Source organism: Crinia signifera, chromosome 8 (genome assembly GCF_055691185.1).
Source record: "Crinia signifera chromosome 8, ASM5569118v1, whole genome shotgun sequence".
Lineage (NCBI taxonomy): Eukaryota > Metazoa > Chordata > Amphibia > Anura > Myobatrachidae > Crinia > Crinia signifera.
This window is the reverse complement of record NC_139224.1, coordinates 44,452,868-44,509,976: the sequence shown is the minus strand read 5'-3', so window position 1 is coordinate 44,509,976 and position 57,109 is coordinate 44,452,868. Positions and strand designations below refer to the sequence as shown.

The 57,109-nt window shown below is 47.3% G+C and overlaps 1 protein-coding gene across 5 annotated transcripts; it reads right to left on the bottom strand.

Moving 5' to 3' along the window:
• Nucleotides 1-4,530: 4,530 nt before the first annotated feature.
• On the bottom strand, nt 4,531-44,621 carry ABHD6 (abhydrolase domain containing 6, acylglycerol lipase). Of its 5 annotated transcripts, none has more exons than XM_083156256.1 (9): nt 44,477-44,621; nt 38,176-38,316; nt 36,530-36,686; nt 24,839-24,952; nt 17,050-17,182; nt 14,841-14,998; nt 12,238-12,292; nt 10,840-10,940; nt 4,531-9,048 (listed from the first exon to the last, which is right to left on the bottom strand). In XM_083156256.1, exons 2-9 carry the CDS (start codon nt 38,292-38,294, stop codon nt 8,872-8,874), a joined length of 1,014 nt encoding a protein of 337 aa, XP_083012382.1. In that variant the 5' UTR covers nt 38,295-38,316; nt 44,477-44,621; the 3' UTR covers nt 4,531-8,871. The 5 variants fall into 5 exon arrangements, with proteins under 5 accessions (XP_083012382.1, XP_083012383.1, XP_083012386.1 ...); XM_083156257.1 differs by having other exon boundaries at nt 44,473-44,598; XM_083156260.1 differs by having other exon boundaries at nt 38,176-38,312; nt 44,477-44,591.
• Between the last annotated feature and the right edge of the window lie 12,488 nt (nt 44,622-57,109).

Below are 57,109 nucleotides of genomic sequence, written 5' to 3'. Positions count from 1 at the left end.
TACTAAATTAGTTTTGATTGTGGGGGCTATTTTATATATGCATTTCGGATGTGTAGGTATAATATCCCCTATCACAGGATCTTTCTTTAAATTACCCCAATGCTTCTTCAGGGATTTCTCCAGTAATTTATATTGACTGCTGTATGTTGTTACGAAAGCCCAGTCGAATTTGGTGGTATCCTTTCTTACTGTATCCTTGGGTTTGAGTAAATACCCACGATCTAGGTCTGCCACATTATTGCTCACCCCATCTATGGAGTTTCCATTATAGCCAGATTATATCAACTTTTCTTTCATCGTGCTCGCCTGATCTTTGTATATTTCTAACTGAGTACAATTTCGTCTCAGGCGCCCGAACTGGCCCTCAGGGATCGATTTGAGCCAGTCCAGGTGGTGACAGCTTCTGGCCTGGATGTAGGCCCCCGAATCCGTGGGTTTGCTAAAATTCATTGTATGGACCTCATTATTTTCAATGTACACTGATATATCTAAAAAAATTATCTTCTTAAGATCTTTTTCAAATGTAAATTAGATATTTAGTGGATTATTATTTAAATATTAAAAAATTCTTCCAATAAAATTCCACCCCCTCTCCATATAAAAATCAACGTTTCCAGAGCCCCAAAGGGACAGTGGGTCCAGATGTAATCTTCCTCCCACTTCCCCATAAATATATTTGTATAACTTGGGGCGAACCTGGTGCCCATTGCCGTCCCGATGTTCTGGAGATAAAAAATTGCTGTTAAAAAGAAAATAATTATTTTCCAGGATAAAAAGGACTCCCTCTAATAAAAACTCCTGGAGATCTTTGTCCAAGGAACTTTTCATTAGTGCTTTTTTTAATGCCTCTGTCCCATTCCGATGGTCAATGATTGTGTAGAGGGATTTTACATCTGCTGTGATCAGCATATATCCCTCTTCCCATCGTATCCCTCTTAGGTCATTCAATATGTCCCTCGTATCTTTAAGATGGGATTTATTCAGGGTGACTAACGGTTGCAAAAAGTAGTCAATATACTCTGACAAATTTGCAGTGATTGACTCAATACCCGAAATAATCGGTCTACAGGGGGTCCTTATGGACCTTTGGGAGGATATATATAACTGGGATGGATGGGTCCTTGTTGAGTATAAAGGAATACTCCTTCTCTGTGAGGACCTCCCTGTTTTTATACCTGGTCAAAAGATCTTTGATTTTTTTTCTTGGATTCTTTTTGTGGGATCCCCTCTTAGTTTTGAATAGGTATTGCTATCCTCCAATTGTCTATAAATCTCCTTATCATAGTTTTCTTTAGTCATTATGACAATCCCCCCGCCTTTATCTGTGGGTTTTACCACAATTTCTTCATTATCTCTCAGATTTTTTAGGGCGGTTGGCTCTTTGAATGTTAAATTGCAATTTGCTACATTTTGCCCCATTTCTTTTATGTCATCTGACACAAGACGGAGGAAAGTCTCAATGTAATTACCCCTTACATGGGCCGGGTCAAAAATCGATTTTGGTTTGAACGGGGTATGGGGGTTTTCATCAAGAGGTTCTGCTGTCTGGTTTAGGAAAAATTTCTTTAAACTTAACTTTCTGATAAATTTGTTGAGGTCAACAAAAGTATTAAACTTGTTAAGAGGAAGAGATGGGGCATATTTCAGTCCCTTCTACAGGACCGCAATCTCCGCTATCTCAAGCTGGTGGTTGCTGAGGTTGAATATTTTTATTTTGCCTGTTTTTTTTTAGCCACATTCTCCTGTATGTCCCTAATTTTCCTCGTTTTCCTCTTCATTCGTTTAGAGTTAGGTTTTCTTCTTTTACCACCCCTTTTCCCTCTTCTTGTTTTGTGATTTATCTCGGTCTGAGGGTATCCTGTCAATTGGATAAAAAAGCCGGTTATGGCGCTCTGTCCTCTCTTAAGGAGTCATATCTATTAGCATGCTTCCATGTCCTATACGGTCCTTCCCTTTTTGGACCGTAATTATTAAATCTATCTCTTCCATATGGACGAGAGTGGTATTCATGATGGTAAGTTTGGGGATGATAGTCCCTATTAATTCCGTCTCTCTCATTGTCCCTTGAATGGTAATTGGGAAACCTTCGATTAAAATGTCTCCTTATGGGGGGTGCCTCATAATTAGTTCTTATTGGGCCCTGATTCTCTCTAAAGTATTTTCTTTTATGTGGTGGGACCCATTTTTATTTAGTTTGGTTAATGGTTTGGACTTCTACATTTTCCCATTTATTTTTGGTGGGTTTTTTTTATTTATTTTTATTTTAGTCTTTGGCCCCTTAGTTCTTTGTTCTCCCACACTTTCTGTTATCACAACCTCCACTTCACATTCACCTGTTTCCTCTAGGGTGCAGCCAGCGCACCCAGAGCAGGCCCATGTCATGGCGCCCCCCCCCTCCTCACTCTCCCCCCCATCTCCCCCCACACATTGCAGTGTAATGGCTGAAGTCGACTCCTCACTGTTACCTGGAAGAGGCGGGGTTCCCTTTCATCTGTCAGTCAACCAAGGTCAGAGGCAGGCAGGCGGTAACTCACTGTAAGCTCGCCCTGGCCGGCACATACACACAACGGCGCACAGGACAGGACACAGCAGGGGGGCGTCCTGCAAAACCTTTGGCGCCCGGAGCACAAGCTCCACCGGCACCACCCTAGCTACACCTCTGGGACCTAGTGACAGTCAACCTAATGCTTGTAGAGACCTGTGACCGCAACCCTTTGGCAATGTAATAGGGTGCAATTTTTTAGAATGTGCAAATGTTTGCCCTCCCCAGCATAACTGACTACGGGCCGGTCCTGGTTCCCTGTATTAATGAAACCAGCACCGGGCTCTTGGACCAGTCCTGGTTCCAAAAATATGGGGGACAAAAATAATAGGTGTCCACTGTATTTTGGAACCAGCTCCAACAGCCAGCAGGGTGATGCCACACCCGGGGGAGACTTTTTATACAAGCCCCCCATCCCAAACTTCATCCCCTGGCTGGTTAACCCTGGATGGGGTCCCTGGGGTAGTGGTCCCCACCCCCCAATAAAGGGTCCCTGGTAGTTCGACAGCAGAACCCAATGTTAATTAATAATTCTATTTTTTACACTTAGCAATCAGCCCGACACTCACAGCCTAGGGGTGGCAAGAAAAGCCCCGGACTTCAGCCCTGAATGGGTCCCAGCAAGCCTCCCCACATGCAGGAACTTGAAAAACCACAAGTCCCAGCATACAGAACATTAAAGGGCCCGTTCAGGCTTGTAGTCCACAGCGTGAACAATATTGCAATAAATAGACACCTACACCCAGAACAGTACAATTTTATTAACATACAGTACATGCATACATGTATTCATACACGCAAACATACATATACTCACCTCTCCCAGGTCCCCCGCAGATCGGTCCTCTTCTCCAGTAGGATCCAAGGGGGTTTAAAAAAAAAAAAAAAAAACAACCAATGAGAACCCCGAACTGGAGGAGCCGCCTGTGTGTATAGTCACAGGCTGCTCTTCACCGCTACTGAGAGGAACCCAATCAGAGCTCAATATACTTAACAATATATTGTGCATATGGTCTAGCGTGTATGCACTATATCAATAAGGAAGCACTGGAGGTTGTTAACAACATCCCACCTACCCCGGTGTGTCTACATGCAGCTCAATGGTGGCTATATCGGCAGTGACTGCATGTTCAGCAGAGGCCGTCAATGATATAATTTATGAGATTGTTCAGTGTGTATGCACTATATTGTTTGCCCGGGAGTTCAAGGGAAATTGTGGATGATATACGTCGGAGCCCCTGCATGTCACAAATGGTCAAATTATTTGTCAGAAGTATAGTACAGAACTTTCTTGCATTTGTCATTCAGTGTAACAATCAAGAGAGTCGTATTTAGAGTAGATTGTTTTAGATTAGGTAATATACCAAATCATTAAAATACATTTTCAAAAACTGGATCACAGGAACCCATGCGTTTGCCCATATCCGATGCTAAATTACATGGTTTCCGTTTGAGAACTGGTTATAAAGAGAAAGTGATCATCAAATTGGTTGCTATTGGTTACAGAATCCTGTGTCCTGTACAGCAGTTTTCAGAAACATCCGTCAGATCTTGCAACATAGGGGTATATGCAATGCCCTGATGGTGAGCTATGACGGTGAGCAGTTCCGACAGCTCGCCGTCACTATTCAACCCCCCCCCCCATTTGCTTGCGGTTTCTACCTCGCCAGCACCCTGAGGCGAGGTGGAAACAGCGAGTGTGCCCATTAAAACGGCGAGGCTTGCCACAAAATGCAGCAGGCTCGCTGTATTTGTGTCGAACCTCGCTATTTAATGGTGAGGATTTCCCCAGGATGTTGAATACGGCGAGTGGCCGGCAAGGGGGCTAGACGGCGAGGATGGTTTTTCCTTGTCAAAAAAAGCCATCCTCGTACGAACAACACTTGCCGCCACTTGACGAAGACATTGAATATAACCCATAATCTCCACTTTCTCAATACCTCTGTTTTCTTTGTTATTGAAGATAAAGAATGAAACCGGGATGGATATAAAAGAATATAAATTATTTATCTTTAGATCCTATGAATAATTACAGTACTTTATTATTACAATGCAGTAGTCCTTTCTTTTACAGTGTCATTTGCATTTATTGTACATGCTCTTTACTAAACAGGTGCTTGTACATTATACATCTCCCTCTGTAGACATCAGCGCTTTGTGGATCAATGCCAATACTGTCTAGGCTATTACAGGAGCACAATGTTAGCACCATCTGCAAAACAACAATGGTTCCTTGTGAACGTTCTTCTTCGTTAGGTTAGGACAACTGTGAGCCCAGGAGACAACCAAGTGTTTGCCTTCATGCATATACATGTAGAAGTTTTACATGAGATTCCATAGTCACCGATGTTGGAGGGGTTCCCCTGGTCAGCAGGGAGTCTCTGCCATTGTGTTTCCACACGCACCCAATGGGGTAATTGTATAGTAGAACACAAGTTGGACATTGTGTTGTTCCCACTGCTCATGCTCTGTGAGATACAGTCGTATGCAAATCAATTGTGGTATAAGGGGCAGAACTGGTGGTAATGCGGAATTCAGGTCAGTGAGTTTGTGTTGAGGGAGGGTCTAGGTTGCAGACTAGGTTGAGTTGTGGGCGCACATAATTACACGCTATTGGTCAGCTCTGTGGGAGAGGCATGGACAGATTTACTGTTCCTCAACCTCTAGTTATCAAGGCGACAAGTATTCAATAATAATGGATAATGGGGAAGCAACTGTAATAAAACAATGGTTAAACTGGACAAATGACCATGGAAGAATTGTATTGCTTCTAAAGAACTAATGTACTTTGTGTTATTTCATATGTACGGTAACCTATCAGCTCTGATCTTTGTCATAACGCCTAACACTTAGGAAAAATGAGGACAAAACCACTCAAACTTGCCTCCAAATTCTACCTGATCTGCCAAAATACTTTTGTGTATATCTCAATCCATTTTGATGTTTATGAATAGACAGTTGGGAGTATAATTAAGTACAGTGTTGTCCAAATACAACCTTTAGGGCAGGTCAGTCTTAATCTATTGGCATGCTGGGCAGCTACATAGGACCCCACAATTTTAGGGGCCTCCAAGCAGAGGCAGGTAATGGTCACACAAACAGAACGTCCAGGCAGCATTCTCTACCGACCTCCCAGCCTGCAGCCAATGAATGGTTGTCAGTTATCTACCAATCAAAATCCAGCATTCACTATCTGCTTCCCCGCCTGCAGCCAGATAGTGAATGGTTGACAGCATGTTGATTGGTGGATGGCTGGAGTTATCTACCAATCAAAATCCAGCATTCACTATCTGCTTCCCCGCCTGCAGCCAGATAGTGAATGGTTGGCAGCATGTTGATTGGTGGATGGGTGGAGTTATCTACCAATCAAAATCCAGCATTCACTATCTGCTTCCCCGCCTGCAACCAGACAGTAATTGGTTGTCACCATGCTGAATTATGAGTGTCTGGGGCTATTACTTTAAAGCTAGGGGAGGACCCTTGACATCCCCAAACTTTTGACCCCCAAGGGTGCTTAAAAGGCAAGGATCTCCAGGTCATCCCCCCCGGTTCAAAGATGTGGGTGTGCCCCTTTCTCCATGGGATCATCCAATGCATTCTCTGGAGAACTAAATCTCCAGATCCCCACAAAGTTAGGGAGTCTCCACCAACTTGGGTAGAGGGTCACCCAGAGGTCAGCATCACTACCCCAAAACCCTTAACAAACCAAGAGGTGACACACACAAAAAAAAAACATGAATGGATGATGTGTAGGTGCCAAACACTAGCAAGGCATCAGCCTTTGGGCCAGGAACCTAAAAGTTGTCCTTTCCCCAGCCAGAAGGCTGTGGCACAATTAAATATAATTCTGCCTGAAAATAAAAAAGGAAACTACGGTACACTTGATATTTGCCAAAAGGACAGGAAACTGTTCTGCTTGGTTGCTATGCATTGCTAGACATCTATTACTTAGATATTTATTACTAGTTATTGAACAAACATAGGACTTGGGGGGGGGGGGGGGTTTGCTTGCACATGTGCCAGTATTATTTCCATTTAGAAATATCTTGGTAAATTCTCAGCTATGGTATATATAATGGCCTGAGAAACTATTAAGCAATTCTGTGGCAGATATCCCAGATAAATCTCCAAGGGTAGCATTTACTACCATGCCAAAATCACAGAATAAGCACAGAGGTTGATGCTGAGATGGACTTGCATGTTTCCAAAAAGGAATCTCTAAAAGAATGCAGGTATAAGCAGGGCCGACGCCACCACTAGGCAGATCTAGGCATTTGCCTAGGGCGCCGGCCTCTGGAGGGTGGCACTTTGAAGTATCATATGGAAGTGGCACCCCCAGAGGAGGCAGGTGAGCGTTCCCCTGTCCCCCGTTCCGCCCCGGCCAGACCGGGTCAGAGGCGGGAGAAGCTGGCCAGTGCTGCAGGGAGAAGTAGGGAGAGAAGCTGGACAGTGCCGCAGGGAGAGAAGCTGGCCAGTGCCGCAGGGAGAAGTAGGGAGAGAAGCTGGACAGTGCCGCAGGGAGAAGTAGGGAGAGAAGCTGGACAGTGCCGCAGGGAGAAGTAGGGAGAGAAGCTGGACAGTGCCGCATCCGCCCTCCCCTCCGTGGATCACTGCAAATGACGCACCCGCAACCCCCCAGTGCCGTGGAGCAGGTAGATGGCGGGCGCACTCTACCTCCCCCCCCCGGGTCAGAGAGGAGGGGGGCGGGGCGCTGAGAGAGGTTACACCGGCCCTGCGTATAAGCCAACTTAACCCCATATGCAGAGGTGCAGGCATCACAAGACGCATCCAGCTCTGCTATAGACGTCTGTGCACTAAGGTCCTGATTATGATCTGAGAATACAGACAGAAAGAGTAGGTACCTCAGCACCTGGGCAACAGCATGCTACATTGCAGATGGGGCAGAGATTTAGATGTGAGAAGGGTGTGTCCAAACTGTTATCTAATTTGCAGTGTAAAAAATAAAAAATGAATGTTCTCAAATATCCCTACAAAGTGATACAGTATATGCACTAGCAACGCAGAGAGCAACTATCTGCAGCAGAGGTATATTCACGATCAGCCAATCAAAGCGGCTAATAAGGGCAAGAAAACAATTGTCATCATCAGCGCGTATTTGCACCAGCAATTGATCGGCTGAATGACAGGTGTATATGCATCCCCACAGGGCCAAAGCTAGGGGTGGCGAGCAGTGGTGCCTCACAGAGGGCCTTATTCAGATGTGGACAGAATCAGCATCCATGGAAGCAGCAGTAATGCTCAGATATGGTACTGCAGCAGGAGGGGACTGTTATAGGTAGGCGCATATACAGTATGTGTGACCCACTTCTGCATCTGATAATGCAGCATCGGATCACTTGCAACACTATCGGCCGGCTGTGTGAGGCCATGTAGGTCAGGAAATCTCTGTCGGGTGCCTTGGCCTGGATTAGCTACCTGCAGCCAGAATCGTTGCTGTGGTGCTGCCTAGAGCCCCATCTGGACGAGGCAGACATGCACACTACAGCTCTTACAGGCCCCCGACGCTCAGGGCAGTGCTGAAGTTCCCAGCTCCTATCGATGATGTCAAGCACTCAGGGTGAAGAACTTGACCTTACACTTACTCAGCTTGCAGTATTCCCTTCCATGTCCCATCTCTCCTATTGAAAACAGATGTATTACAAGCGAGTAAATCTGCATACATACTTAAAGTTATGGGTCCCATTGTGGACATGCACTGTTCAAAACTGATTTGATGTCACGCAAACAGGCATTGGCCCACCTCCGCATCATGCCCACGGTGCCTAAGCTGATTTATACATAGCGTTACCTGCAGAACATTGCTTCCAAGGCACAATATCTATACATAGTCCTATACTACTCACATCACAGCCAGCATCACCCAGACAGGTATAATGACCATGCTTTACCAGTGATCCAGATCAGAGCGTCACCCGTACTACCGCTGTATATTTCTGCTGCTCACATTGTACAGTAAACAGACTGAAATAATCTCACATTTATAGAGTGGTTTAAAGTGTTCCGTTCTGTGTGTCAGTATTATTGTGGGTGGCAACCGGACTGCAGGCTTTAGAAATACCCCCAGGTGCCATGTCCGACCGTACACATCTGAATGACCACCAAGGAAATACAGCAGCATTAATCAGTGTCCATACACAATGCTCTGCAGCCTTTGCTGCAGTTGGAATCATCTGCATATGATCAGTTCTGGTCTCGTGTTCGCAAGGAACTAATCTACTTTCCTAATAGGTCTACAAGATCCCCCTGAGTAGCTCAGAGTAATACAGTATAGAGAGAGGAGCATTCGGTGTCCTGGGCATTCCTGCATTTTAATCATGCTTTTTATTGTTCTCTGTGTTTTGCAGGGAGGATATAAAGTCCACCATGAGTTTAGCGGACTTCCTGGGTCGCTCCATCACCACGGAGTGGCCGCAATTTTCAAGTATCTCCACTTGGCTTCCGGGTATTGCGCTGGACAAGACTTCCGCCCCGGAAACATCGAGAACCTGAGATACAAGAATAAAATGCGGTGTTACAGAGAGTGTCACTTGTGTGTGTATTATAGCAGAGAGCAGTCAACTTGTGGTTTATGTTGCTCCTGTAACATGATACTAGCTACATCAAGATTGGGTCCGACGTGTTCTACTTGGGTCTCAACGCTAACACTATTAGGCTTCTAGTATCGGTACACTACATGGAACAGTACTTACACATAAAATACTAAACATGAATGTCCAAAGGGTGGGAAAGGTAAAAATCCAATTTATGGCGGGATGTAATGATGCCCAAGTGTGGGGACCGTGCGCAGGTGCGCCAACGGGCCAGGGGGGGAAAAGGGGCATGGCCAACGTGAGAGGGCGTGGTCATGCCCCTGTGGGAAAAAAATGTCAATGGGGTTCAGGCTAGGTGCAGGTGGCCGACTGTCTGGTGGGTGGGACACCCGCTCAGGGAGAGAGAGGACAGGCTGCCGTTGCATCTGTCTCTCTCCCCAGCTCAGCACATGGCACTGAGCAGCCGGTGCTGAGCTGGGGAGAAAGGCTGTGATGCAGTCGCAGGCTGTCCACTCTCTTCCCACTGCCCAGCTCCATGAAATGGGGAAAAGGGGAGCGGGACCCGGGTAAAAGTACCCCCACCCCCTCTCGGCACTACTGGCTGCGCAACATACTGGGGGAAGGGGGAGCGGAACCAGGGTAAAAAGTACCCCCCCTCTCGGCACTACTGGCTGCGCAGCATACTGGGGGAAGGGGGAGTGGGACCCGGGTAAAAGTACCCCCATCTTGGCACTACTGGCTGTGCAGCATACCAGCATAACTGACTTTTTTTTAGAAGGCAAAACTATGCCTTGTAAATGATTGCTCCTTTAAAAAATCCATCCAGGCTCGGCCAGCATCCCGCAAGGCATTCCACCATAGTTGCACTGTTCAGGGTTTAGCACTTACTCTTCCTGCAGGGATATGGTTGCCCAGATGGATGCACCCAGCTAAGCATCTGTGTAATCCCTTTTGTCTTGCCCTCCCATTTAGAATGTAAGCCCACATGAGCAGGGCCCTCTTCCCTGTGCTTTTCCTACTCTCCCTAATCTACCTTCTACTCCATACTCCCTCCAATGGCATCAAATGACCTGTCGACAGAAAGTCATGTTGACTTTTTCACCTGTCTACATTCTAGATGTCGGTATTTTGACCGTGTTGGTATTTTAAATGTCGGTATTTTGAATGTCGGTATTTTGACCTTGTCGGGATTTTGACTGTCGGTCAATGGTTGTCGGGATTTTGACCGTCAGGATTTGGACTGCATCCCGTTTATATACCCTGTGCTATATTGTGTTGAACTGGAACTCACTATGTCCTTGTTATGCCTATTTGTTTATGTAGTCTGCATACATACATACATACATACATACATACATACATACATACATACATACAGTATACCTTACATCAAGATTGGTACTAATTTAAAGGCAAGAAAAGTATCTGTTGAACAATTATATAAGCAATTATATAAGCCAAAGCTGTGTTATCTAGTGGAAGTGCGTCACTGTAGTGTGATGGGTGTATCACACTGCTTATGAATGTAAAAGCAGATTTGGGTGGAGCTTCTCTATCTCCCATTATGCTGAACAAGAGCAGGAGATGACAGGTGCGAGCAGTCTCTTTCAATTAAATAACAAGTTGAATGATAGTATGCACCATTGTTTTAAATAACGTTTTTATTCCAGTTGTGTAATTTATAGGGTATCGTTATCGCACTGCCCACATGTGCACGTACTGTAGATGAAGAACAAAGCAACTTACTTGGTCCTGTCTGCCCCAGATGATCTGAGTCGGAACGGTAATTTTCTTCATATTTTCATGTAGCATATGACGTGATTTTTCAGACACCATATCTATAAATACTGAATAGAACAATGTGTGTTAAATCATATAGCATTATCCATGTGCCACTACAATATGGAACAAAAAACACCCTCATATGTGATACAAAACTCTTGGTACTTGTGTATTATCACGGCGCCCCCGATATGTGATCGCGCAAATTTTTTATTGCATCGCATGCCATACACCCGATGCACTGCGATGCGATTTTAGCCCCCTATGCCATGATAAATTGTATAAGCACCCTAATGGGTGCTTACAATGTTAAATGCACCCCCATGCCACCCCCCAGTATAAACATGAACCCGAAGAATGGCGAGCGCAGCAAGCCCGCGTGGGGCGGCGGTACGCGTCCTCCGACCTTTTCATACCCCCACTATACACGTCGGCGTGGAGTTGAATTTATAAAGTGTGGCGAGCGCAGCGAGCCACCGTGGCCAAAGCGTTGGGAGCGCAGCGAGCCCCGCGCGGGGACACGTATACCTGTGAAGTTATGCGCGGCCCCTCGCTGCGCTCGCCACGCTTCGGGCTCGGTGGCTCGCTGAGCTCGCCACACTTTATGAAATCAACTACACGCCGACGTGGATAGTGGGGGTATGAAAAGGTCGGAGGACGCGTACCGCCGCCCCTCGCGGGCTCGCCACGCTTCGGGGGGACGGCTTGCCGGGAGATCTTCTGTCTTCTGAAGATCTCCCGGCAAGCCGTCCCCCTGCACCCGACTTCAACTCTCTCTGCGGCCGTCTAACAACTTCCGGCCACTTCCGGTTCCATCGGGATAGACGGAGCATCAGCGTAGCGGCTGCCGCACACCAGTGTGATCCAGCCGGTCTCTACGCTTGGAAGCCCTCTAACAAACATCATCCCAAAGGAACCCAGGAACATCCAGAGAAGATAACACCAACGAAAGTAGGGTTAGCTAGGGTCAGACGCACCGGAACGATCACCACTCCATAACAATACCTTTTCAAAAAAGGGTGTAAACATTCACTACTAATCCTTTTAATCCCTACAGGTACCATTTTAATTTAATTCACTTTAAGAAAGCCATATTGCCACTATCCAATCTTAATTTATATCCATTCCAATTTATTTTGATATTATTAGCGCTCCTTCAAAAAAACCTATTCCTTCCAAAACCTATTGGAGCTGCTCTATATACCCACAAGCGCGGCAACCACGCAAAATTCCCCAAACATCGTCACCTATTATAAATGATACAGCAGTATCTAATGAAATACCCAGAATTAACCACTAACGGTTTCATTCGCTATTAATACAGTATGTGCTGGTGTTCCAATAAAATATAGTACAACTTACATTTACGGTAGAATTCATTGTGAGGAATGCGAACATCCACAAGTCCTTGCAAGACCTGGGAACAAAGAGATATAGCAAACTGAGAAACTGAAAATAATACAGTATGTTCTGTACAGTGCAAACTACAGTAGCTTTATACAAAGGCACAAGGAGCTGCTGACCCTCAGTGCTCACAACCTTCCCCTCCCTCAGCCGAACCCTAACCGCCCCCTTCTGCAGCCTAACCCTAGCCGTCCCCTCCCAGAGTCTAACCCTAACCTTCCCTTCGCCTAACACTAACCCAACGCTCTTGTAGCCTGACCCAAACTGTCCCTTCCCACATCCTAACCTTCCTCTTCTTCAGCCTAACACTAACCCAACTCTCCTGCAGCCTAACCCTAACCATCCTCACCCACAGCCTAACTTTCCCCTCCCTCAGCCTAACCCTAGCACAATGCTCCTACATCCTAACCCTAACCGTCCCCACCCAGAGCTTAACCCTAACCTAACCTTACTTTCCCTTAGCCTAACCCAACGCTCCTGCAGCCTAATCCAAACCGTCCCCTCCCACAGCCTAACCTTTCTCTTCCTCAGCCTAACCCTAACCCAACTCTCCTGCAGCCTAACCCTAACCCTCCCCTACCACATCCTAACCTTCCCCTCCCTCAGCCTAACCCTAACCCACCGCTCCTGCAGCCTAACCCTAACCGTCCCCATCCAGAACCTAATCCTAACCTTACCTTCCTTTGGAGACTAACCCACCGCTCCTGCAGCCTAATCCAAACTGTCCCTTCCCACATCCTAACCTTCCTTAGCCTAACCCTAACTTAACGCTCCTGCAGCCTAACCCTAACCATCCTCTCCCACATCCTAACCTTCCCCTCCCTCAGCCTAACCCTTACCCACTGCTCCTGCAGCCTAACCCTAACCGTCCCCACCCAGAACCTAACCCTAACCTTACCTTCCTTAGCCTAACCCTAACCTTACGCTCCTGCAGCCTAACCCTAAACTGTCCCCTCCCACAGCCTAACTTTCCCCTCTCTCAGCCTAATGGTGTGTATACACGGGTACAATCAGCATGAGATTTTGATTATATAGTCCAAATTGCATGCAGATCGCACAGGTTTTTTACCTTGCACTCCCGATGCGCGCTCCCGTGACTATATAGTGCAGATCTAATGTAGATTGTATGAATTGTATGTAAAAAGTACAGAGATAGCAAAGATTGCATAGCACTCGAATCTTAAATCGAATAGCAAGGGAATCTCACCATGTGTACACAGAATAACCCACCGCTCCTGCAGCCTAACCCTAACCTTCCCCACCCTGAGCCTAACCATAACCCCTATACACAAGGCTGTATAATATGCAGTATTTTTGCACTCACAGACTTTAGTAAAGAGATGCCAGCGTGATACCAGTTATAGAAAGAATTAAGGTGACCTAGATATGCAGTTCCTGTTAAATAGGATAAATCTAATATTATTACGCAAATATCACACATGCCCTACAATGTTACAGGGATGCCAGGATGCTCGATTAGAATTGGGTACTGAATAAATAAAAGACTTTAAAATGTTTCCTACATCACAGGTGCTCATGTTTCCCAGTGTGCTGGGATTTGCATAACCAGGATGTGCATCATTGTTGACTCTTAGGATTATGTGCGGTAGATAAGTGTCCTTTGGGCGGTCTCCGCCGATCTGTCCTGTTGGCAGACACACTTCATCAACCGGTCCTGGTGTGAGTCAGACTCCGCGAGTTGGAGCAGAAATGTCACCAGAGCCAGTTTATACTGGAAATAATTACAGCTACAGTTTGCTATGGCAAATGCCCCTCACATGTACAGATATGCCTAAATTATAGAAGACGTTCCTGCGTTCCACACACATTTCTCCTGGATAAGTCCTTACAAGTCCCGCTCCCACTGCCACCTAATTACTCCCAGTTTGGCCGCATGTGGAGATTTGACGGAGGGACATATGTATCAAACCATGGAGAGAAAAGTGGAAACAAAGTACCAATCAACCAGCGCCAGCTGTAAAGTGACAGCTAGGAGCTGCTTTCTTAGTACTTTATCTCTCTCACTTTATTTACCTCTAAGATTTGATACATCTGCTCCCGATTTCCATATGAATCATATTAAGTGCGAACGTTTTGCTGCAGATAATTCGCAATACTAAAGACCGCAAAATACGTCTGCCGTATGCCTCCACCTCCTGATACACATTGGACTTGGTTATTAGGGCACAGGCGCCCTAAATAAATATGGCCCCAGGAGTATGAGAACAAATCTGTATGTATTTTTCAATGACATTTATTTTGAAAGTCCCAGAAACTGCCTTTTTTTCCCTCTCAGGAAAAATGGCTGACTATTGCAACTTGAAAATATAAAATATATGTATTTACTGCTATAATTGTGACGTTGCAAGTCGCCTTTGGAACTGCATCAGCATTTCATAGAACATGTACAGTATTCTCTGTTCTGTGAATCAACCTTACACAGCTTTAGTGCACCATTTTTCTTTCAACAGTGACACTTGTGACAGCCATCTTGGAGTCTGAACACATATTTATGAAAAATCTATAAATCCTTTTAGTCAGGAGAGAATATGAACGCTTACCTGCTGGGGGATCTTGAAGCGGACATAAGAACACAGTTTCAGCATCTGCTCCATCTCGTCTGCTGTGGACGGGATTAGGGGAATTTTCTGGTCATCGCCAGATTCTTCCAAGTCTTTCATATGTTTCAAAAATTTACTCTGAGTCGGATATTGCAAGCCTGATTAATGGAGGGGGGGGAGGAGACAAAAAACAGAATTATTTTTGAAGACAACAGATAACAATAGCTTGTCGTCAGTTGCGCAACGTGTCCGGATAACATTCTTTTGATGCATTTAAACTGAAATTGTCTATATAAAATCACAATTTCTTGTTCTAGATCAACAATAAAAAGCAGGATTCCTTTGCTAGCACATATTGCGCACATGCGTTGTGGCCCATAAGCATGCACAGTTCATCGATAATCACCCGCTGTGGGAATTCGCACAGCAGCGGTCAGGCCCGTATCGGGTCATTTATCTCTGAATAGCAACTAAATAATATTCATTAAAGACAGCTGTTGTTTGACCACACTGTAAATGTCAGCCTAGGGCAAGTAAAGTTTGTTGGCACCTAATAAACCATAGGCACACTGGCTAAGGGTCTTCTCTTCCAGGGTACAATAATAGATCCGGGGACGCTGCATCTAACAGTATTATTATAATTCTCCCACTATCTCCAACAGCATTGGTGAAACCGAGATCACCTCCACCGACCAAACGCGCTGCCTCTATGTCATCATTGACTCCTCCCTCTCTTTCACCCCCCACATTCGTGCTCTCTCACAGTCTTGCCGCTTTCACCTACGCAACATCTCACGCATCAGACCATTCCTCTCCACTGACGCGACCAAAATTCTCATTCACTCTCTTGTCATCTCCCGCCTTGACTACTGCAACATCCTTCTCTCCGGGCTACCTCTCGCCCGCCTTGCCCCTCTCCAATCCATTCTTAATGCCACTGCTAGGCTCATCTTCCTCTCCCACCACTCTACATATGCCTCCCCTTCTGTCTATCTCTTCACTGGCTCCTCATTCCTTTCCGAGTTCACTTTAAACTCCTCACCACCACCTACAAGGCTCTCTCCTCCTCCACCGCTCCTTACCCCTCTTCACTGATCTCTATCCACACTCCCTCCCGTCCTCTTCGCTCCACCGCTGCCTGACCTCTCACCTAATCACCTCCTCCCACTCCCGTGTACAAGACTTCTCTTGCGCTGCCTCTCTGCACTGGAACAACCTCCCGCCACCCATCAGGCTTTCTGATTCCCTTACCTCCTTCAAACGCTCCCTCAAAACCCACTTCTTCCAACTAGCCTATCCCTCCTCCTAACCTCTTTGGCTCCTCCTATACTGCCTACCCTACCCCTCCATCTGTTCCCATCCATTCCTACTTATCCTATTGTTTTTCGTTCGTCCACCCACCTCCTTTTAGTATGTTAACTCTTATGAGTAGGGCCCTCCTTCCAAACGTGCTCACCCTATCTCTTTACCTCACCAGTGTTCCTGCCCTGTTCTTCCCTTCCTCTACTTCATCTTCAGTCTCCTCGACAATTTCGACACCTACTTAGGAACTGATGCTGATTTTAGTTCTGCCAGCTATACCCCTATTTATGCTGTATTTTATCAACACACCCTGTACGTTACCTTGTAATTTGTTTTTTTTGTTTGCTTTGTACGGCGCTGCGGACACTTTGTGGCGCCTTATAAATAAACAAACTACTACTAATTTTTATCACTTATTTATATAGCGCACACATATTCTGCAGAACTTCACAAAGAATATTTCACCATTCACATCAGTCCCTGCCCCGGTGTAGCTATATATCAGCGCTGCCTAGAGCAGGGGTTCTCAAATTCGGTCCTCAGGACCCCAGACAGTTCACGGTTTCCAGGTCACCCGGCAGGTGCACAGGTGCACTCATTACTCATTGACACATTTAAAAAGATCCACAGGTGGAGCTAATTATTTCACTTGTGATTCTGGGAGACCTGCAAAACATGCACTGTGTGGGGACCATGGGGACCGAGTTTGAGAACCTGAGTTCTAGAGGGTGAACGAACTGTTATTCCTACCAATGCGCCACAATTCAATGAACTGAAGAGGAATTATGCTAAGTGCAGTTTGAGTTGATATAGAGAGCTCAGTCTATTTAGAAATGGGTCTATCCTTTGTGGTACAAAACACATCTGGTAATCAAGGCTGTATGTAAAGTAAGATACATGGTTTTACCTGCAGGACAGATGAGAGACAAACTGCAGATGTCAGAGGGGTACTGGGCAGCGTACACCCCAGCGACACATCCTCCCATTGATGTACCAACAAGATGGAATGGATTCTTGTTCAAATGTATACTCTCAACAAACTGTCAAGGAAAATAAGCACATGTTTGTGTTACATATAATCATACACATATACCATGTCTATAAGATAACTAGTAAATCACTTAAGAGGTGATTTCAGGGCATTTTCTAAGTTATCTTGTTCGCTTAGAAAATGCCCCTACATCGCTCCATGTGTAGGGGCCATAGCGATAGAGATGCGTCACTTTCGCCCAGGGATTAATGTCCAGCATGCTGGATAAATCTCTCTGATCAGGGCCAGTGTCCTTACAGGAGAATACTGTCCCTGACAGATCACTCAGCACACAGCACTGTGCAGCGCTGTGTGCTGAGCGATCCTGAGTGATCTACATTGCTCAGCAGTGTCGTCATATGTGTAGGCCCCTTACGGAAGCTGACAATCTTCTGCTTTATATCAGTTAATTACTAGCTTTATTCCCACAAGTGGAGTAGAAGTAATATGGTTTGCAATATTTTGAAAATAGACATAAAAAAATCCAAACAACAACATACTGGTATACTGTAGCTGCGTAAAAAAACGATATAATGTAGAACTGGCGAGCGGCGCAGCTTTTAATCGACTCAATGTACTGTCGCTCTATTTTTCAAGTACTAAATACATTATTTTTTACATTTTTATATAGCGTTCCCAATCTTTTCCTTCCAAGGGCTATTTCTTAAGATATTACAGCGGGTTTTAGAAAATTTGATTTTAAAAGTACTCTTGTGATGGTACCTTTGTAAAACCATATTTTCTTTACTCCTGTTAGGAAGGAGTAATTCGGATATACTTTTATTGCTAGAAATTAAAATAGCCACATTTAACTTTTAAATTACTATGGTGTCTCATTTTGATGTAATATCCTATAAATAATAATGGGGCTAGTTCAGAGGTGGACGCTATAGCTGCAGCAGGTGTGTATCTGCCTTTGTTTGGGGGGGGGGGGGGGGGCCTTTCCCACCTGGGACCTTTCCAGTTTATATAGATTTCAGAATTAAATTATAGGGTACATTTATGAAGCAGAGATAAGGGAGGAGACATGAGCCAGAGAAGTGGCCCATGGCAACCAATCAGCTGCTCTGTATAATTTTATATTATGCAAATTGTAGATGATACTTCAGTGCTGATTGGTTGACACTTCTCCTCTGAATCACTTCTCCTCCCTTATCAATGCTTCATCCAGCTGCCCCTATGTCCGATGTGTAGATATTTCAGAATAATTATACTAGAGAAGTAACTTTTGTAAATGGGTACTTGTTTCCTAGCAGGGTGCCCACTAAGCTATTTGCTTAGTGGGCTATTCTGCATAGTGAAATCGCATCGCACATCGCATTGCATGGCTTTTTGTGCCTTGCGATGTGTGCGATGCGATCTCAGTAGTTCATTTATTCACTGCACCCTGAGTGAAATCGCATCGCAGATGAGATCTCAGTAGTTCATATGGTAAAACACCTAAAACAGCACCACTCTTCACGTCACCCCGAAGCGTGGTGAGCGCAGCGGAACGTATCCCCCGAAATTTTCAAAACCCCACTATCCACGTCGGCGTGGAGTTGAATTTATATAGTGTGGCGAGCGCAGTGAGCCACCGTGCCCGAAGCGTGGCGAGCTCCGCGAGGACACGCGGATTACTTTACATGTATTCCGCATCCGCTCGCCATGTTCGGGCTCGGTGGCTCGCCACACTATATAAAATCAACTCCACGCCAACGTGGATAGTGGGGGTATGAAAAGGTCGGAGGATGCGTTCCGCCGCCCCTCGCGGGGCTCGCCACGCTTCGGGGTGATGTGGAGAGTGGTGCTATTTTAGGTGTTTTACCATATGAACTACTGAGATCTCATCTCATATCACATCTCACGCCACAAAAAAGGGCCATGCGATGCGATTTCACTCAGGGTGCAGTGAATAAATTAACTAAATTAACTACTGAGCGTACGTTGGAAATCTAAGCGCCCTGCTAGGAAACAAGTACCTGTAAATGTAACCACTTCGAAAACACACATTATAATGACAGTGCAAAAGACAGTATTCATTTTATCATCCTTATTAATTTTTTTCTCTAAGTCGCCTTAATTTTCTCTGAGCTTTTTGATTCCTTGCATTAAGAGAAAAGATGAACCAGATGGAATGTAATCGTGTTACGCACAGCATGACGGGGGGAGATTTTAATCTCTATAGAATCAGGCGGCAGTGGTAGATCTCTGGTGTGATGCGTTTATTCACAAGAGCAATCTATCAAAGTGCCATAAATGTGATTGTGTTCAGGATTCTCATTACACATTTACCATCCTTAAAATACATTCCTGGAGCATGCGGCACAATTGCCCAATATCCCCAGGGCTGCCAAGGTTAATGAAATTCAACTGTCCTTTTTTGTCACAAAAGGAGAGGGCAGCCAATTATATTGAAGCAGGGGGCCAAGGCAGCTGACAGGGTAGGAAAGGGGAGGGATAGGGGGTGGTACTAAAAGGTATGATGCGTTTGGGGAGTGGCGATTTCCGTGACCCTACCGGAAATTCCAGGAGGGAAGGCAACCATAGTACCCACATTTTAAAGAGCTGAATCCGCTCTTCAAAATAAGTTGAAACCAAAGAAGTAGGTTGCTGCATGGTGATCATAAGTGGTAGGTCTTGTTCCACTTATTATTTGTATACACTTTTTATGGGACAGTAAAAAATAGCAAATTAAAAAATGCCTGATCATCTACAAGTGCACATTTTGTTATGAAATTTTGTACCTGTACATGCCGCTGAAGACACAATAACTATTTATTTATTTATGGTGTTTATAAAACCCTTTCCCCCCCATTTTAATTATTTGCTATTATGGGGGACATTTACCAATATGAAAAACCTAGTTTTTCGTATTGGTATTTCCCCTACGACTGCATACGACTGTTTCAGTCGTATGCAAAGTCGTGTTCCGGAGGGGAATGTACAAAGCAGTCAGATACGACTGCTTTGTAACCCACCGATGTCATAGGAATTCGTATTAGCTGGCCATATATACGGCCGCTAATACGAATTCCTACAGGCAGTCTGCACGGATCAGTCAGATCCGTGCAGGCTGCATGGTGTAAAAAAAATAGAAAAATTAAATAAATTAAAAAAAAAACAGTGTGGGGTCCCCCCCACAGCCGTAACCAGCACCAGGCTGAAGGAGCCGGGGCCGGTAATTAAAAATCAGGGAACCCGACAAATAGGGGTTCCCCGATTTTTAACAACCAGCCCCAGGCTCCTGCTCTGGGGCTGGTTCCCAAAATACTGGGGACAAAATGACTAGGGGTCCCCCGTATTTTAAGAACCAGCCCCAGGCAAAACCAGCCAGCAGGGTAATGCCACAGCCGGGGGGAGACTTTTTATACAAGTCCCCCCGGCCAAAGCATTCATCCCTACCGACCAGTCAGCCTGGCCAGGGGCCCTGGGGGAGTGGGGGCCCCCCCAATGAAGGCCCCCCCCCCCTCCAGGACTTACCTGACCAGGCTGAAGCCTGGTACTGTCCCCGATGCCCCTGGGCGGTGGGCATCGGGCTGATTCAAGTGTAAAAAAAAGATTAAACTATTGTTTTTTACTGTGGCACTACAAGTGCCAGCAAGCTGGGACTTGGAGAACCACAAGTCCCAGCCTGCTGGGCATTAAAGGGCCCGCTGGCACTTGTAGTTCCACAGTTAAAAAAATAGTACACAAAACACACTGACACAAATTTTAAATAAAAGTTTAATACATACATTACACACATACTGATACTTACCTTTCTTGATCCCGTAGGTAGCCCTCTGTCCTGGTGTCCTGTGTCATCCTCCAGGTCCATGTCGGCGGTCCGTGTCGTCCTCCAGATCCATGTCGGCGGTCCGTGTCGTCCTCCAGGTCCATGGCGGTGTCCGGATCGAAGAAATTCATGTTGGAGCTGTGGAAGGAAATCCTACTCACCTGGTCCTGTGCTGAAGAAGTCTTGTCTTGGTCCGACGTAGTCCAGGTAATCTTCATGCTGTCGCCGGTCCCCGCACTGTCCGCATCGCACTGAGGAGAGATGCTGAAATATTTCATACTCGGCGCCTCTCCTCAGGATGATTTCTATTGGCCGCCTAGCGGCCAATCAGGAGCCGACTTTCTTGGCTCCTGATTGGCCGCTAGGCGGCCAATAGAAATCATCCTGAGGAGAGGCGCCGAGTATGAAATATCTCAGCATCTCTCCTCAGTGCGATGCGGACAGTGCGGGGACCGGCGACAGCATGAAGATTACCTGGACTACGTCGGACCAAGACAAGACTTCTTCAGCACAGGACCAGGTGAGTAGGATTTCCTTCCACAGCTCCAACATGGATTTCTTCGGACCCGGACACCGCCATGGACCTGGAGGACGACACGGACCGCCGACATGGACCTGGAGGACGACACGGACCGCCGACATGGACCTGGAGGACGACACAGGACACCGGACACCAGGACAGAGGGCTACCTACGGGATCAAGATAGGTAAGTATCAGTATGTGTGTAATGTATGTATTAAACTTTTATTTAAAATTTGTGTCAGTGTGTTTTGTGTACTATTTTTTTAACTGTGGAACTACAAGTGCCAGCGGGCCCTTTAATGCCCAGCAGGCTGGGACTTGTGGTTTTCCAAGTCCCAGCTTGCTGGGGAGGCTTGCTGGCACTTGTAGTGCCACAGTAAAAAACAATAGTTTAATCTTTTTTTTACACTTGAATCAGCCCGATGCCCACCGCCCAGGGGCATCGGGGACAGTACCAGGCTTCAGCCTGGTCAGGTAAGTCCTGGAGGGGGGGGACCCCTTCATTGGGGGGGGTCCCCACTCCCCCAGGGCCCCTGGCCAGGCTGACTGGTCGGTAGTGATGAATGCTTTGGCCGGGGGGGACTTGTATAAAAAGTCTCCCCCCGGCTGTGGCATTACCCTGCTGGCTGGTTCTTAAAATACGGGGGACCCCATGTCATTTTGTCCCCCGTATTTTGGGAACCAGCCCCAGAGCAGGAGCCTGGGGCTGGTTGTTAAAAATCGGGGAACCCCTATTTGTCAGGTTCCCTGATTTTTAATTACCGGCTCCGGCTCCGTCAGCCTGGTGCTGGTTACGGCTGTGGGGGGGGACCCCACGCCGCTTTTTTTTTAATCTTAATTTTTTTTCTTTTTTTTTACACTGCAGCCTGCATGGATCTGACTGATCCGTGCAGGCTTAAAGCAAATATGACAGGGAAAGCAGGGTGTATTTTCCTGTCATATTTGCGTGGGTGTTTTACACCACTTAGCAGCCGTATTATCAGTACGGCTGCTTAGTACATCAGGAACCACCATTCTTTTGAATGGTGATTTCTGTCGTATTCTATCGATGGTGTAGACCAGTGGTCGCCAACCCGTCGCTCGCGAGCTACCGGTAGCTCGCCTGAGCGTAACGGGTGGCTCGACCACTCTGCCCTCCTGCCCCCTCCCGTGTGTCCATCCGCCCGCCCGCCCTCCCGTGTGTCCGCTGCCTGCCGCCCGCCCATGTGTCCGCTGCCTGCCGCCTTCCCCTGCACAGTGCACACACTACTCACTTCGGAGGAGACAGACGCTGGAGGTCATATTTGACCTCTAGCGTCTGACAGGAAACACAGCGCTGCAGCGCTGTGCTCCCTCAGGCGCAGATACAGAGGGGGGCAAAGGGGGCACAGAGCAGCCAGCCCCAGCCCCACGCAGTGGCTGGGTATCGGACAGACCGCCGCAGCCCAATGTCTCCCGGCAGCCTGGAGCAGCCATCCCTGTGCGGTGAGTGTCAGAGGCTGGGTGTCAGCCAGACAGCCGCAGAACTCGAGCTCCTGGAAGCCTGGAGCGGCCAGACCCGCACGGTGAGTGTCAGCAAGCCTCCCATTACTGGAAGGCTGACTGCTGTGCTCAGTGAGATTATGTGCAGTGAGATTGTGCAGCATATTGTTCAGGGGCATTACAGTGTGCAGCATATTGTTCAGGGGCATTACAGTGTGCAGCATTTTATGCAGGGGCATTACGGTGTGCAGCGTATTATGCAGGGGCATTACAGTGTGCAGCATATTGTTCAGGGGCATTACGGTGTGCGGCGTATTGTGCAGGGGCATTACGGTGTGCGGCGTATTGTGCAGGGGCATTACGGTGTGCAGCGTATTGTGCAGGGGCATTACGGTGTGCGGCGTATTGTGCAGGGGCATTACGGTGTGCTGCGTATTGTGCAGGGGCATTACGGTGTGCAGCGTATTGTGCAGGGGCATTACGGTGTGCGGCGTATTGTGCAGGGGCATTACGGTGTGCGGCGTATTGTGCAGGGGCATTACGGTGTGCGGCTTATTGTGCAGGGGCATTACGGTGTGCGGCGTATTGTGCAGGGGCATTACGGTGTGCGGCTTATTGTGCAGGGGCATTACGGTGTGCGGCGTATTGTGCAGGGGCATTACGGTGTGCGGCTTATTGTGCAGGGGCATTACGGTGTGCGGCGTATTGTGCAGGGGCATTACGGTGTGCGGCATATTGTGCAGGGGCATTACGGTGTGCGGCGTATTGTGCAGGGGCTTTACGGTGTGCGGCATATTGTGCAGGGGCATTACGGTGTGCGGCATATTGTGCAGGGGCATTACGGTGTGCGGCATATTGTGCAGGGGCATTAAGGTGTGAGGCATAGTATCAGGGTCATTGGACAAATTTTAGTAGCTCTCCGGGAGGTTTTTTTTGTCTTTTTTTGTCTCGAGTAGCTCATGGTCAAATAAGGTTGGAGACCACTGGTGTAGACATTCGTATTTGTAAATACAAATACGAATGTTCCATCTTTAGGAATACGAATTGTTGTATTTTCGGGATTGTAAATCCTGAAAATACAAATGTGTAAAAAATAGTTGTATTTCTGCCTACGAATACACCTATTTTTTACGAATACATTTTGGTAAATTTCCCCATATGTGTACAAAAAGAGAATAAAAATGATTTCGGAATACTCAATGTCCTCTTAAATAAACAAGGTACAATACTGCACAAAAAATGTGCAAAAAATAGGTTCAGCACAGGACTGAGAAAACATTCAGCAGTGAAGTAAATAAATTGCCCAATATTGGATATATATATATATATATATATATAGATATATCTATATATATATCTATTTATATAGATATATCTATACTGTATATATCTATTTATATAGATATATCTATATATATATATATATATATATATATATATATATATATATAACCTGTGATTTATTTCAGCTTGTGCAGTTTGTTCTATTTTTACAAACGTGGAAATAGAAAACGGTACTTATGTAATATCTGGGCTCCCGGTTTTTTATGAGACCGCGTGTGCTCGCCACACTATATAAAATCAACTCCATGCGTAGTTGGATAGTAGGGGTATGAAAAAATGGGGTGCATTTAACATGGGAGCCCAGATAATACATAAGTACCTAGAAAACATTTATATATTTATTTATTTGTTCATTTATGACCACATAATACTCCACAGGCAAAACATCTCCAATGTAGCAGCACACTGACATGGGTTAAAATGACTGTTCACACTTTATTTTATATTTTTATTCATGAAATAAATCCATTCACTCCAGTCAGTAGCCACTCCCAAGCAGAACTGAAGCCAGTAATTAGCCACTCCCACGCAGAACTGAAGCCTGTCATTTCCCTGCAATCTACATTATATACAGTAAATACCTGGTGCACTCGTTTGACTTGACCGCTGAATGAGTAGTCATCTAAAGCTGAGCGTGTGGTTCCCTCATGGCCGGGCATGTCCATACAAATCAGGTGTAGATTTTTAGGAAGGAACTGTAAGGAAAAAGCAGCAATATATTATCCCTAAACAAGTACAGGTATAATATTGTATACAAGATTCAGCCACATAGAGCGGCCTCATTCAGACAGAGTCGCAGATATTTTGTCCGTTGCTATGTCTATTGCCATAGCCACGTCTAATGCTAATGCGGCAAACGATTTTGAGTTCCATATGAACCCTTTGAGTGCCAAGTAAATTTGTCAAATTAGGTGTGAAAATAGCCAAGCAAACCTTTGTATTCATTATAATGACCTGTAACGTTTACCTTATATAGAAAATAAAATGTTTAGGTTACAGGGGCAGTATCTACTCTGCATGAATATGAGCATGTGCAAACCCTGGGAGTGAACGCCTTTAATGACTTTCATACTCGCTGGGGCGTTCGCACCTGGATCGGTGGGAAGGGGGCTGGCATGGGACGCAGGGGACCGCCAAGTGTTTTATGGGTGTGCCCACAAAAACGGTGGGCTCGCCCATGGAAATGCTGGGCATCCCCTGCGAACGCAGTCATGCCCACACATCCTCAGAGAAGTCAGCTGACGTCACATGGCGCCAGTGCCCGCCCCCAATTCAGCAGATAGAGGGCATCTGAAAAGTATGTATAGACTTGCTTTTCAGAGCAGTGAATATACGCAGCCTAGTGAGCAGGTCTGAATTATGCCCATTGCTTCACTCCACTTTATCTCTCCAAGATTTGATCAAGCTCCCCCTAAATGAGTCGCAGGAACCCAAATGTCCAAATGTGCAGCAATTATTACTTAAATGCTACACACCAGATTTTTGACCAATACGTAACCTGATGAACCTCTCTGTCTATACATGTTTTATCGTTTGAGAAACACTTAACACTTAGGCCAATCATAGCTGTTGCCCAGCAGTTGTCAGATAAGTGCCAGTATATCCAGAGATAATGGGCAGCAGGCACTGATTCAACCCTATAATTAAATGAAAGGGACTGGCTGACACTTTGGGCCTTATTCTAGTTCACTCTTTCTGACAAAATCCTTCTTAGATGGACAAAACCATGTGCACTGCAGGTGGGGCAGATGTAAAATGTGCAGAGAGAATTAGATTTGGGTGGGGTTTTACTTCAAAGTGAGATCTATATTGCAGTGTAAAAATAAAGCAGTCAGTATTTTCCCTGCACAGAAACAAAATAACTTACCCAAATCTAATTCTCTCTGCACATTTTACATCTGCCCCCCCTGCAGTGCACATGGTTTTGTCCATCTAAGAAGGAATTTGTCAGAAAGAGTGAACTAGAATAAGGCCCTTTGTCCCAGCGATCATATTATTTATTTATTACCCTATATTTATATAGCGCCTACATAATCTGCAGTCCCTGCCCAGTAAAATTTACAATCTATGGGCCGATTCATGTCCTGTCCTTATTGTGTTCAGTGCTGCCAAGAGGTCTGCCGGGCCCTGGCAAAAAAGGCGTGGCACATCCCCTTAGTGGGAGGCGTGGCACATCCCCTTAGTGGGAAAAAATGATATATCATTTTTTACAGGCACGATCAGGGGGACAGTGAGCCTCTCAACCATGCAATTCGATAGGGGAGTGTAATGATGATCACCACCACACCCCCCAACCCCTCCCTCAGCAGCCTCTCTGCCGCACAGCACACTAAAGGGTGTCCTGTGCTGACAGAATGAGCTTTTCATATGCTGTGACATGCTGACAGGGGGAAGGGGGGGGTCCCCACCAGGCCCCTCCAACAAGCCTGGCCCGGGTATTTAGTACCCCCCCCCCCCCTCGGCGGCCATGATTGTGTTAAATATACAATGTACCGATGTTTGGTACACCGCACATTCACAGGATCCGTCCTCGATTTGTGTTGTCACTCACGAAGCAGCTGCAGGTGTCAAGTGATTGAAAGGCCTGATTGCTGTCGAGTGAATTTGCAAGCCATTCGATTATCAAACGATTCTACATGCATCTGGGTCGCAGCGCACGTGTGTGACGCCAAACAGCATAAAATAAACCATCATATTCTTTTTTCGCAATTGATTGGAATTCCTCGTTTGTGGACGTAACCGATCATTTCAGGGAGGGTCTGTGACGTCAGCTCCGGCCTCTGTCACCCTGTCTCGGGCGCAGAGTTGTGGAACGGTCAGAGTTATGCACACTTACACAGATTGGGAAAATCATTGGATGGTGACTGAGTTGTGAATTTATTTGCAGCTCAGTGATCGTTTTACAGACTTGCACGGGGCGGGATTTCACGGTGTCGGGGTGGTGCCTAACGGATCGCGACCTCTGCATGTTTGGGGGTGGGGTTCACAAAACTGGGGATTCAGAAGGTGTGCAGAGACCAGTATCTCAGTCTTCTGATGTTGGTGTCCTGGCCTCAGAGATGTAGCTGAAGCGGCCAGTCTGTGTAACCTCATTGTTACTCAGCCAGCCAATAGTACTGCAGAGTCATCCGATTCTTGGACTCCGTAGTTTGTCAAACAAGAGGGGTCTACTTATACCTGATGCCTCCGGCTGCACTACCATATTATTATTATTATTATAATTTTATTTATAAGGCGCCACAAGTGTTTCGCAGCGCCGTACAAAGGAACAATACAGGGAAACAAAACTTGGCATAACATTGAATAAATAACAAAAATACAGTACAAATAAAGAGCGCCACAGATCAATACACATTACAGCTTGGGTACAAGTAGTGAGGACTCAATCAACATACAACTAGAGGCTTGAGGCCAATAATGGAGAGGAGTATGCAGACGAAGATGGTCACTGAGTGTTGGAGTAAAGGAGAGCTGTGAGTGAGATGTGAAGAGAAGTGGGCTTTGACAACAGGAGGGAAGAGGGCCCTACTCGGAGGAGCTTACAATCTAGTAGGAAGGGGAGACAGACAGATTACAAGAGGTGCAAGCGAGGGGGTGGTGGTTAGATAGCAGGATGTAAACAGGAAACAGGCAAGGGGTCGGAGAACCAGCTGGTTTATGCAGTGGAAGGGTACGCTTTGATGAATAGGTGAGTTTTCAGTGCCCGTTTGAAGCTTTGCAAGGTCGGGGAGAGTCTAATGGAGCGAGGGAGTGCGTTCCACTGAAGGGGTGCAGCACGGGCAAAGTCCTGTACTCTAGCATGGGAAGCAGTGATCAGGGTGGAGGAGAGACGACAGTCGTCAGCTGACCGTAGAGGGCGGGAGGGTGTATGAATGGAGATGAGGTTAGAGATATATGGAGCAATGGAATTAGAGATGGCCCTGTAAGTGAGTGTGAGGTGTTTGAAGAGGATTCTGTAGGGGAATGGAAGCCAGTGCAGATTTTGTTGAAGGGGAGTAGCAGAATTAGAGCGGCGGGAGAGGAAGATAAGCCTGGCTGCAGCATTGAGGACAGATTGGAGAGGAGCTAGTTGGGATTGAGCAAGGCCGGTGAGAAGAGCATTACAGTAGTCAAGCCGTGAGATGACCAATGAGTGTATGATCAGCTTAGTTGCACTCTGTGAGAGAAAGGGCCTGATGCGAGCAATGTTGCGTAACTGGAACCGGCAAGAATGGGCCAGCGTTTGGATGTGGGGTGCAAAGGAGAGGGAGGAGTCGAGAGTGACACCCAGGCAGCGGAGTTGGGGAACAGGGGAGATGATGGTGTTGTTAACAGTGATAGAGATATTAGTAGGGGGCATAGCTCTGGGTGGGGGAAAGATAATAAGTTCGGTTTTGTCCATATTCAGCTTCAGAAATCGCTCAGACATCCAGGTAGAGATGGCAGCGAGGCAGTTGGAAACTTGAGAGAAAACAGTGGGGGACAGATCAGGAGAGGAGAGGTAGATTTGGGTGTCATCTGCATAGAGGTGATATTGGAAGCCAAAGGAGTTAATGAGTGCACCCAGAGAGGAGCATAGGCGAATCTAGAATTATGTTAATGGGTGGCCCCAGATCTAGATATAACAGTAGGGGACCTTTGCGCGGCGTAGCCGCGCGACAAAAAGGGGGCGTGGTCTCATGGGAGGAGGCGTGGTATCACAAAAAGGGGTGTGGTATTACACTTTAGACCATACACAGTAATGCCCATTACACATTTTAGCAAACTCCATAATACCCATTACACATAAAGCCACACGCCATAATGCCAATTACACATAATGCCCATTACACATTGTGCCACACATCATGATGCCCATTACATACTATATAACAAACCGTAATGCCCATTACATATTTGCCATATAAGTGCTGCTTACCTACGTGCTCATTGCTAGTGGGTTCTTGCTTGATGGCACCATAGTACCCATTACACATGATGCCGCACACCATAGTACCCATTACACATGATGCCGCACACCATAGTACCCATCACACATGATGCCGCGCACCATAGAACCCATTACACATGATGCTGCACACATAATGCCCCTTACACATGATGCTGCACACATAATGCCCCTTACACATGATGCTGCACACATAATGCCCCTTACACATGATGCTGCACAATGTAATGCCCCTTACACATTAAGCCACACATTATGCGTAATGCCCCCACATACCGCCACTTGTAGCGTCCCTTAAGCAATGCCCCCAAAAGTGCCACTTACTGTAAATTTTTATATGTGCCTTCGCTGCTGCTGCAGGGAGAGATGGAGAGCGGTGCAGCTGCTTCTATGGGAAGAGGAGCAGAGCGCAGCGCAGAGCACGCTCCCACTCCCCTCCTGGTGTCCCCTCTAGCCGAGTGGACATTTGAAATATTGTGCACGCTGTTGTTGTGCGTGATGTCGGGGGAGCACGCCGGGCGCCGGCACCACATGATTAAAGGGGGAGGGCTGAGGTGAAAGCGGGGAGAAGAATTGGAGCGGAAGCTGCAGGGGTGACAGTCATTGACAGCTGGGCAGAGAGCAGGGGGCTGCCTGGCTGTATTCAGAGCACTGCAGGTCACGTCTGTTTGAAATAATACCCCTTTCACAACAGAAAATGCAGGGATTTACCCGGGAATATGGTCCCAGGATCATGCAGGGACATTCCCAGGCTGACCCCTTATACACCAGCCTAGTCCCTGCATTTTCTGGTGTGAGGGGGAGAGACAACCACTCCCCTCTCCCTACCCCCCTTTAACCAACCAGCTTTATCTTCGGAACCAACTGACCCATTTACATGAGACCAGTATCATATTGAATAACTTTTGAGTTGGCTTCGAATGATTTTGGTCCCGAGAAACTGGGCTGTTTGGTTCCAGAGAAATCTGCCCTCAAAGAACATAAACAGTCATGAAATTACATTTAAGAAATGAAGAAAAATAGGTTTAACCTCAATATTCCTGGAACCAATTAACCCATATGGAGCCAGCCTGGTATCAGATTGAAGGCCCTGCGATTTGGGTTCGACTGAGATCAACCTCGAGCTTCAGTAAAGGTGGAACTGGCAGCTGTTGAACTCGGTTGGGGCCGGAATTAGCTCGTCCCATGTTATCCTATAGGGTAAACGTTCCAGCTTTGCCTGGCAGTATCTCCGGTTCCCAGGGGGCTAGAGACACGGGGCTGGGCTCGTTGGAAAGCTCCATCCCTCAGCTACAAAATGGGCTAATGGGTGGTCCTGTGCACCCCCGGACCACCCCCTAGATTCGCCTATGGAGAGGAGGTGTACAGAGAGAACAGAATGGGGCCAAGGACGGAACCCTGAGGGACCCCGACAGGAAGGATAGAAGGTGGTGAGGTAGAGCCAGAGGCAGAGACTGAGAAGGAACGGTTGAAGAGGTAAGAGGAAAACCAGTTGAAGACTGTGCCAGAGAGGCCAATGTTTTGGAGTGTGTGGAGGAGGAGAGGGTGATCCACAGTGTCAAAGGCAGCAGATAGGTCCAAAAGGATAAGCAGGGAGAAGTGACCCTTGGATTTGGCTGACAGCAGGTCATTGGTGACTTTCACTAGGGCAGTCTCAGTGGAATGAAGTGGGCGAAAGCCAGATTGAAGGGGATCTAGGATGGAGTGGTCAGACAGGTAGCTGGTGAGACGCCTGTAAACCAGCCGTTCTAGTATTTTAGAGGCAAATGGGAGAAGAGAGATAGGGCGGTAGCTTGTGGGAGATAAAGGTGTGAGGTTATCAGATTCACTGTAAATCTGTAATTACTATATTTTATTAGGTGTAGTAATTAATGTACTATTTTAGTCCGTCGGTACCCTCTTATTCTCCATAGATGTTTCTATCCCCCAAATCTGTGTGTATTTCCAGATCAGATCGCTCTTGCCCTAATATGGTCTGCCAGGAAATACCCAGGAAATAAGTCACCAAAAGGTTATGTCCAATTACCATACTTTTGTTCCTGCTATCACAGGAGGGTGGAAGCTGAGGGACAATCTTCACAGGGGGTGATCAGCCCATAATGTAATCAGCCGATTATTGTTCCTGCTGTTTACATGAGGGGGATAGCTGAAGGACAATCACCACAGGGGGTGATCAAATTCCCCTACTATCAACAGGAAGGTTGTCCACAGGGGGTGACCACCACATAATGTAATCAGACTGTGTTTTGTATCTTGTGTTGACTCTGCTATGCATATCTTGGCCACTTCCAGACTTTCTGGAACCGACCCCAGCAGGGGGCAGAAGCAGATGGGCAGCAGCAGTACCTGGGAGGGGGGATAAACCTGACTTGAATCCACCAATAGGGATTGAGTGCAAGCCCACTGATGGTATGGAGAAGCGTGGGAAATTGGAAGTTTTTAAAATGACTTGTACACCTGCCAGCTCAGTATGTTAGTCGCAATCCGGTCTCAGGGGTCCTACCCTTCACTGGATCTTGTGGAACACATCGTTTGCCCGGGAAGGGGGCATCCTACCAAGCTCTGGTGTGGAGCGTCTGTGTTGTGTGGATTTACACAGGTTTCGGCTATCACTGCTGTGTGGATTAAGTGATAGTTTTGTGCTTTGGAACTGCTGCTACAAGGACTGCCATTGGACTGCTACCCGATAACGTTTATATGCTACATTTGACTCTTTTTCCTGTCTTCATCTACTTTCGTGTGCTGTGATAAAAATAAACCATATTTTGGTTTCATCTGCTCGGTGTCTGAGTGATTGAGGAACTCGTACCCTCACATTTGGCGGCAGCGACAGTGGGATCATTCAGACACCAACCTTCAAGCACAGAAAGCACAGAGAACAGAGGATCAGACCATATGTAAGGAAACGGAAAATGCAATAAGGTGATGTTCAGCAAGTGAGCAGGTGTCAGTCCTGTGAAAGGGAAAATGTTTCCAAGGAAAGAAAATCGATGCCTCAAGACCCCTGTAGCAGAGGAGCTCAGGGATGGAGGTTCTTCAGTGTATCGGCAGGCTGGGAAGCCGGATCTGTTATTTATTGTCAGAAAGATGCATTATATCTGGAAGTACTGGGAAGACGCTCAGCAGATGGTCAGCGGGTGGAGAGTATCCAGCATACAGGACAAGTTGTGTTACCTGGGGGATGCATTTCTGCACTGTAAAGGTGAGGCCACCTCTTGGAATCTGCTGGGAGAGCCAGAGTTTGTAGAATTTACAGAGGAAGTGATTGCCACAGTTACCCAGATGCTACAAAGAGGACAATATTCTGAGGCTGAAGGACAAGTCCAGAATACATTGATGCTCCAGATAGAACCAGAGGAAAGGTCTAGAAGGGGGCTACTGCAATCTGGGCAGACAACCGAGGGGTCTGCCACAGAATTAATTGTTACTGCAAGAGAAGGGTCGTTGTCAGGGGGGCCCCTAACTGCCCTTGAAGAAATGAGTATGGAGGAGCTGATAGCAGAAGGTCAGCTGCGAGGTATACCCATCCGATCCTGCACTCGCGGGGAAATCCTTCAGCAGATCCTTCACGATCAGGGAGATCCTACAAATGCATTTGCTGATTACCGAGCATGGATTCTCCATTTCGGTGCACAGTTGAGTGTGTGGGAACAATTGCAGTGTCTGGAGGAGTGCTTCGTGGTGGCAGAGGAAGAGGCGATTGATCGGGGGCTCCTGGATACCCCAGCATGGCAAGATCAGTGTCGCAGGGGGCGTGATGAAAGGCACCGTTTGCAATTGCTTCTCCCCCATCCTAGGGAGGAAGCTGCTCAGTGTTCTCTGCAGGGGGAGGTTATCCCCAAAGTGAAGGAGGTTATTCAGGAGGAGCTGCGCTACAGCTTCCCTTTTGCTGAGGTGGGAGATGCAGAATTATTAACCTGCTGCCAGGGGATCTATGAGGACTGCGTCCAGGAGGAGATCACCGTGGTTAGAGGAGTATCCAACAACATCCAGGCCACCAGCACACCAGTCACAGATGACGTCGTGTTTCGGGCTGCCCAGCATACTCAGCTGGGGAAGGAGGCTATCGCGGAGAAGGAGGTGTGCGCAGAAGTAGCTGCAGGTGAGCATCTGGCTTTTAAGGGGACAGAGCTGACACAGCCTGTCCTGCAGCCACCAGCGGAATTGTTTGTGATGGAGGGTCCCTCCTCAGCCCTGGACATTGAGACCAAATGCTGGACTGAAATTTGCCATGCCCCTAGTTTGGGTGTGGGGGAGGAAGGACATGACGGGGTGGTGGAAGTGCCAGGGCCAGAGCCCCTATATTGGCCTGCTGTTTGGCCCCTGTTCCTTGGGCAAGAGGGGGAGGTGGAAAGTGGTCCCTGCCCCATTGTGCCCGAGGCAAAAGTATTAGTAGGTTACAATGTTGCAGAGGGGGGGTACCCAGAATCCGAAGAAGAGGAATCGCTACAGCCCTTGTTAGTTCCAATGTATGACTTAGACTGTAATCATGCCCTTGCTGGTTCTGCAAACCAGCCGCCTTTTACAAGATGGGTTTGGTATGATGTCACCCTGTGGGACTCAGGTGGTATATCCAAACCCCAGATTCTCGGCTCTGCATCCCGCTATTCCAGGTTGTTATTGGTTCCTGAACAGCTTGGTACCGGGACTACAATAGTAGGGGAAGGAATGTGAGGTTATCAGATTCACTGTAAATCTGTAATTACTATATTTTATTAGGTGTAGTAATTAATGTACTATTTTAGTCCGTCGGTACCCTCTTATTCTCCATAGATGTTTCTATCCCCCAAATCTGTGTGTATTTCCAGATCAGATCGCTCTTGCCCTAATATGGTCTGCCAGGAAATACCCAGGAAATAAGTCACCAAAAGGTTATGTCCAATTACCATACTTTTGTTCCTGCTATCACAGGAGGGTGGAAGCTGAGGGACAATCTTCACAGGGGGTGATCAGCCCATAATGTAATCAGCCGATTATTGTTCCTGCTGTTTACATGAGGGGGATAGCTGAAGGACAATCACCACAGGGGGTGATCAAATTCCCCTACTATCAACAGGAAGGTTGTCCACAGGGGGTGACCACCACATAATGTAATCAGACTGTGTTTTGTATCTTGTGTTGACTCTGCTATGCATATCTTGGCCACTTCCAGACTTTCTGGAACCGACCCCAGCAGGGGGCAGAAGCAGATGGGCAGCAGCAGTACCTGGGAGGGGGGATAAACCTGACTTGAATCCACCAATAGGGATTGAGTGCAAGCCCACTGATGGTATGGAGAAGCGTGGGAAATTGGAAGTTTTTAAAATGACTTGTACACCTGCCAGCTCAGTATGTTAGTCGCAATCCGGTCTCAGGGGTCCTACCCTTCACTGGATCTTGTGGAACACATCGTTTGCCCGGGAAGGGGGCATCCTACCAAGCTCTGGTGTGGAGCGTCTGTGTTGTGTGGATTTACACAGGTTTCGGCTATCACTGCTGTGTGGATTAAGTGATAGTTTTGTGCTTTGGAACTGCTGCTACAAGGACTGCCATTGGACTGCTACCCGATAACGTTTATATGCTACATTTGACTCTTTTTCCTGTCTTCATCTACTTTCGTGTGCTGTGATAAAAATAAACCATATTTTGGTTTCATCTGCTCGGTGTCTGAGTGATTGAGGAACTCGTACCCTCACAAAAGGGTCCAGGTTAGGTTTTTTAAGAATAGGCGAGACCAGAGCGTGTTTGAAGGGTGAGGGAAAGATGCCAGTAGAAAGAGATAGGTTAAAGAGGTGAGCAAGGTGGGAGCAGCCAGTGGGGGAGAGGGAACTGAGGAGACGGGAGGGGAGAGGGTCCAAGGGACAGGTAGAGGGGGGAGAGGATGAGATGAGGGAGCGGACTTCCTCAGCTGTGGTAGGGCAGAAGGATGACAGAGTGGGGTAGTTGGTAGGGGAGGATGATTGGGGTGGGTGGGCAGCAGAGGGGGTATGGAAGGAGATATCATGTCGGATTACCTCAATTTTAGAGAGGAAGAAGGAGGCAAAGTCAGTGGCAGTGAGGGATGAAGGGAGGAGGGGTGGTGCAGGGCGAAGTAGAGTGTTGAAAGTTTCAAAGAGACGTCGGGGATTGGAGGAATGGGAAGAGATGAGAGATTTGAAGAAAGATTGTTTGGTATAGGAGAGAGCAGCGCTGTAGGAGGAGAGAATAAACTTGAAATGGAGGAAGTCTTCCAGAGAGTGAGATTTCCTCCAGAGGCGTTCAGCAGAGCGTGCACATTTTTGCAAGAAACGAGTTATTTTGTTGTGCCAGGGTTGTGGTTTAGAGCGTCGAAGGGGAACAGTGTGGAGGGGGGCTACAGAGTCGAGAGCAGAGGTGAGAGAAGAGTAATAGAAAGAGGCAGCCTGGTTGGGGCAAGTCATGGTTGAGAGAGGAGAGAGGAAAGTCTCCAGGGAAGACAGGACAGTGGGGTCAAGAGACCCGAGGTTACGTCTGGTGACTGTGGGTCTGGGCAATGAGGGGAGAGGGGAGGATGAGAGGGTGAAAGAGAGCAGATTGTGGTCAGAGAGTGGGAAGGAAGAATTAGAGAAATCAGAGAGATTACAATGGTGGGTGAAGACTAGGTCAAGGGAGTGTCCGAGATTATGAGTGGGGGTGGAGGTCCATTGAGAATATGTAAGGGTCGCCGGCTTATTGCAGCACCTGAATCAGGCCCTATATTCCCTGTACACACACACACAGGATAATTTTGTTGGAAGCCACTAAGCTGATCAGTATGTGTGTGGGAGGTAAATCCCTGATGTAAATCAATGACAGTGTGAAGAGGTCACAGTGCTAGCCACTGTGCTGTCAAGCTGCCAATATAAATATATATAGCAGATAAAAGCTGGTCAAGATGATGGCTTAGGAGGTATTCAATCTGTGCCGGCACAGGTAATGATCAACATCATCAGGTAACATTAAAACCACAAGAGAATACGCTCTCCCTGCACTCAGCTTATGTGTGCTGGCCCACGCACAGGGGGATGCAAGTCTACAATATGCAAAACTCCAGATCCAGAAGAATTTGTGGTGTGCATACATATTACAAACATTGCATACGCCCAACAGCAAATGAGGCCTATTCCCCTAGAAACAACTGTAGTGCGTCGCCTACAGGTACAGTAGACAGGCATTTGTTGGGCTGTAAGAATAGATCCTCCTCATTCACTACGGAACGCTGATGCAGGCCCTTCATGATATGTTCCTGAGCCCCTGGTCCATAGTGAATGGCTATTAGCCACATTGTTATGAAAGCTGGTCAAGCGCCCAATATACAGTAAATACCTCCACTCAGAAGGGAGAACAAGTCAATATAAAAGTTACTCACCTTGACTATGGCCAGCCACATGTCTTTATGAGCAGAGAATCCATGTAACATGAGGATAGATGGTTTGGGCCCCGGTCTACCTCGAACTGTGTAACAGAATCTGTAGTTCCCATAGCTGACGTGTTTCACCTGCATTCCCAAAGCCCTGCGCCAATACCTGCAACAGAAGCACATTTATAAGCAGAACGAACATAGTCCTCCCCCGCAGCATGTTCTCAGCAAGTCTATGCTTCTACTACTTCATGATGTAGCAGAACCATCTCTCCTACAGCAATACCCTGCTGTCCTAGTAGTTAATGGACTAGGTGACCTTGGCTCCCAGTAATATGAGGACTATATGACCCAGGCTCTTGCTCCTTCTCTGTTCCTAATGGTTTCTCTACCATTCTATGTGGGCAACTCAATTCTCTGCAAAGTGGCACCACAATGTTCAACTCAACTTCCTTGCCATGGTGATCCTGTAACAAACAGTAAAAGCTATATGTGCTAGTAATTTATAAACTCCAATTGACATAAACTAATAATACAGTACAACATAGAAAGGGACAATTATCCATTTCTTTATTGTTAAAACAATTAAAAAACAATAGTTAAACAGTAAAGATGTATACACACTAGGAGATTTTGAGCTCAAAGTAGCGCAGTTTTCCCATTTTGAGATACTTTAAGCTCCAAATCTCCTAGTGTGTATGGTCGGGCAATAAGCAGTTGGTGCTGATGTACACTACCGCATCATCGCCGTCCATTGTCCTGTATTACTGGCTGCGTGAACCACTTTCCAATCCTACTGCATGCAGTGAGCAATTTATCGGACAGCGATTTTCACATCAACGTACCTGGGTAAAAACTCCAAGTTGTATACACCCTATTAGAAAGTGTACCTAACCAATATATCATTACATTTATTTAGTAGCAATGAATCGTAAAAATTATTTTTTACACACGTGATTTTAACCTCTAAAAAATATCATAGTGACCATGTCAGTGTTACCAAACGCCAGCCCTCAGGGCCACCTAACAGAGCGTGTTTTGTGGTCTCATCACAGAATCACAGGTGAAAGAATTACCAACTAGGAAAACGTGCACTGTTAAGGTTTCTTGGTGACTGTAGTTGGGAAACCCCATCTATATGAATGATGTATCTTTTATTCCATATGTAAAGATTTTACATAATTTTTGGTATTTTTTGTGTGCATCAAATGTAGCTAAGGGGCATGAGGAATGTTAAATCCCATTTTAGACGCTATGCTCATCATAAGACTCATAAATTAATTGGTCTTGGCGCTGTACTATCCCCCAGGATAGAGCTGAGCCTGGGCACAAGGCCGCCATCAAGGGGGTACTGCAGGTACTGTTGTCCTGGTGCATGACAGACAGGGAGCCCGGACCACCTCTGCAGCTGCGGGTGATTGTATAAAAATATACATAAATGTCCTCAACAAAATGGCCACCACCATGGAGGAGAGACAACAACTGACAATATGGACATTCAAATACATAGAAACACAATGAAGCCCCCCCCTAAACATTCTAAAATCCATTGATGTACAGAAGCCTTTACATATATATCTGTAAGTGTGGAAAAGTAATGGAGTAATGTTACATCTGTGTCTCTGTGGAAGTAGGGTCTGGAATCAGAACCTCACCAGTAATAAATCTTGATGAGGGCAGCCGGCCATAGGAAGAAGGAGACCACAAAAGCCAATATTGGGATAATCAAAGTGCCGCCTGCAATCAAGAACATGTTAAGTACGTCCAGGTCCATGGTCTCTCCAGTTAGATCCTGCCTAGAATACAAGGAGGAACAGTTTAATATAAAGAAGCATAGCAAGAAAGGCTTCCATTGCAGCTGCTGCAGAACCTCCTGCACGGATAACTTTATCTAAGCCTTAAAAGCAAAAACTTTATTCTCCATATATTTCTCCCATTATACTGCCGGGAAATCTAACAGTATATGCCAGTGTATACACAATCATTCATTCGTTTACAAGGCAAACTTCTGAGGGCATGCGGGGACTTGTAGTTCCACCAGAGCGTATGTTCTATAGATGACCTGCCTCTGCCCTCTACTAACAGACCTGATGTGGCTGGTTGATATGGTTTACAGAACATTTGCATTATTTGCCATGTTATTCAATAAACATAAATGTAGCAGACTACATCACACACATAAACAGTCCCACATATTGACCAATAGGTCATAAATACATACGAAAGCTCATTAGCGATGATTATAACAATTCCCCAGCCTAGAACACTGTATATGAACCCCAGAGATACAGCTAGAACGTCTGTATAAGTCTTGCCGCAGTCAGTCTCTATCTGTCAGCAGTTTTCTCCTTGTGATCAGCATTATCCTGGTTGCCAGAGCTGCATATCTCAGTCACAAAATGTAAGTCAAGCGCACAGCAATCATCTGCTCTTCCAGGATCCCCCTCAGGGACTCACAATCCCCCTGTACTCGCTGCACTTACTGGGACTCTGCTTAGCTGGAGAACGCAGCGATGACAGGGTAGTATGACAAACTTTGACCCCTCACAGACTCACACTAAGTTCCACCTTTGCACGCCTTATAACTGATAACGTGTGATGGTAACATGATATGCTGACTTGTTCGGGACTATACAGTAAAACTGTTAACCCCTTTATTTCGCAGAGAATTATGTAATGGCCTAAATTGGCCCAGTGCCATATCCTGAAAGACTTTTTACTGTCCCATATTCCCACCTTCATAAACATTCGTCTGGGCAGTCTGGATCCCGACGTCGGGCTAATGACTGTCGGAATCCCGACTGTCTGAACACCATACCACACCCCTGATTTGCTGGTCCCTGCGAGATTCTGGCCAGACAGCCACTAGATTTCAAGTGGCAACAACCTGGTTTTGCATTTAAACTAATTGCCGCTTTAAATCTAGCAAGCGGTTATAGCCTCAAAATCACATATAGCCTCAGAAACCAGCACACTGGAGACTGTAAAGCCCCACATACACTAGCCACCCAGCGATGCTGATACAGTTAACTATATCACCCATGGGCAGCCGATGTGCGTACACACTGAAAGATATCAGCCACCGATATTGTTCAGTGATGTTCAACCTTTTGACTGTTGACCTTTTGACTGTCGAGCTATAGTCAATCTATCATGAGTCTAGATACCAGTGTGGAAGGTATAAAATGCACCAGCCAATCAACTCCCAACAGTCAATTTTAAACACAGCTGATTGTAAGGTGATAATTCACCATCCACTTTTTATCTCTTCACCAGGCTTAATACATCTGCCCCACTGCGCCACATGTCTCTCCTGCACCAATTCTATGTACAGTAGTGCACTCTCTCCCTTGTGGGTTTATCACATGATGCTCAGAGCAAACCATTGCTAATTTCTGTAGCGCTCAGGATTTACACTGTATTGTGAGACAGGACTTTTGAATAGAGGTCGTAATCACATAATATTTCTATGTCCTGACCAAACCAAACACATGGGGGGGGGGGGGCGTGTTTATTAAATGAAGGTCCTTTTTCTTGATTTCAAACCAATTAAAATCGACCCGCCCCAGCTTTGGAAAACGGTGCCAAGTGCCGCAGACCATGCTGTGGCTGACAGGGACTGTGAGCGATATCGCAGGACCTGTTCCGCACATGCCCAGACTCCCAAACATCATATTTGTACGGAAACCATTAGGTTTGTATACAAATATGAAATAGGCCTATAATGGACACGGTGGATATAGGCCACTGTATCTGAATGAGGCAAAAGCAAATAATTGTCACTTGAATGAAGGTCAACAATGTTCCTGTCAGCAGCTACAGGGTGGGATTCTCTAAACGAAAAAATGCGGTAAAAACCCGGTTATCGGGCTTTTTACCACATTGTGGGATGCACTAAAGACCCACCACCGGATTACCCCATAGAAGCCTATGGGCTTCTACCGCGACCCACCACAGACCCCTGCCACCTCACACTGACCCCCCGTCACGGACCTGAGACCTCCTCCCCTCTGCACTGTAAATCCTCTTCCGGGTGAGGGAGGAGAGCCCACCAGCCCACAGCAGCAGCCGGGTAAGGGAAGGAGGGGGAACTGGCGGTACATTGCCAGCCACAACGCAAAGGACAGCTCTTAACGCAAGAGCTGTCCTCTGCCATAATTATCACATATGTTAGTGCATATGCGATAATTATGTCTGCGGTAGCCGGCGATGTGCGGCGTGGATGTCAGAGCATCCCGCCCAGAGTATGTCATATATTAGTAAGCAGAAAGCAAGCAGTGCATTGTGGGAAGTGGTGACAGTTCTGACTGATGAGGGAAATGGAGGAGCTTGTTGAGGTGTTGTATAAGGGCCTAGTGGGGAGGTATATGGTCGTTAGGTCGACATGCATTGGGTCGACCACTGAAGATCATCACATGTTATAGGCCGACACGTCGAAGGTCGACAGGGTTGGAAGGTTGACACAAGCATTAGGTCGACTTTGTGCTGCGAACAGATGAAAAGACATTTGATGGTGAGCAGCCATCAAAGGATTTCTCCTCTGTGCGGCTCTTGCGGCTGGTTGTGTCACCGTACACAGCTGCTCGCAGGGTAGTGACCGGATCCAGCTGCCGTTAATCTGCTTACTAGGCTCCGAATATACCCAGCCTAGTGAGCAGGTCTGAATCACCCCCTACATGTGCAGAAATATTGCACACTTGACAATGGCAGTGTACATCTTCCTTTGTGAGGGGCCCCTGCAATTCGCACAACAGTGCATGTATTGCACACACACAGGAGTCAGTCACTGCAGGATAGCGATGGGTAACATGGAAGTGTCTGCGCCCCCAGCTCCTTCCTGCATTATGGTCATGTGCTTGTTGGAGCTTGTAACACTGGTATATAAATACTTGCTGATATTGTATTGGAGTTTCTGTCTCCTTGAATAAGGGCTGCATTCAGCATGCACTACAGAGCACCAGAGCTCTACTAAAATACCAATGCAATTCAGCATTGATCCAGTGGGGGGACAGCTGTCTCGAAAATCAGCCGACCCCTGTGATACCTAACACCACTACTTAAGCCCCATAGACACGGTGTGTGGTCAGACTGCCCGACAAACTCCTCACTGCACTTGGCCGCGTATCAGGCAAGTCGGGCTGGCCCTGGTTGCTGCAGTGTGCAGGAGCCCGAGCAGTAGTGTGAGCTGACGGGTGAGCTGGTGGACAAGCCGTGCAGTGGTGCCCAGTGCTTCAGCTGCAGCCCCAGCGATCAGCAATGGAACGTGATAGGCAGGCAGAGAGGTACCGGCTGGCTGCTAGCGCTGCGGCACGCCCCTGTCCCTGAGCCACCTGTAAAGGTGCCGCTTGAGCTAGTATTTTTAATGGGCTTTTACAGCACCCTGTTTGTCCTCGCCCCCTGCCCGTCCTCTGCTTCTATCAATTTGTACAGGACAGCTGGAGGCATCGCTTTCGGTGCCTCCAAATCAATAAAAACATGATGCACAGTTAAAAATGATTAGAATAATATAAAGAAAATAGTTATGACACAGAATATGTGTCATAGGTATCTTCCTTGTATCTTCCTTGTATTATTTTAATCATTAATGACAGGGCTTCCCCTGACTGCATGTGCCTGGTACTGAGGGACCCTGACTAGTGATCACCGTTATGAGTATGCACAGCTGCAGGAACACAGACAGCTGGCGTGTACATGTCTGGCTTTCCATAAATAACCTTTTTACAATCTCCATGTCACCTTTATTCATTTATTATTTATTAACAGTTTCTTATATAGCGCACACATATTCTGCAGCGCTTTACAGAGAGAATATTTGGTACTTGTTTCCTAGATGGGCGCCCATCGTGGTGATCGCAGGTACATCGCATGCCATTATAATGGCATGCGATGCGACCGATGCGATCAAACCGATATTACATAGAACTCCTATGTTAACTTAAAATTGCGTCGATCGCATCGCAGACAACCAAAAATTATATAGGGAACAATGTTAAATGGCCCCCAGACCCCAAATTTAATTAAATAACCAGCCTGAAGTGTGAAATGGCCCCCCCACACTGTTAACGCCACCCCACGATCAACGTAAACCCGAAGCGTGGCGAGCGCAGTGAGCCCGCGAGGGGCGGCGGTACGCGTCCTCCGACCTTTTCATACCCCACTAACCACGTCGATGTGGAGTTGAGAATAGAAAGTGTGGCGAGCGCAGCGAGCCCGAAGCGTGGTGAGCGTAACGTGCCCCGCGAGGGGACGCGTATGACGAGCCTGAATCGTGCCGAGCGCAGCGAGCCCCGCGAGGGGCCGCGGAATACATGTTAAGTAATCCGTGTCCCCTCACGGGGCTTGCTGCGCTCGCCACGCTTCGGAGGCGTATTCCGCTGCGCCCGCTACGCTTCGGGTTTGGTGGCTCGCTGCGCTTGCTACACTTTCTATTCTCAACTCTTTCTATTCTCAACTCCACACCGATGTGGATAGTGGGGGTATGAATAGGTCGGGGGACGCGTACCGCCGTCCATCGTGGGCTCTCTGCGCTCGCCACGCTTCGAGTTTACGTTGATAGTGGGGTGGCGTTAACAATGGGGGGGGGGGGCATTTCACACTTCAGGGTGGTTATTCAATTAAATTTGGGGTCTGGGGGCCTATGTTCACTATGTTCACTATGAATGATAGGCCGTTTAACATGGTTCCCTATGTAAAATCGCGAAAATCGCATTGATCGCATCGCATCTGATTTGGTTGCATGCGATGCGATCGGTGCGATTTTTTTTTAAATGCGATGCCTGAGACCAAAATCATGGCCGCCCATCTAGGAAACATATTTGAACATTCACATCAGTCCCTGCCCCAGTGGAGCTTACAATCTATATTCCCTACCACATGTACACACACACACAGACATTCTAGGGTTAATTTTGTTGGGAGCCAATTAGCCTAAAGGTATATTTTTGGAATGTGGGAGGAAACCGGAGTACCCGGAGTAAACCCACACAAGTACAGGGAGAATATACAAACTCCACACAGTTAGAGCCATGGAGGGAATTGAACCCTTGACCTCAGTGCTGTGAAACAGTAATGCTAACCACCATTACACCATTCCTTCTGCACCTTTACATGTACAGTAAGCACTGACTGGATGGAGATGGAAATTTGGTGGCTATAAAGTTTGCAATGCCTAAACTTACTTAAGGCTAGATGAGACTAGGGACTAGACTACACTAGGGGGATTATTCTGCAGTGATCAGTCACCAACGTATTCGCACCGGGGACTGAGGATGCGTCTCTGTCCGTGCGTATGGCCGATTATATGCATGTGCAGGGCCGCTGTGCGAAAGGTTAGGGGAGGGAGGGGTGCAGGCAGAAGAACACTCAGCGCTGCTACTTTTAATAATACTATTCTCTGTACCTGCATTATAGAGAGCAGTAAGAATGTATTCATTGCTAACTATTACTTAATTATGGGCACTGTAATATAATCATCAGTCTGTCACGTTCACAACTCAATCACAAGTAATGACAGGAATTATAATAGAATATGAAGACGAGCAGATGATACACTGACAGATTGTGGTGCCTTATGCAACAATGGGACACTGGCTAAAAGCAATGACACTTCTAGTGACTGATGTCAGAGATACAACTACATGGACACTGACAGGACAGATGATGGCACTGTGATGCTACACAGAACCAGTGATACAATGTTACACAGAGTGACAGACACACAATAATGTGACACTGGACAAAGCAATGACACTTCCAGTGACGTCACGGATACTACAGGGACACTGACAGCAGGACATAGTGACACTGTAGTGACACAGCGTGGCAGTGCCACTGTACCCAGATGCACAGTGACAGACACACAGCCATGACACTAACATAGAGGGCAGGGTGAGGATGGTGAGGACACAATAGTGCATCATATGGTGCTGGGCAGACGGGACAGAGCCGCTCACCTACCCGGACCCTGGCTCCGGTGGATCCGCCGGATCGTCCCGGGATATCACTGCGGGATCACACCCGGAACTGCCGCACTCTCATTAAAGGCGACGGAGAAGCTGGATGTGCGCCGACCGAAATGACCACGCACGGCCACTAGATGGCGGTGTCACTGCGACCACGGCTGCCTGCGGGCTTCAGCGCGGCGTCCTGTGCAGAGATCGCTATATTATCCTGCTTTAGCACATATCTAACCATCAGGGAAGGAGCCAGTCTCAGATGTTACTGGCACATACTGTATGATATCATAGCAGGCTGCCCTCCCCCAGGCTGGAAAAGTATCCGGACAACGGGTAGAGAGCAAAAAGGTCGACAACCATTAGGTCGACACCATTAGGTCAACATTCGTTAAGGTCGACATGCGTTAAGGTCGACATGCGTTAAGGTCGACATGTCATTAGGTTGACACGAGCATTACGTTGACATTTTTGCACATTTTTTGGGAGCCAACATGTACCAACAGGAGGTATTTCATGTTCTACCATCCACTAGGGTAGGGGTGGCCAACCGGTCAGAGGTAAAGAGCCAAGAAATATCTGTAGTCAAGCTAAAGAGCGCTGCATAACACCCACATAAGTTGCTGACAGGAGTAGGGCTGCATAACGGTCAGTTGCCAACAGTAGTAGCACTGTGTAACACCCAGACCAGTTGCCGACAGGAGTCGAACTGTGTAACATATATAAGGGTGGGTTTTTCGGGAGGAGTTGCGCCGTGGACTATATGTGATAACCCTGCTGCAATGAGTGTGGAGGTATACTACCAATACCTCTAGTTGGTCTGTGGGGGGGGTTTCACCTTACGGTGTACACTCTGCGCTAAGGGTATACCCTTAGCGCAGAGTGTACACCGTAAGGTGAAACCCCCCCCCACAAACTGTGTAACATCCACACAAGTAGCTGACAGCAGTAGCGCTGCATAACTCCCAGACCAGTTACTGACAGAATAAAACTCTCACATTTTATTTACCTTCAAATCTGGCTGGCAGCTCATCTTCTGCTCCTTCCATCAGCCCTGACCCCAGGTAGCTCCGCCTCTTTCCTACCGTGTTGCTCCGCCATCCATCCCAGGTAGCTCTGCCTACTTTTCAGGCCATGCCATTGTCAGCCAGTGCTACCATTCATGCAGTCAAAGGGGAGTTAGGAGCCTGGAGGGAGCTTCCTGATGCTGGCACCGCGAGTGACACTGACAGGCAGCGGCAGACAGAGAGGGCAGCAGCAGCCAGAGAGGACAGCAGCGGGGACACAGAGCAGGGAGAGATGGACGGTGCCTCCTTGCCCTGCATCCTGTGCCTAGCCGCAGGGACCTTTGATCTTCCTCCGTCAGAGGTCAGACCAGGGCCGGTGCAAGGCACCGGAGCACCCCAGGCGAGTCGGGGTGGGGGCGCCCCGGTGCCGGGGGTGGATGGTACCTGTGAAGAATCTTGCGTCCCTGGCGTCCCTGCTGAGTGCTGGTGCGTGCAGGGGTGTCCGTGCCGCCGGGGGAACCTGCTGCTCTGTTATTGAGTATATAAGCTTGTCGCGGCCGGCGGGGTCCCTACAGTGAATAGGAAATAACTAGCGCTTCCCGCACCGCCGCGCGCATAGCGCTAGTTATTTCCTATTCACTGTAGGGACCCCGCCGGACGCGACAAGTTTATATACACAATATTTATATACACTCCTATTTACTTGTCCCATCTTAACTCACATTCGTTTTTGTTTGTTTATATTTATCCCCACAGCTGACCGTTGCCAAGCAACCAACAGCCGCCCTCTGGGCCACGTGATGAATGAAAGATCTAGCCAGTAGATACAGGCTGTGTGCGGGAGCTTGTATTGCAGCGTCACGCTGGCTACCGGCGTGTATGGTCTCCTAGCAACTGGCAGACACCCATGACATCACTGGGCGGCGACGGCTATCACACGTGGACGCCGGCGGAAGTGGACGCTCGGGACGGACGTCGATGCAGTCCCCCTGGATCAGGTATTTAAATCATTGTCTTTTATTGTCACATTGCTTCTGATGAAAATTCCTGTCGAGAATTGAAACGTTAAGCTTCCTCTTTGCTGTTGCTTGAATTATTTCATTCGCCGTGAGTGCCGCCACCTACACCTCGTTACCTACCTGAATACCCCGGAGGGCACCTGGCTTCTCATCATTACTTACAGGAGGGGAGAGTGCCGATACCCAAGCCTATATATATATATATTTATATATATATATATATATATATATATATATATATATATATATATAGGGGGAGGAAAGGGTGGCGGCACTCAGAGGACTTCGAAAGAAAATTGAGACCACAATGGGGTTCTAGTTCGACGTTTCGGTCACAAAGACCTTTATCAAGAACTTATGCATAAGTTCTTTTAAAGATTAATTTTTATTAGTTTTACACGTTAAATTGCAGGGGGGTAGGGAAGTACAGGTATTAGGGGGAGGGGGGAAATAAAAATAAAATAAAAAGGGGGCACACATTGAAACAGACGTTCTATAACAAACCAATATTTCTATCACTATAGGAACTGTTCAAATACAGTGATAGGCATACATAGAGTAAGCTGTTGGGGGGAGAACAGCACATAAATAAACATCACAGTGTGAATTCTGACATGGCCTGTCATATTTTAGAGGTCCAGTATTCAGTCCAGCTAAGCCATTTGATTAATGAGTTGGTAGCCGAGGAAGAGTAGCGTACTCCTGCAGTCTCATATTCACAATGATACTGAACAGCTTGTTCTATTTGAGGGATTGTTGGGATTCTGGTGGAGCGCCAGCACTGCGCAATTAGAGTTTTGGAGGTGATTAGTATATGACCCATGATATATCTATCATTGCTGGAAAGCCCTCCTATCAAATGGAATATAGCTACTTTCGGGGACGGAGGGATGGGTATTTTCAATACCTTTGAGACAAGAGCAAAAACCGAGGCCCAGAATCCAGAGATGCATGGGCATTCCCAGAATATGTGGAATAGGGAGCCTACATGGCCACAGTTTCGCCAACAAAGATTCGAGTTAGCTGGACTGAATTTATGTAGTAATACAGGAGTCATATACATACGGTGCAGTAGTTTATAGAATTGTTCGGAGTGTGAAATACATTTAGACAATTTAAAACAGATTTGAAAGATTTGGTGCCACTCTTCTTCACTAATGGATTCCTTCAAATCCTGTTCCCATTTTATCAGGGATGGGTGTTTTTTGAAGCTCGATGGCGCCATCAGGAAATTATACCACCAGGTGATACCTCCCCTACTACCCACACATGTCAATTTATTCAGAATATACCGGGGGAGTGTGGGGACGACATGGGGAGATGTGGTTACCGTAAACAGCCAATGTCTGAGCTGCAGGAACTTGTAGAAGTCCCTATGGGAGAGGGAGAATTGGGATTGGAGTTGTGCGTATGATAGTAAAGTTCCTGAAGGTGTAGCTTCCGCGAGTGTTGAGACCCCCTGAGAGACCCATGAGGTGAAGGAGAGATTTGGTATCTGGGAGGCTATGGCTGGGAGCGACAGTTGGGAACAAGGTAGTGATATATCTGAGGCTAATTTTGCCGCCTCCAGCCATGCCTTGCGAGTGTGTATGATAGAAGAAATTGGTGTCAGGGAACGGATGTCTACAGAAATGGGGAACCACAGACAGTCTGTGAGTGGGCAAGAGGACATTAGATTACGTTCCAGGGTCACCCATACTTTAGGGTCTTCTTTCGCGAACCAAGCACCTATTTGAGAGAGGATACTGGCGATTTGGTAGTTATGTAGATCAGGGTATGCCACCCCCCCCTCCCGTTTTGAGAGTGATAGAATCCTCCGGGCTAATCTGGGTTTAGCGCCTTTCCAAATGTATTTAGTAAACGCGGATTGGAATTTATTTAACAGGGACATGGGAACCAGGAGGGGAATGGTTCTAAATAGGTATAAAATTTTAGGTAATATCATCATTTTCAAAGCCGCAATTCTGCCAAGCCAAGAGATGTGCAACATCATCCAATCGGTTGTCATCAGTGAGATCTTATGGAGGAGCGGGGTATAGTTAGCCTGGATTAGGTCCCCAGTTGAAGGGGTAATGTGAATTCCCAAGTATTTAAGACTACTGGTTTGCCAGGAGTATTGATACTTAGTTCTTAGTGATTGTAGGAGATCATGGTGGAAGTTTATAGGGAGAGCCTCAGTTTTGGATCCGTTTAATTTGTAATAAGATACAGCTGAATATACATCCAGGATCTTATGGAGACTAGGCAGGGAATACTCTGGGTCAATGAGGGAGAGTAAGACGTCGTCTGCAAAGAGACATATTTTATACGTCACGCCCGATAACTCCGGGCCCTTAACGGTATTTGATGATCTTATAGTTTCGGCAAGCGGTTCAATAGCCAGAGCAAACACTAAGGGAGACAGGGGGCAGCCTTGGCGAGTTCCATTGGAGATTCTGAAGGGGGAGGACAGTAGTCCGCTCACAAATACTCTAGCTGATGGGGAAGAATATAAGGCAGATATGGATGTCAAAGCACGTCCCGTTATACCGAATTTACGAAGAACCGCATGTAGATAGCCCCAATGTAGTCTGTCAAAGGCCTTCTCAGCATCTAAGGACAGCAGCAGCAACTGTTCGCCCGATCCAGAGAAGGCTTCGACTAAATCAATTATTCTCCTAGTGTTATCTGGTGACTGTCTTCCCTGCACGAACCCCACTTGATCCTGGTTAATGAGGGTGGGGAGCAGGGGATTAAGCCTATTGGCTATCAATTTGGCATAAATTTTAACATCCGAATTAAGCAATGCTATGGGTCGATAATTGGTTATAATGGCGGGGTTCTTTCCTGGTTTAGGGAAAGCTACTATCCTAGCTTCAAGCATTTCTTTTGGAAAGCTACCCAACGAGGATGCTTCATTAAACATTTGGGCCAAAATGGGGGAAAGGGTATCTTTAAAATGGGAGTAAAATTTGTTGGGATAGCCATCTGGGCCGGGGGCTTTTTCGGCAGGGAGTGTCTCAATAGCAGAGTTGATCTCCTCCGCTGACCAGGGCTGGGAGAGTGTATGGAGGGCATTCATGCTGAGGGAAGGGAGAGTAATCTGGGCTAGGAATTGATCTATAGCGGAAGTTGAGGGCTGTGGGGTTGCTGAGTCTGCCTTCAGGTTGTATAGGGTAGAATAGTATTCCGCAAAGGCATTAGCTATATCCGCTGGGTTAGACACTTTAAGGCCTCTGTTGTCTGTGATTGATCGTATTCGGTCTTTGGCTAGTTTCCCCCTAAGCTTTCTGGCGAGGAGTCTACCCGCCCTGTCACCTTGTATATAGAATTTCTGTTTCAATTTGGATAGGGATCTATGCACTTCCTGTAAGGCTATGACATTCCATTCTTCCCTAACCCGCAGGAGGTCCTTATAAACCTTAGGATCAGAGGGGGACATTTTGTGTCTTGCCTCCATATCTGCCATTCGGGTTTCTACATTTAACTGGTGAGTAGCTGCTCTCTTGCGTATGCGGGCCGCTGCCTGAATCGCGGATCCCCGGACAACTGCTTTTAACGCGCACCAGAAATTAAATTGTGACGTGTCATCAGGTGAGTTGTTTTCTAGGTATTGGGAAAGAGACTCGGAAATAATCTGTTGTGCCTCCAGGTCTAGCAATAGGTACTCGCCAAGGCGCCAGGTGCTAGGGGGGATCTGGGCTGAGGACAAGTTCCAATGTATACATAATGTGGCGTGGTCGGACCATGTCACTGGCAGAATGGAAGCTTTAGTAATCTGTTGTAGGGCCCATTTGTCAGAGAAAGCTAAGTCAATGCGGGAATAAGTACCATGGACTGGGGAAAAGAAGGTGTAGTCTCTTACATTAGGGTTTTTGGCTCTCCAGACATCGTAGAGATCGTATTCGTGTATAATTCTCCGGAAAGCGGAGGACTGAGTGGGCTCTGTGCGATTACCATGTTTATTGCGTTTTACAGTTTTGTCAATAGAGGGGTCCAATACTAGGTTAAAGTCTCCCAAAACCATAAGCAGCCCCTTCCGACATGTTGAGAGAGTGGTACAGAACTTCCTTAGGAAAGGGAGTTGCTTGGAGTTAGGGGCATAGAGGACTGCTAATGTTACTTGTTTACTGTTTAATTTCCCGGTGACAATGAGGTATCTGCCCTCCCGATCAGTGAACTGTTGCTCCAGTACAAAGTCACAGGACCTGGAGATCAGAAGGGCGACACCCGCCTTCTTGCTAGGCCCGTTAGATTGGTAACAATGGGGATAGAGGGGGCTGGAGAATTGGGGAGGGGATGATTGGAGGAAATGGGTTTCTTGAAGGGCGACAATGTGGGCTTTCTGTTTGCTAAAGTACTTCAGGGCAACCTGTCTCTTGTTAGGCGAGTTAAGGCCTTTGACGTTCAGTGATAGAAGTTTAACCATTTAAGCAGTAAGGTAGGCATGTTACTTCACAGCCAAATCTCATCATGTAATAGTAGAACAACTGTGTGCATATTAAAGATAGATAAAAGAAAATAAGGGGGAAGTATAAAAAGGAGCCAAGTAAACAAAGGGAGGGGGAGGGTTGACTGGGGTAGAATAGCTCCATAGAGGGGCTATCGAGGGCCACCAACTTAGGTGACACAATGGGGGCGTGAGGGGGTAGCTAACACCACCAACACTCCTGTGGGAACATAGGGAAAGAGATGAATAAGGGCGGTAAGACGATCCTGAGTCGTGGTCTCCACCGACCCCGAGGGCCGGGGGGGGAAGGACTGCTGCCAGTAGAGTGTTTGAGCCGTAGCGGGTAACCGTAGGTATTAAGAGCTTGCTCTATTCTATAGGAGAGCCACGACCCAGGACTCATCAGGAGTTACTATGTATTAATATTAAACTAAGCAGTAGCATATAAACCAACTGGGCCGTAAGGGTCCCAAACTATTCCAAATCACACAACTTGAGTCAAGATAAACTGTTAGAAAGAGAACATAGTCAGTCATAGAACAATATCGACTATTCTAGAGAGGACATCCATTGTAGTTGAGAGACAGGGTCCAGCCTCAGGGCATGGCGTATTGCTAATTGGGTCTACCTGCCACCGACCAGTCCTGGGTGAGGCGCAGATCTTCAGGGCTCCTCGCGGGGCCCACCTCTAGTTTCCAGGAAGCCAGAAGCTGTAAGCCCTCAGAGGGTGTAGAAACAACAAATGTAGAACCATTTCTCCGAATGAGCAATTTTGTGGGATAACCCCATTTGTAAGGAATGTCCGCTTCTCTGAGGGCCTTTGTCACCGGGGCAAACGACCTGCGAAGAGACAGAGTACCCGCGGACAGATCGCCAAAAATCTGGAGATCTCCAAGGGCTGAAGCGGAGTGGTTGGATGGTCTAGCGGACCTGAGCAATGAGTCCTTGATATGGAAGTAGTGGAGGCGCATGAGCGTGTCCCGCGGGGCATCTTGGGGGGCGTTCCGGGCTTTTGGGATGCGGTGAATGCGATCTAAAAGAAAGTCTGCGATCTGTGTGGTTGGCATCAGTTTGGAGAACACATCTGTAACATATTGCGTTAGGTCTGAGTTGGAAACAGATTCAGGAATGCCTCTTATTTTGACGTTGTTGCGTCTCGATCTGTCCTCCATGTCGCAAATCTTGGATTGTAGTGCCCTCACTTCGTCCTGGACTCCTTCGTGGAGGGCAAGAAGTTCGTTGTGGGATTTGACCACTTCATCCATCTTGTTCTCGATGTGGTCCGTGCGGCGTCCGACCGCCTCTATATCCTGCTGGCAGGATTGGAGAGCAGATTTAAAGTCTGTGGAAATTTCTGTTTTAAATGAGGCCAATAGTTGTTTCATCAGTCCCAGTGTAAGGGGGGCATCATCCCCTACTGGTGATTGTTGACTGTTGCCCGCCATGTTAGGCTCAAATGGTGCGCTGTGTGCTGATAAAGTAGGCGTACAGGAACCTTTGTTTGCAGCCTGCTTTGGGTTAGGCGATTGAGATGAGGATTTAAAAAAGCTGACAGGGGTGACGCCACTTGTTTCCTTCGCTTTTTTAGGGGGCATGGTTGCCGCAGGTTAAGGGGCAGATGACGGGATGATTAGACTTAGAGGAGGCTCAAAGACAGGTACACGCTAAGCTGTCGGAGAGTTAGAGTAGGCCCGCTGGCATACTGCCACTGCGGTTTAGATACAAATCATGGCGGAATGGAGGTGAGTGTCAGCATCCCCTAGAGCATACAAGGTGTCATTTTGAGGGAGTGGAGGGCTTGGGGGACAATGTAGTAAGGATGGTTACAGTTTAGCGGGGGACCAGATGGGGTGGTCATGCCAGCACTGGCCACCAGCAGCAAGTAGCACCCGCTATGTAAATGTCCCCTACAGGCTCCCTGGATTGAGGGGCAGCTGTAATTACACTTATGGAGGTGCTGTGTGGGGTCCTGCACATAAGGATAGCCCCTGATGGCTGCCAGGCACTGTGGGGTCTCAGTGAGGAGTCTCTCTGTAATGCTGCAGCTGAAGTGAGTAATCCAAGATGGCCGCCGCTTGTAAGCTGGCTGGGGGTGAGTTGGGCTCCTCCGCTGTGTGGGGGCTCCCAGGCCGTTCACCCAGGTTCCTTTAGCGGTGCTGGGTCAGGGGGGGGGATCCGCTTACCTCTGTGCCCCGTTTCAGGGGTCTCCAGGGGTCCCGGCGCCTAGAACTGCCGCGATCCGGCTCCGGAGCTCCGCCGCCGGGTGCCCGCAGAAATCGAGGCCGCGGCTTGGAGCTCAGTGTAGGCCTCAAACTCGGGAGGGTGTTAAAATCGTCCCCAGGCTCCGCTGTTTGTGCCGCTTGGCTCCGGAGTGTCCCCGCCGGCTAGCTGGACGTGGGTAAGTGAGTCCAGGTGGTGGGAAAGGGCTGTGAGCAGGCTTTTTAGGGTAAAACTTGCAGCAGCTGCAAGACTGGGCTACCTGCTCCTTCCGTGGTCAGACCACGCCCCCATGCATAAGTTCTTGATAAAGGTCTTTGTGACCGAAACGTCGAACTAGAACCCCACTGTGGTCTGAATTTTCTTTTGAAGTCCTCTAAATGCCGCCACCCTTTCCTCCCCCTGTATTCTGGATTGCTCGCTGCATCCTGGAAGGCACCTGGGCAAGCTATCCACCACCAAGAGGAGTGCCGGCTCTTCCCCTGTATATATATATATATATAAAATTTCCAATAAGAACAGCACTCCTCACCAATAACATACTGCTGATGCCACCCGTATGTACCTTTGGCATAGGGATCCAATATACTCCTCTGTCATAGGCGGCACTCACATAAATAATGCTCTGTAGGTCCAATCTAGTCAGTCAAAGTTTTGAAGCCTTTATTATATTCGCTTCTTCATCAGGACATAAACGTGTATATGCAAACATACAGAATATGTATACATACCCACCACATCATGTGTACCAGGACTCCCGCTTGCACGCTTTGGCACAGGTGACTGAAGGGAATCTAGCCGCTACCGAGCTGTACGGTTGTGTCTATATGCCCTTCGTGGAAACGATGTGATCCTTATGGTGAAGGGTAAATAGCTAAAGCATTCACCGTAAGGACTTTTATGCCCCTAGTGGTCAGATCCTGCATACGAAGGGAAATTAGCCAGCTCTATAAAGATAATGCTATATTCCCTTCGCAATAAGGACATTATGGACCAAAAAATGTTAAGACCTTCTGGTGAAGGGCATATAGCCAGTTTTACAGTGATAATGCTATATTCCCTTTGCCGTAAGGATATTATGGACCAAAAGATGTTAAGACCTTATGGTGAAGGGCATATAGCCAGTTTTACAGTGATAATGCTATATTCCCTTCACCATAAGGATATTATGGACCAAAATATGTTAAGACCTTATGGTGAAGGGCATATAGCCAGCTTTACAGTGATAATGCTATATTCCCTTCGCCATAAGGATATTATGGACCAAAGGATGTTAAGACCTTATGGTGAAGCAGAACACACCAGTTTTACAGTGATAATGCTATTTTTCCTTCACCGTAAGGACCTTTATGGTCCCATAGATGTTATGTGCTTTTGGTGAAGGGGAATAGGCCAGCTTTCTAGCAATAATGTTATTTTTTTTCACCATAAGGATCCTTATGGTGAAGGGTATTTAGCCAGCCTTACTTTGTTTATGCTATTTCCCTTCACCATAAGGACCCATAGATGTTAGGTTGTTATGGTGATGGGGAATAGGCCAGCCTTGTAGTGATACATACTGCTATTTTCCCTACACCGTAAGGCAGGGCTCCACAAATGTCTCTAAAATCTAGGAGCCAGCATGAAAGTAGGAGCCAGACACACTAAATCACTCCCCCTCCAACTACCGCGTACTCATGGAGGCTCTTTTGATGGCGCTGGGTTCCACAGCTGTGACTGCCGCACTGTGAGGGTGGCATATGAGGGCTGGTAGTGGCCGCAGCCAGGAGAATGACAGCAGCAGCGCATGATGGATTCTGGGCTACAAACACTGGCTGTGCACAGGGTGCTCACCCCAACTCCGGCGGCAGACAGGGTGCAGCTCCAGATGACCCGCTCCCAGGAAACTAGCCATGGTGGGTTCCAAATCTCCCAAACATACATCACTTCCCCATCACTGCATTGCTGACATCCAGCTGTGCCAATGCACTAAATCCATTGCCCAAATAACTTTCCCTACTTTCTGGACACTCTCCTGCACCCTGATCCCTCTTTCTGTGTTGCCTGCATACATTGATAAATTATTGTCCCTACTTTTTGGACACTCTGGTCGGTCTTCCCTAATGATTGTCCCTACTTTCTAGGCACCCTTCTGCAACCTGATCCCTTTTTCACATTGTCCCTTAATAATTATCTCCCTTTCTGGGCACCCTCCCCCCTGTGGGCAGCTTCCGCCTGGTCACCCCTTGCCCTCCTGGGTCCCATTGGCCGGTGCATTGCGCACAGAGTAGGGGCACCATCTGCCATGACACAAGCAGAAAAAAGCCAGGGATGGGACAGCCTCAACGGCATGGCGGGCATTGTGTCTCTCCCCACTCACCTTCTCCAGTAGGGGTGCAGGAGGAGAAATCCGCCTGCCGCCGATGCCCGGCACACACTCATCTTCTGCAGCCTGATCTGGCAAGCTCCCTGGGATTACTGGCCTGCACAGCCCCCCTGCTCATCTTCCCTGCAGAGCACCAGCCTTCCATAATGTGGGATGAGCACTACCTCTACTGCCCGGCCCCTCCACCAGGACTGTCATGGACAGTGGTAGGTGGGATTTTGACTGGGGCGGTACACCTGTCAAACCGTAACGCAGGTGTCCTAAGGCGAGTTAAGGGAGGACAGAAACCTACCGTGGAGCAGAAGGGAATCACCGCTGATACTATTCACCAGCAGCAGGGTCCTCCGCTCTAGCGAGCCGCCTGCCCTCGCACCTCGTCATCATCCTCCAGGTGCTCCTGCAGGCGCGTGTTTTGGCTGGAGGTTCATAAGAGCCGTGCCAACACATCAGGGGCTTCCAGGGATTGGGGGCGTGGCTTCACAGTGTGTGGCAGGCCCCAGCGTCTGAGAGCGGAACGCTGCTCAGAAGGATCTCCTACCCAGATGCTGCATGGAGTTCACCTACGAAGGGGCTACTATTGTCCGCTGGACCGTAACACTGGGTATGTGGTCTATAATGTTATAAAAGGAGCTTAGAGACACTGACACATCCTATGACCAATCTCCTCAGCAGGCCACAGCACCCACAGGATCTGGTCGCCAGGAAGGAAAATCTGGTCGCCATGGTGACCTGGCTCCCGGAGTTTGTCGAGCCCTGCTGTAAGGACCTTTATGGTCCCATAGATGTTAGGTCAGGGCTGGGCAATAGCGGCCCTCCAGCTGTTGATGAACTACACAATCCAGCATGCCTTGCATCAGTTTCAGTATGGACACATAGCAAAACTGATGCATAGCATCCTGGGATGTGTAGTTCATTAACATCTGGATGGCCACTATTGTCGAGCTCTGTGTTAGGTCCTTATGGATGAGCCCAGGAAAACACTGGGTGTTCCCATGGGAATGCAGACAGGCACTTGCCTTCTGGGGTGGGCAGCTGATGTCACAGTAGATTAGCCACCTCCCCATTCTCGGACCCAAATGCCACAAGTCTAGGTCAGTCCAGATTGACAGGTTTGCAAGCAGGGGGAAAAGTAATTTGATGGTTGGCAACCATGGTAGTTAAGCTACCCTACAAATGGATGTTAATGCAAAACAACCATTAGCAAAGCTGCAGGGATGTGTGGGTTGTGGCAGTCGGCTTTTTTCACTGCTTAGCGAGTCAATCAGAATCATTTCATTTTAAGTTACATTTTATTCAGTATTATAGGACTTTTACCCATATCTCTACTTACTATTCATGTATGGGTGTTTTAGGACAGTGGGTAGCACCTTCAAATTGAATTATAAGGCATTGCTCCTTCGAATATATATTGCGCAACAGAATATGCTGCGTTATATAAGAAACTGTAAATAAATAAATTATATAGGTCGGAGCTGAGGACGGGGTTCAGACCCCGAAATGTTCTCCTACCACCATAAATATATGCTGCAACTATTTACTTGTCTTGTGAGTGCCGTTTGTTCCTGCACTGGGATTGGATGTATTTAAATCAATAGTCTGG

Coding starts and splice junctions, on each gene's coding strand:
- ABHD6 (XM_083156256.1), bottom strand. CDS start 38,294: ATGGACCTGGACGTACTTAACATGTTCTTGATTGCAGGCGGCACTTTG. Junction 24,953..36,529: donor TGTGGCTGGCCATAGTCAAG/GTGAGTAACTTT, acceptor TTTTCCTTACAG/TTCCTTCCTAAAAATCTACA. Junction 12,293..14,840: donor GCTTCAAGATCCCCCAGCAG/GTAAGCGTTCAT, acceptor CTTTGTTCCCAG/GTCTTGCAAGGACTTGTGGA.